Source organism: Asterias amurensis, chromosome 8, assembly GCF_032118995.1.
Source record: "Asterias amurensis chromosome 8, ASM3211899v1".
Classification (NCBI taxonomy): Eukaryota; Metazoa; Echinodermata; class Asteroidea; order Forcipulatida; family Asteriidae; genus Asterias; species Asterias amurensis.
In genome coordinates, this window is record NC_092655.1 from 18,183,738 (window position 1) to 18,255,826 (window position 72,089).

The 72,089-nt window shown below is 38.8% G+C and overlaps 2 protein-coding genes across 3 annotated transcripts; one reads left to right on the forward strand and one right to left on the reverse strand.

Moving 5' to 3' along the window:
• Positions 1–679: 679 nt before the first annotated feature.
• On the forward strand, positions 680–38,870 carry LOC139940988 (small ribosomal subunit protein mS39-like). Of its 2 annotated transcripts, XM_071937394.1 has the most exons (25): positions 680–816; positions 989–1,055; positions 3,482–3,571; positions 6,771–6,816; positions 7,403–7,471; positions 7,814–7,921; positions 9,216–9,339; positions 10,613–10,734; positions 12,074–12,168; positions 13,247–13,334; positions 15,087–15,230; positions 15,713–15,857; positions 16,955–17,005; positions 17,362–17,442; positions 18,611–18,639; positions 20,213–20,319; positions 22,205–22,283; positions 24,073–24,163; positions 24,688–24,776; positions 25,315–25,394; positions 26,064–26,132; positions 26,621–26,662; positions 27,441–27,504; positions 32,743–32,837; positions 37,425–38,870. In XM_071937394.1, the coding sequence occupies exons 2-25, from the start codon at positions 994–996 to the stop codon at positions 37,480–37,482; spliced, it is 2,028 nt and encodes a 675-aa protein (XP_071793495.1). In that variant the 5' UTR covers positions 680–816; positions 989–993; the 3' UTR covers positions 37,483–38,870. The 2 variants fall into 2 exon arrangements, with proteins under 2 accessions (XP_071793495.1, XP_071793494.1); XM_071937393.1 differs by lacking the exon at positions 680–816 and having other exon boundaries at positions 948–1,055.
• A 13,955-nt stretch (positions 38,871–52,825) lies between these two features.
• Positions 52,826–53,839, reverse strand: LOC139940285 (dopamine receptor 1-like). Its single transcript, XM_071936479.1, has 2 exons — positions 53,159–53,839; positions 52,826–53,077 (listed from the first exon to the last, which is right to left on the reverse strand). The coding sequence occupies exons 1-2, from the start codon at positions 53,837–53,839 to the stop codon at positions 52,826–52,828; spliced, it is 933 nt and encodes a 310-aa protein (XP_071792580.1).
• Positions 53,840–72,089: the final 18,250 nt, after the last annotated feature.

Genomic DNA, 72,089 nt, shown 5'->3' on the forward strand with positions numbered 1-72,089 from the left:
TTAGTAATTGTTAAAGACAAAATCCGCTCAAGATTAGTAATAGGGCCTAGGCTAGGCCCAAACTAATCTTGAGCTGATTTTGTCGTACAACACATTATGCATTAAGTTTGTGGGCTTATTATTCATAAATCTCATACAAGGGGTAAAGTTACTACGAACATTGTTCGGGCAATGTTTTACCAGTCGGCTCAGAGCTATGCCCCTCAGTAGTTTTAACTATACGCGTGCTTTGCGGTTTAGGGATTCAGCCTGAAGAGCCAATTAAAGCCTTTATCAAAAATTAATAAATACCTTGGACGGTTTCAAGTCTCTGATTGGTCAAAACCCGGTCACGTGTGGGAGTGTTAACGGTGGTTTAAAGACCGGCTTTGGAAAATAGCGAATAAGTGGCCACTAAATCAGCATACATTGTGTAAACCTTGCGCGTTGCAATGTATCGCACGCTTATTTATATCCCTGTTAGTTTCATTGCAACTTCGCGCACTTACGCGTACGCGCGCTGAAAATGTATCAATTTTTGAGTGCGCGCGTGTAACATGTGCGCGCGTATAAACTGACGCCGAGCTCATGCGCGCGTTTTAATGCACAAGGAACAGCTATCGTCCAATCATTTGCCTCCTTTGACCCGAGTGACGGCGCTGAACAGATCATTATTTAAAAGAGTCACTGGTCTCAAAGATCAGTAATGTGTTTAACGCACGAAAGAGATGTGAACCATCAAAAGCTCAAATATGGCCCCTGAACATGTCTGGAAGTACCGCCGAGAGAAAAGTCACACAATTTGGAAAATTTTCGCCGTTTAATTCGCCAAAAAACGTATTTATTAATGGGAATAACAGTGCGAGTACCCGGTCTTCACTGCGTGGTAATGACCTTGGTTGGTGGCTGGCGCTGTTAACGGACCTCGCCTCCGGCTCGGTCCGTTAACAGCGCTAATGTGGCAACAGCGCCCTCTTGTGACAAAATAAGTCACTCTTCAAAATGGCAGCCTCCATGAGGGCAGTCACGCTCTGCCGATCTACTTCAAAAGTGCCACTGAGTTCATGTTTTCAGAGGTAAGTACCCTGTATTTTAGTATGTACAAATCTGTTTACTCCAAGGCATGGACGATTGCGGTTTAACATGCATCTGGTTCGAGCTACATCAATGAAAGCAACGCTAGTGATTAGCCCGTGGACAATCGATCATCGATGAACATGAATATGATTATTTCATTACATCAATTTTTGAATGGGGCCACGATGATCCAATGGAACATCCCTATTTTAGTTAAAGCATGGAGCTCCATGGTTAAAGGAACACGTTGCCTTGGATCGGTCGAGTTGGTCTTTGAAAAGCGTTTGTAACCGTTTGTTATAAAATGCATATGGATATGGTTGGAAAGACGTTGTAAAAGTAGAATACAATGATCCACACAAACATGCCTCGAAATTGTTCGGTTTTCCTTTTATTACCTCGTCGACTCACACGGTCGGCCATTTATATGGGAGTCAAATTTTTGACTCCATGGCCGACCGTGTTAGTTCGCACAGTTAAAGGAAAACCACGCAATTTCGTGGCATATTTGTGTGGATCATTGTATTCTACTTTTACAACATCTTTCCAACCATATGCATTTTATAACAAACGGTTAGGCCTACAAACGCTTTTTATAGACCAACTTGTCCGATCCAAGGCAACGTGTTCCTTTAAGTTTATGGATTCTCTCTGTCCCTTTACTGTACAGTCATTGCAAACATTTCAGTTAAATTACTAGGCACAATTGCAGAATACCCCGCACCCCTGGTACCTTTTTTTCTTGCGGAGGCGCGGAGTCGCGGTCACAATGTATTTGTCCCCGCGCGTAGACGGAGTCGAGGTCACAATGTATTTCCCCGCGCGTAGACCGAGTCGCGGTCACAATGTATTTCCCCGCGCGTAGACGGAGTCGCGGAGTCGCAGTCCCAGTGTGTTACAATATTGTGATCACATGTCCTCGAGGCAAGTACATGTAAGTACAGTATATCATATCATTGTGATATTTGTGACCGTTTGAGGGCGCTATCAGTATCAATTCAAACTAAATTGTATCACTTCCGTGTGTTTGCTTGGCGGTGTGTTCAATGGACTGATCCGGCCTGTCAATCAAACTGTGCGCGTTCACCCATTTTGACCAATCACAGCAATGATTGTGGTCAGATAAACTCGGTCATGCGTGCGCGTATATTTGGCACGCGCGGCAGAATCGTGCAGAATGTCATTGGGAGTGCTTGTACACATGTCTTGCTCACGTGCGCGGTGGGCGGAGCTTAGTGGAAAGCCGGAACGGTCCATTCTGCCCCCCCCCCCAGGATTACGTCCCAATAATAAATAAAAACAAAATTCCATTTATTCCATTTATTGCAAATGTTCCCCATTCAAGGATTATTTTTAAAAGGGAAAGAAAGTCTGAATTCCATTTATATTATATTCTTGCCGCTATGCAAATGTTCCCCATTCAAGGATTATTTTAAAAAGGGAAAGAAAGCCCAAATTCCATTTATTTTATATTCTTGCTGCTATGCAAGTGTTCCCCATTCAAAGATTATTTTAAAAAGGGAAGGAAAGTCCGGAATGCCCAACTTTCTAAAGACGCCCTCTATCGGCCATGCCCGCACCACGTCTCCGCGACTCGGTGCCTCCGCGCCTCCAGCTCCGCGACTCTCCAAAATTATCTTGACCACGTGTAATGCTAGATGCCCGTCTTTCTAAAAACGCCCTCTATCGGCCATTGCCCGCACCACGTCTCCGCGCCTCCACCTTGCCCGACTCTCCAAAATTATCTTTACCACATGTAGTGGTATGCCGTCTTTCTAAAAACGCCCTCTACCTGTCATTGCCCGCACCACGACTTCGCGACTCCGCGCCTCCACTTGGTAAAAAAAAGGTAGTTTCGGGCTGCGGGTAATTCTGCAATTACTCCAATTACTATGTTATAGGGATTGCCTAGTTGCGATAACGTAACCCTCTTCCAGACGGCCGGAAGTCCGGAGGGTTACGAGATTCTTTTGATCGGCAAATCACAATCTGGTCAAATACTAGCCCCATTGTGTGGCCAAGGCTAGCTGAATCCTTAGCCACACGTCCATACCATTTATTCGCGCTGCTAAGAAATTAAAAGCAAAAATAAAAAAATTGTGGCGCCTCCCCTACGAGCCACTCGGCAGTATAATCCGGCTGAATGTGTTCACCTAACTCTTACATAGCTTGCTTTGTGTGTATTGAAAAGTGAAAAAACAAATTAAAAAGAAATTGTTATCGATAACTTTGCTACCTTTCTCCGACTCTATTTTCCTTGATTCGTACATGGCGCAGCCATCTTTGAATATGCCAACAGCATGACGTCATCGGCCGGCCGAGGTCACGTTTTTTTTTGTGTTTTTTTTGCCTGCAATAATTTTTATTAAGGTACTGGAAATATTTGGTAATTAACCTACAAAAGTCGTTATTTGATATCTTTCAGATGTCTCTTTGTGCAAAGCTGTCAAACACAAGAAGCAACAGCTGCTCAACCGTCTCAGAAAGAAATTCAGATTCCAAAGAGGAAGAAAAGGTATGTATGATACTTTGATGTAGGATTACGGTGTGTTTTATTAAACATGTTAAAGGCAGTGGACACTATTGGTAATTACTCAAAATAATTATTAGCATAAAACCTTATTTGGTAACTAGTAATGGGGAGCTGTTGATAGTATAAAACACCGTGAGAAACGGCTCCCTCTGAAGTAACATAGGTTTCGAGAAAGAAGTAATTTTCTATGAATTTGATATCAGATTTAGAATTTGAGGTCTCGAAATCAAGCATCTGAGGAAAGCACACAACTTTGTGTGACAATGGTGTTTTTCTTTCATTATTATTTCGCAACTTCGACAAACGATTGAGCTCAATTTTTCACAGGTTTGTTATTTTATGTTTGTGTTGAGATACACCAAGTGAGAAGACTGGTCTTTGACAATTACCAATATGTAGGTGTCCAGTGTCTTTAAAGATCAAGTTTATTGGCAGTTGGGTTGTACATACATGTATTGTCTGGTGCAATGGCTTCCTGTGTTCTCCTTTTTAAAAGAATTAGTGGCAGGCTTGATTTTTGTCCTACTTTAGTCTGATTTTCTCACACTCGGAAAAAAACAGGAAACCTGTGTTAATTAAAGGGTTTAGGTACCTTTTGCACAATGTCTACAGATTTACATTTAACTTACATTATTTGAAGATAGTAAATAGTAGAAAGCCTCCCTTAAAATATTACTTGCTGATGAGGTGATGTAGTTTTTGAGAAATTAGTAAAATAATGTGATTGTGAGACGAAAATTATTTTAGCAATATCATGCCTGCAATGGCTACACTCAGAAAAATATTTACACAAGTTGTGTAAAAAAAACCATGTTTTAGAGGCAGGGGGTGAACCTGCTAACAGTTAGGTAAACTTTTACCAGTTCGTTGCAGGGTAAAACTTACACAACAAATACTTACAAACTTACTTCGTTTAGGAGTAAACATATTTACCTAAATTTTAAGTAAACGCTAGATATGTAAAATATTACACATCGATTGTGTAAACCTTACACTTTTATGACATGTAAAACTATTCTGCGTTACCCTTTGTATGGGTTAAAACTTTAATTTACCTTATTGCTGTGTAATTATTATTATTTTACTGTTTGTTTAGGTAAAATGTTTACTTGGATTGTGTGTAGTCGTACACAATTACATATTTTTACCGTTGTACCCTTTTCCCGTCTGAACGTTTGAGTAAGGCCTTACTGCCTGTTCGTGCTCGTCGAGCAAAAGTTACAAGCATGGGGATTTTGCTCCTTGATGGACGTAATGAAAGGTGAGTTTCTCAAAAACAATTGCGATCTGCAGTCATATACACAGACTGATGTGTGTCGTATTATTATTTGTTAGTTTTTACAACCATTTCGGCCTACATTTTTGTCATAAACTTGAAGATGTCTGCAGCGCTATAAAGTGGGCATGTGTTGTAACGTGTTGCAACATGTTGTTTTGCTATATCAGCACTATAGCGCTGTATACATCTTCAAGTTTATGGCAAACATGTAGGTCAGAATGGTTGTAAAAACTAACAAATAATAATACGACACACATCAGTAGATATGACTGTAGATCGTAACAACTTTTGAGAAACTCACCTTTTAATACGTCCACCTAGGAGCAAAAATCTCCATTCTTGTTACTTTTGCTCGACGAGCACGAACGACATGACTGCATGGACTGAGACGTTAGCAACTTGTCACGCAGACGCGCGTGCGCACACGAGGGGAAAAACAAAAAACATAACTTGCATGTAAACACCGGATTCTTTTCACAGTTCCTAGTAAGACCTACCAATGCCATGTAAAGTTTCTCTTTACTTTGGTAAATCTTACATAACTTTGGTTAACTGCAATACTTACTCTCAAAACATGTATAGATTTTTTTACACTACAAATCAGTACATATTTTTGGCCGTGTTTTACTTAATTTAGGTAGTTTCTTACACAACTTTTTTTACATAACATCTTTTTACCATTTGTTTTCTGAGTGATAGGTGTATTGCATAAACAGCACAAGTGTCAAGAGGGGGAATCAAACCGGCACTCTGCTGATAGAACGTCAGAAATTGAGTCTGGCCACGGCACGCTAAATATAATGACGTGTCTATTGAAAACTAATTAACTCAATTCCCCAAAAAGTCACTCTTATTTTGTGTACCAAGTACCAACGCTGGGAAACCTGACTAGGTAAATTTAAAATAATTTTGGATTGAACAAAGATAGCTTTTTTACTTGAACCTGTGACCAGCGGAGGTAGTACATTGTGGCTTCTGACTGACACCCCTGAACAAAGATATTGACAAAATAAGGAGACTGCTAGCATTGGGAATTAAAGGCAGTGGACACTATTGGTAATTACTCAAAATAATTATTAGCATAAAACCTTACTTGCTAACGAGTAATGGGGAGAGGTTGATGGTATAAAACATTGTGAGAAACAGCTCCCTCTGAAGTGCCATAATTTTCGAGAAAGAAGTAATTTTCCACGAATTTGATTTAGAGACCTCAGATTTAGAACTTGAGGTCTTGAAATCATCCATCTAAACGCACCCAACTTTGTGTGACAAGGTTTTTTTTTTTCTTTCATTATTATCTTGCAACTTTGATAACCGATTGAGCCCAAATTTTCACAGGTTTGTTATTTGATGCATATGTTGAGATACATAAACTGTGAAGGCTAGTCTTTGACAATAACCAATAGTGTCCACTGCCTTTAAAGACACTGGACACTATTGGTAATTGTCAAAGACCAGTAATCTCACTTAGTGTATCTCAACATAATGCATAAAACATCAAACCTGTGAAAATTTGATCTCCATTGGTCGTCGAAGTTGGGAGATAAAAATGAAAGAAGAAAAAAAAACTTGTCACACGAAGTTATGTGCATTGAGATGGTTGATTTCGAGACCTCAAATTCTAAATTTGAGGTCTCGAAATTAAACTTTGATTGAGCTTAATTTTTCACAAGTTTGGTATTTTATGCATATGTTGAGATACATCAACTGTGAAGGCTAGTCTTTGACAATTACCAATAGTGTCCACTGCCTTTAAACCGCCCAGTTGGTAGAGTGCGAGTACATTAATCTAGAGGTTCACAAGGTTCAAGTCCCACTCCAGTAAATTTTTCTTTGTTTTACCCAAAATTGCTTCATTATTTTGTTTAATTTCTGTCAATAAATTATGTCCTTTAATTTCAGAGATCCAACGGCTGTTCTTCAAGCACTGAGCAGAACTGTGAAAAGAGTGAGTATTACAGCTATGGCTATTGGCTACGACTGTTGCTAAGGTCATAGCCATAAGCCATAGCAGTCTCAATGGCCATTTTATGTATTGACACTACTTAACATCACTGGACACTAGCGGTAATAACTCAAAATAATTATTTGTGTAAAATAAACTTACTTGGGAACAAGCAATGGAGAGCTGTTGATAGTATAAAACATTGTGAGAAACGGCTCCCTTATTATCAAGTCACCTTGTATGCTAATATATAGACTATGTGAACTATGTTTACATTCGTAACCACCCTCTGTTGAAAAAACACTGTACCTGTATATGTCATGTTTTGCTGGGCAAAAAGACGCGTAGTCATGGTAAGATTGCATACACTTTCTAGCTGGCTGTCAAAACACAAAAGTTTTGCCCGGCGGTATGCGCGTGAATCATGTTATGGTTTTCGAGTGACGTCAGAGGTCACAACGTCTATATTTTGTGTAACTATCTTTTAGGGTCGTAGCTGCACCACAATCCTGCCAGTTGTAAATGGTTATTGAAGACCTCATTCCCGCTCTTTGATGACAAATATGAATTACTTTTGTTTTTTTTACAGGATTCTACGGCTGCTCCATACATATATCATGATGATCCGTATCTTTTGCCAAAAAATGCTGGAGAAAAGGTTGGTTTATTGACAAAAAATTAGTATTTATTTGTTAAAATGCCCCGGCACCCATCTGCAAGGTATTGTAGTGCTGCGTTTTAGAAGTATGAGAGCAATTCATTTACATAGCACCATGTATTAACTTACAAGGTGCTGGGTGCAATATGCTGCCAATCAAACTAGGAATACCGACCGAGGTAAACCTCTTCTCTTTCAATAGAAAGTGCGTTGGGTTCTTCTACGCACACAGGACGAACAGCTTTACGTTCACCAGATCTTGGGTTCGTGCTCTTGACCGCTCAGCCATGACACACCATGTTACTTTTATCATTAACTGGTACTGTTTTATTTGATACACAGCGACGATATGCTCTGGCGTCAGAATCAGGCAAGCAAGCTGCTCAATATGTCATCAACAAGTGGCCTCAGAACTTCATGGCTTTACAGCACGATGAGCCCAAAGTGGAGGTGAGATTAGTCTCTTTTTTTAAATTTCTTCTGTTAGTTTAACCCTCCTACTGTCTGACCATTCAATGTCATCTTGTGTGGCTTTGAATGATAGGTTCACTATACCAGCCTGCAATTTGATATAGCTGTGAATCCTTTGTACATTTGTTGCACAGTCAACCCTCCTACCGTCTGACCATTCAATGTCATCATGTGTGGTTTTGATTGATACAGTAGGTATATTTCACTATACTAGCCTGCAATTTGATATAGCTGTGAATCCTTCGCACATTTGTTGCACAGTCAACCCTCCTACTGTCTGGCCATTAAATGTCATCATGTGTGGTTTTGATTGATAGGTATGTCACTATACTAGCCTGCAATTTGATGTAGCTGTGAATCCTTTGTACATTTGTTGCACAGTCAACCCTCCTACTGTCTAGCCATTAAATGTCATCATGTGTGGTTTTGATTGATACAGTAGGTATTGTCACTATACTAGCCTGCAATTTGATATAGCTGTGAATCCTTCGTACATTTGTTGCACAGTTAACCCTCCTACTGTCAGGCCATTCAATGTCATCCTGTGGGGTTTTGAATGAAATAAACTATACCAGCCAGCAAGATGATGTATTGTCATGATTTCATACATGTAGTCAACCCTCCTACAGCCTGACCATCAAACCTTATCCACTGTTGAATGATAGATAAACCATTCCAAGCTACAAAGAGCAACTCAGCAACTCAAATCCAGGAGAAGTGCTTTTCTCCAGAAGATGATCAGAGCATACTAATCAGAACGTAGAGTTGAAACCAATGGTTCTTTTCAGAACCACCCCAACTCATTTAGAGATTATCATTACATGGTGTAACCGCAAATTTTTACTACATGTATATCGCATTTCCACCAGGCAAAGTTTCAAATCTTACTTTTCTTTTAGTCAAACTGAACTGAGTGAAGTTGCTAAAAACCAAAGTAGTCTTATGGGAAAAAAGGTTTGCCAACCATCTAACAGTAACATCCATGTCCATAAGTGCAAATGGAGAACTCCCACCTGGTGCTGACTCAAGCTGGGCTGTAAATGCCTCAACCGACTCAGATCATGTACTGGTTTCTGCAAAATAACGCTCAAGAATGGGGGACTATTTGAACAAAAAGGGTGTGACCTGCATATGTGATTCAGAACCACAGACTGTGCTCAGTTCTGGCTGAAATTCAACATCTACATGTAGTGTGCGTGGACACACTAAGAAGAAGAATTAGTAACATTTCATATGATATAATCTTGTCTTTAACATTTTATTGTTTCCCCAGGCATTCTACCCTCTTCAAAACCAGTATTTGTTTAATGAGCCCAGTGAAGAAGCCATTTTGGAAAGAGTGGAGGCTGCAGACATGAAGGCTGCTCTGGACATGTTCTATAACACACTTGACGCAGGTGAATTTAAATATTTGAATACATTAGAGGGGCTGGTTTTCACCACTGGAATGGCCAATTTGGTTAGTTTGCTTGTTTGTTTAGATTATCTTCCCAACAATGGAACTTTGCAGAGCTCCCTTTAAAGGGTTTTGATGCCTTTTGTGGATCAAGTTTTGGGCCATGACATGAATCTCTACTCTTTGTGGATGAAGATGTTTGTAATTTAATTTACCTTTAGAAGTTTCAGTCCTCAACTTTTTGTGAATAAGTAGTCAAAATCACAGACGATGTTTTCAGGAGTCGCGTAAATCCACTGTACATGCTTAAAGAAGTGTTGTCTCACTGAGGCACAAATATTTTTTTTGTGAAATTGTTTTGCTCAATTTTCAAAAGCAACATCACCTCAGCAAGTTATGTTTTAAGGAAAGCTTTTTACAACGTTTGTGTTTTGTGACAAACAAAAAGTACGCCTTACTGACAACAGCCAATCTCTCTCATCATGCACTCATTGGTTTAATTTCTATGATTGTGAGTTGCACAAAACAAATAATTGTGATCAAGTATCTAGACAACAATACTTATTCTAGTTATCGTGGAATCTGTGGTTAGCTTGGCCAGATTCGAAACCTGCAACCTTGTATATGCAACTTCTGCAGTCCCACCATGACCAAGGTTTTAGCAAGCTTTCTGTTAAAGACAGTGGACACTATTGGTAATTGTCGAAGACCAGTCTTCTCACTTGGTGTATCTCAACATATGCATAAAATAACAAACCTATGAAAACTTGAGCTCAATCGGTCGTCGAGTTGGCGAGATAATAATGAAAGAAAAAACACTCTTGTCACACGAAGTTGTGTGCTTTCTGATGCTTGATTTCGAGACCTCAAATTCTAAACTTGAGGTCTTGAAATCAAATTCGTGAACAATTGCTTCTTTCTCGAAAACTATGGCACTTCAGAGGGAGCCGTTTCTCACAATGGTTTATACCAACAACCCTCTCCCAATTACTCGTCACCAAGAAAGATTTTATGCCAATAATTATTTTGAGTAATTACCAATAGTGTCCACTGCCTTTAAGTGTTCTGTCTCCTCAAAACCGAATACCCTACCTTTACAATAATTATATGCATTTGCTCTGTGCACAGGATCGGAAGATTGTCAACTGTATTTTGACATCATAAAAATTTATGGTTTGAATTTGTTCTTTAATTCCGAGAGTTTTTTTCAATTACAATAAAATCACAACTTTACAAATTTTGTACACTTTCTACTTGATAAATGTTTTTCTTAGGAAGTGAAGTATCCATGGAAACCAGCAATGCATTATTGGATCTCCTGTGTTTCCATGGTTACAATGCCGAACCTGAGAAAGTCACAGAATCAGAAGAAACACCTGAAAATGAGGTCATTGAGGTAAGTGAAATAAAGACAAACCTAACTACGTGTAAGGACAAACTGGATATTGTGTCACTTGCAAGTAACATTTGAAGCTTATTTCCGCTATCATGCTACCAAAGATTTGATCTTCAATAACTGAAAACTAGACAAAAATGCATAACATCTCATCTCGTCAGAGCAAAAATGTGGAATCCCATTTTCTACAATATTGTACCCATGCCTGAGATAGGTCCTGGGGTCGATTTCACAAAGAGTTAGGACTAGTCCTAACTTTGGACTAGTCTTAGGAGATATACACATTGCATGGATAGTCCTAAGTTAGGACGAGTAACTGGTCCTAACTTGAGATAAGACTAGTCCTAACTCTTTGTGAAATTCACCCCTGAACACATTTTTCTTTGCATGTAAGCCTACACTTTTTTAAGAGATTTTCATAAGGTATTTATTAGACAGGGTAAGTTGAGCTGAATAATTAGTCACAGACAGTTTTCATGAGTTGAGATGTACTGGATGGTAAAAACTGATGGTAAAAAGTCAGGGGTGTTTGAACGAAACCCAACCTCATTCTCAGGGGTGATCGATCTCAGCGCGCCGTTTTTTCCCTCCATGCCTTGCTCGCTCATAACCCTTGGAATTTGGGCATTAAAATTTGTCAAAATACTGAGTATACAGTCCTTAAAGCCATTGGACCCTTTTGGTACAGAAAAAAAAAAAAGTTCACAGATTTACAAATAACTTACAGGGTTTACAGAAGGTAGTGGTGAAAGACTTCTGTTGAAATATTAGTCCATGAAATGCTTTACTTCTTGAGAAAACGGTAAAACAATATAAATTCTCGTTAGCGATAATTACTGATTTATTTTAAACACATGTCATGACACGGCGAATTAATAATTAGCATAAAACCTTACTTTGTAACGAGTAATGGGGAGAGGTTGGTGGTACAAAACATTGTGAGAAACAGCTCCCTCTGAAGTGGAGTAGTTTTCGAGAAAGAAGTTATTTTCCACGAATTTGATTTCGAGCCCTCAAATTTAGCATTTGAGGTCTCGAAATCAAGCATCTGAGAGCACACAACTTTGTGTGACAAGAGTGATTTTTTCTTTCATAGTTACTCGCAACTCCGACGACCAATCAAGCTCAAATTTTCACAGGTTTGTTATTTTGTGCATATGTTGAGATACAGCCAGTAAGAAAACTGGTCTTTGACAATTACCAATAGTGTCCACTGCCTTTAAACACATCGATGTATGGATAATCAAATCTTGTTCTTTATATCAGATGAAAATTTAACAGGCTATAATAAAACTGTTCAAGTTTTGCTTCATACTTACATTATATGTCTGTCTTATAGGAGGAGAAGCCGGAAAGTGCACCAATAGCTGACCAATCAGACAGCAAAAGTAAAAGACCGTGGTCCAAACGGGCAGGCAGAGAACCAAAATGGAAGTAAGTCTACCCTTTATCTTTTATTCAGTTGTTTTCCTCAGATTTCTGAATAAGTTTTGAGTATCAAAAGAATTACACAGAAAGCAACCTCTAAATTATTGAGTCATTTTAATTGCTTCATTTTTCTTTTAAGGTACACGTAGGTTAATCGTTTGTTTTTTTGTCAGCATAATGCCAATTTATTGGCAAATTATCAAGAAAGATGCAAAACAATTTATATGTGAATTTTTCATCTGAACACAGTGTCTATTTAAAACCATTATACACTTTCGGTAAACAGTATTGTCCAAGTCCCACACTTCATGTATCACAACTTCTATATAAAATAACAAACCTGTGAAAATTTAGGCTCAATCGGTCATCGGAGTCGGGAGAAAACAATGGGAAAACCCACCCTTGTTTCCGCTCATTTCACCGTGTCATGACATGTGTTTAAAATAAATCTGTAATTCTCGCTATAGAGAATTGATATTGTTTTACTGTTTTCTCAAAAAGTAAAGCAGTTCATGGACTAATATTTAAACAAAAAAGTCTTTCACCATTACCTTCTGTAAACCCTGTAAATTACTTGTAAATCTGTGAACTTTTTTTTTTTTTTTTACCGAAAGTGTACAATGGCTTCAAGGAAACACTGTTACAGTATTTTTGCATGAACGTATAATCCATGAAGTGACAGCTGCCACCAACCTCATCTCTGACCTGTAAGAACATCCGTACCTGCCAAGAATCCTTATCCTTAGTAATCCACTGCCATCATTTGGACAAAGACTCAGGAAGTTGCGAGAGAATAATGAAAGAAAAAAACACCCTTGTCACACAAGTCCTGTGCTTTCAGATGCTTGAATTCAAGACCTCAGCTGAGGTCTGGAATTCACTTCAAATATTTTAGTGAGAAATCACTTCTTTCTCAAAACTACGTTACTTCAGAGGGGGCCGTTTCTCACAATGTTTTATACTATCAACAGCTCTCCATTGCTCATTACCAAGTCAAGTTTTTATGCTAACAATTATTTTGAGTAATTACCAATAGTGTCCAATGCCTTCAAACCCTAGAATGTTTCTCTTGATCTGTTTCCAGAGAGAACAACGACACTGAGAAGTATTTCAACGCCATGCCTGATAGGAATTCACACAGCTATTGCTCCATGGTCAGAGGAATGATAAAGGTAAGGACCACAAGGTTTGGGCAGAATTCACGGGTCTAGAGAAAATACAAAGCTAATAATACTTTAATTATTTATCAAATTTCTAGTGCGCCCCTCCATCGGAGGATGTCCGAAGGTGCAAATTAGTAATAACAATTTAAATTAAAAATTTATTGATTGGTTTATTGTTAAGAACACATTTCAGCCGAAGGCTGAATTACATGCAATTTACAAAGTTGAAAAATACAATATTAAAACTCAGGCAGTCTGAGAATTTTTTTTACAAGAAAACACACTTAGACTAACAGTCCTTACAGCCATTGGACCCTTTCGGTACAGAAAAAAAAAAAAAAAGTTCACAGATTTACAAATAATTTAAGGGGTTTACAGAAGGTAATGGTGAAAGACTTCTCTTGAAATATTATTCCATGAAATGCTTTACTTTTTGAGAAAACGGTAAAACAATATAAATTCTCGTTAGCGGGAATTTCGGATTTGTTATAAACACATGTCATGACACGGCGAAACGCGCGAAAACAGGAGTGGGTTTTCCCGTTATTTTCTCCCGACTCCGATGTCCGATTGAGCCTAAATTTCCACAGGATTGTTATTTTATACATAAGTTGTGATACACGAAGTGTGGAACTTGGACAATACTGTTTACTGAAAGTGTATAATGGCTTTAAAAGAAGATAATGAAAACATTATTAATTAAATTTGGGTGAACCTCCAAAAAATTGAATGGTTGATACAATACGAGACATAAGATCCAACGGTGGACTGAGAGGACATAATTGCACTATTTTCTATTTAGTAACCCAGTCATGTAAGGCAGAGGGCTTGTCCTGAATCTGGTAGTGCGACACCTGTACGGTTTGAACTTGGGTTGATTTCTAAGTGACATTGATGATGTGTATTCAGAGTGTGGAAACCGCTCAGAGAACTGCTGTGAGGAGCAAAAAAAGAATTACAACAAAATACATACAGTACAGCCTAAAAATACAAACATTTACCAACTACATGTACTAGTGTACATACAGATGCAGCACAATAATTACACAAACATAGGCTGCGCAAGTTGACTACACTAAAATACATGAATAGTTTCTAATGGAAAATATGTAAACTATCTCTCAAATTTATGCAATTTTAGTTGTTGATTTGCATTATGAAGGTGACCGCAGATTCAGGAATGGTTTCTCATGGACAATTGTTAAAGATGCTATGTCAGATTTTTGGCCCCAAACATTAAAAAATAGATTTTTTTGAGTGAACATGGTGAATGGTATTTCAAAGAGTATCACCCGCTCTAACGAAAAAAAGTTTAACTTTAACTTTTAATGGTCAGGAACCATAATTTTTTTTCTAAACGCTTCTTATAAAACACATAAGAATTGGTTTCGTGATATATTGTCAGGTTTCCGACAAAAACTAATTTTGAGCACTTTATTTCACTGCTATTAATAATTTGGCGGACTTTTTTGATCAATGGCTCAAATGAAAGCTCGTAACTTTCTCGACCCCCATCAAAATACCTATTGAATTTTAAATCAAAATTTTTGGGTCAAATCGACCAAAAATCTGACATAGCATCTTTAAATGATCTCTCAAATTTAATTGGAAAATTTGTAAATGATCTCTCAAATGTATGCATGTCTACTCTTTGATTTGCATTATCAAGTTGACCAAAGATGCACGAATGGTTTCTAATGGAAAATATTTAAATGATGTCTCAAATGTATGCGTATCTACCCCTTGATTTGCATAATCTAGCATGGGGCAGCCAGTAGTGCCTTTGTCCTGTACAATGAGATGCAAGAGAGAGGAGTCCAGGCTGACGTTCACTCTTACAACGCTCTCATCAAGGGAGCTGTGTACATCAGAGATGATTATCAAGAGAGATGGACCGTCATTTTAGTGAGTAGTGGAATCAGTTGTATCTCCTTGAACTAAACTCCCTGCCTGTCACTGTGGTTTAGTGGTTAAAGGCAGTGGACACTATTGTTAATTACTCAAAATAATTATTAGGATAAAACCTTACTTGGTAACGAGTAATGGGGAGAGGTTGGTAGTATAAAACAATGTGAGAAACGGCTCCCTCTGAAGTGGAGTAGTTTTCGAGAAAGAAGTAATTTTCCCCAAAATAAATGTGATTTTTAGAGAGAATCTGAGGTCTCGAAATCAAGCATCGGAAAGCACACAACTTCGTGTGATAAGGGTGTTTTGTCTGTCATTGTTATCTCGCAACTTTGATGACCAGTTGAGCTCAAATTTTCACAGGTTTGTTACTTTATGCATATGTTGAGATACACCAAGTGAAAAGGCCGGTCTTTGACACTTACCAATATTGTCCACTGCCTTTAAGTAATGGGCCATGACCTTTTTTCTTTTTTTTCCAGCAATTGATGCAACAGATGCAGCTTGAGGGGATCTCTCCGAACCTTCAAACCTTCAACTCCCTGTTAGACTCTCTCAGGATTATGGGAGTCATCGGACGCAGGAAAGCTTTACAAACGCTCAGCGAGATGAAAGCAGTAGGAGTGGGTGAGTTTCTTTGAGAAATCTTTTTCCCGAATTGAACTGGAGATTAGATGTGGGGTTACATTCATAAAGGGCCAGTCACAATTAGCAACACTTTCAGCAAACACAATACATGATGGAAGGTTGGGGTAATGCCCTCTGTACACTTTTGTTTTCTTAATGAAAAACTTTTCCTTTAAAAACATAGCTTCATGGCCCTCTTTACACAGTTAGATAAGTTTTGTTTTACCTTTCCAAAGTCAGATAAGCTGCGTCTTGTACACAGGAAATAATGGCGTTACATATATCTGTACGTTCTTTATATATTTATTTTATAATCTGTGCTCATAAAAAGAGGGTTTGCATGTAATCCAAATTCAAGTAGTACATTGTATGTAGAATATTTTGAAAAGTAAAATGTTTTGTGTGTGTACACAATCACATTTAGAGGGGAAGTTCTGCGCCTTGAACACCCAGCAGGGTGGATATGTGCGCATTACAAGTCTTATTATTATTATTATTATTATTATTATTATTATTATTATTATTATTATTATTATTATTATTTCATTTTATCACAGCATGCAAAAGAAAGATGTCATATTCCTTTGTGCCGGTAACTCCTCGAGTCGGGCTACGTCCCGTAGCCTTAGATCTCAAGAGTCTTTCTCAGGATCCTCGCTGTTCCCAAAAGCGCTGCCTTCTGTAACAGATCTACCCTCACATTTGTCCCTATTTCATCTAGATGTTTCCCCAGTGCTTTGGGAATGGTGCCAATTGCTCCAACCACCACGGGGACTACTTTTACCTTTACCTGCCAAATCTTACGAAGTTCCCTAGCCAGGTCCTGGTACTTCTCGATCTTTTCCATCTCCTTCGAAGCTACCCTTATATCACCTGGCACAGCTATGTCAATGAGATGACACATCTTCTTCGTCTTATCTAATAGCACAACATCCGGACGCCTATGTGGTATAACATGATCGGTCTGAATGTTAAAGTCCCAAAGGAGTTGGAGAATGGCAGACGCGTGCGCCCTAGCCGTAGCTGTAGCAGAAGTCGCCAATTCGGACACGGCCATAATTACCGAAAGTACATGTTTAAATTTTTTTTTTTTACAGAACCGAGTCTTGGCACCTACAACCTTCTGCTAGTGATATTCTATAAGGACTGTAAGTATCATTCTATTGAATTCTAAAAACACTGGATGCGTTTTACCCTTACACCGATATACACATATTGACTGGCAATGAGGTAACTAGTGTACGTCTTTTCCCCTGAGGGACTTTGAGGGACCAGTAGAGGCCCCTTTTCTGGTCACTCACAGGCCCGAGGGGAATAGACATACACTAGTTACCGAAAGAAAGGAAGTTTTGTAGTTGCTGTACACGGTTCAAGTCAAGAGAGGGCACTGTAACTGGGCACTATTTTCAAAGACTAGTGCCCGCTAGTCCTTGAGCATCTTTTGTGGGCCTGACTGATTAAATGAGTAATTTTGAGGCCATGAGTAATTTTGATTTTTCACCAGCTCTACCACCGAGTGATATGTTGTATGATATCATGGACACCATAGAAGGGATGAGTTTCTCGCTCAAGCATGATCAAGATGGTGAGTAGTCATAGCGAGTAGTTATTGTTATTACTTTATTTTGCCATAACTGTACAAAACAAAATACAATACACTATTCCCTGAGATGGGCGAGGGAAGGCAAAAGCAAATACATATACTATGACCCGTAGATCTGTTGCCCCACATCTGGCAGTCTGGGGTATAAACAAATATTTATATGGGTTAACATTAATAGTACACAAAGCAATAATAAATGCAGAGAAATGTACAAAACTAATATAAAACAAATAATGAGAATGAAAATAAATAAGTAAAAATAAGAAAATAGTCAGTCTATACTAAAGCATGAGCAACATGAGCAAGATGTGAGTAGTCGTATTAGTTATGATCATAGAGTTATATATAAGAACTAGAGCGCGCACTGGCCTATATACGCGCCCCGGTATGCAAGCAGGCGGCCATTTTCTAAGTTGACAAAACAGCTATCTCACAGCGTGTGTTTGTGCGGCCATTTTGTAAGTTGAACAAACAGCATCGCGTGAGCGTTCAATAAAAAAACCCTCAAACGTGTATTTCATATTCAACGCGCGTGCAGAATGACGCGCTTGACATCTTGCGGTCCCGTGGCGTTTGTGCACGAAGCATCACTCGTGCGCCCTCTAGTTCTTATATATAACTCTATGGTTATGATACATGTACATGCATCTACTCTTTTTTCTTTTCTGTTTTGACAAACAAAGCCTAAAGGGAAGGTACATGTTTGGTAATCGTCAAAGACAAGTCTTCCCACTTGGTGTATCCCAACATAGGCATAAAATAACAAACCTGTGGACATTTGAACTAAATTGGTCATCGAAGTTGCGAGAAAATGACGAGAGAAAAAACACACTTGTTGGGCGAATTTGTGTGCTTTCTGATGGGAATAAAAGACTTCTAGCTAGAAGTCTTTTATTATTTTAGTGAGAAATTACCTCTTTCTCAAAATCTATCCTACTTCAGAGGGAGCCGTTTCTCACAATGTTTTATACTATCAACAGCTCTACAATGCTTGTTACCAAGTCAGTTTTTAAGTTAATATTTGTTTTGAGTTATTACCAAACGTGTACCTTCCCTTTAAAGAATTCATGCAAAATTTGGCTACTTGAAAGTCAATGTCAGTTTTTAGCATGCTAATTTGGTATAATGTATTTTTTCTCTGTTTTCACAGTTCACTTCTTCAAGAACGCTATGAATGTTGTAAGTATGAATTTTTGATGTTTTTCCGCTAGACCGTTTATAAGAAGTGCAATGGGTTATTTTATGTGCCTCTCACAACACACGGAACCTTCAGCTTGAAATGTACATCCCATGTGGGCCCTATTTCATAGAGCTGCTAAGCACACAAATTTGCTTAGCATGAAATTTCTTATTTGATAAAAACAGGCTTACCAACCAAATTTCCATTTGTTGCATATTGCTTTTTAGTGGTATTCAGCTGTTGTTTGCTCATCCTAAAACTCATGTGGAAATATGGTCAGTAATCCTGTTTTTATCGAGACAGAACTTTCATGCTAAGCCAATTTTTGTGCTTGGCAGCTCTATGAAATTGGGCCCTGATGAACGCAGCAAGGTCTTAGTTTTAACTAGATACATGTACATGTACTTAAAGTATCTTGCTTAAGGATACAGGTGTCACGACTGGGGCTCAAACCCGAACTCTTGTGATCAGTAACACAGGAGCTTGAGCTCGGCGGTCTTGTCATCAATCTTGTCAATCATCTTCAAGCTGATGCTCATTGTCCACAAAGCTCTAAATGGCAAGGCTCCCCACTTATTTCTGAACTGCTTCAAGTTTACACTCCTTCAAGGAATCTTCGATCAAGTTCCATGCTTCTCCTCATTAAACCCAAGTCTCGACACTCATGGGGTGACAGGTCTTTTTCTGTAGCCGCGCCACGCATCTGGAACTCTCTACCACTTAATCTTCGATCTTGTCTTTGTACCGCAAAATTCAAGTCTCTTCTCAAAACTTATCTTATGTCACAGGTTTTCAATGACTAATTTTGTTGTGTCTGTTTTTTCTTTGTGTTGTGTTTTTGTTTTGTTTTGTTTTGGTTTACTGCGCCTTGAACACCCAGCAGGGTGGATATGTGCGCATTACAAGTCTTATTATTATTATTATTATTATTATTATTGTCTGATCGGCCACAAGAATATACTGAAAATAGATGTTAGTTTTACATATGGGATGTAAAAGAACATTTGTTTGTGGTACCCATTGCCAATACATAGGATTTAAACTGTCTTTAGAAATATGGCTAGCTTGGTGGTCGTGGTCTAGTGGTAAGACATCTGCTCTAGCAATGCCTAGGTTGCGTGTAGTACTTGGGAAGTACTGAGTACAGTCAATAATACACATCAGAGTAAGGGGTTAACAGAAATAGTACACTGAAATTATTTTCATTTTTAGGTGTGGTCCAAAGCGTTTTATGATTGAAAAACGAGGTACATGTACATGTACTCCTACAAAGGTTGGCGGTAACGCCATGTGTGTATGTACTTGCCAGGTAGAGGTTGTTTTATTCTACTACCGCGGAGTAGATGTTCTGGGGTTCGGGAGACTTCTCAGTTCTGATAAGAACTGTCCTGAACAAACTCTACCTGGCAAGTAGATACACACATGGTGTTACCGCAAACCAAATATACATTGATACCTCGCCATGCAATGCCTCAAATCATTTATTCTTTTGTCATTGCTTATATTAATATGGTCTCCTCAGGGAAAACAAATTAAATATTTGAAATGGATATTGATTTTTTTTTATTGCAGTGTTTGAATCTGAAAGATGTGGAGTTAGCATACAGGGTGGATCTTCTGCTGAATACCGGTGATAACAACAAGCTGGCCGGGGATTACTTCTCACAGAGTATATACTAGTAAGTTGGAGTACCGTTGTCACATTTGGGCCGGGGCTTCTGCCTGTCTTTTATCTTGATTAGATAGTAGGTAGAGTGTGTGTTCTTGGTATAGCGCCATAGAAATGCTCAATATTATTATTAGAGTGCAAAAGTGTATTGTTAATCTTGTTTGTGAAGGTTTGGGATCAACGTTACAATCTATTTCCCACTGAGGTGTGTAGCTATTCTCTGCCGCCTGCTCTTGGGGCTAGGTTTACCCCCTTTACAGTCTGTAAGGATGTAGGCATGAGTCCACTAGGAGCTTGGCTGGTAGAGAAGAATTTACTACCTTCCCAACTTTTTAAAAAGCAAATATGGTTAAAGGCAGTGGACACTATTGGTAATTACTCAAAATAATTATTAGCATAGAACCTTTCTTCGTGACGAGTAATGGGGAGAGGTTGATGGTCTAAAACATTGTGAGAAATGGCTCCCTCTGAAGTGCCATAGTTTTCAAGAAAGAAGTAATTTTCCACGAATTTGATTTCGAGACCTTAGATTTAGAACTTGAGGTCTCGAAATCAACCATCTAAACGCACGCAACTTCGTGTGACAGGGGTGTTTGTTTCTTTCATGATTATCTCGCAAGTTCGATGACCAATTGAGATCAAATTTTCACAGGTTTGTTATTTTATGCATATGTTGAGATACACCAACTGTGAAGGCTAGTCTTTGACAATTACCAATAGTGTCCACTGCCTTTAAGTGCCTCACTCAAGGGGACAAGTGTCATGACTGGGATTCGAACCCACACTCTGCTGCAACATGAGAGCTTGGGTTCGGTAAACTATACTGCTCGGCGACAACAATCCACATTGCTGTAACATGTGAAGGAAATAAACTTGTGCACTATAACAGGATCCTTTGTTCAAATATTGCAACTTCCACAGTCTATTTTGATGATTATGCCAGGTGAATTGTGTAAACACACAAAAGAGAGGTTCGTGGGGTTTTACAAGTTTTGATATTTAGTTATCAGGTGAGGTTTGCAGTGACACCATTTTTAAAATCTCTTTTGTGTAGTGGTTGTTCTTAAAAGAACCGGTGGTCGATAACTCGATGTTTTGATCAGTATGCTCTGATAGATTCAGGAGGATGATCAAAGCATCGTAAACATTGAGTTGTCAACCACCATAATAATAACAAATTCTTATATAGCGCATTTCACAATAACCGTATCACTGCACTTTACATTGGTGCCCTGGTCATAGGGCCAATAACATCCCTGTAATGTTTCTCAGCTCCCTGGGGAGTATACAGCCCTGAGCTGCCTGTAAGGCGCTTGTGGCTTTTTCATATACAATATCAACCTCTAACATCGCAGGTACCCATTTATACCCCTGGGTGAAGAGAATCAATTATAGTAAAGGTATCTTGCTCTAGGACACAAGTGTCACAAGCGGGATTCAAACCCACACTCCGGTGAATTGGTTTATTAAAAATGCAAACATGCCAGCCAAAAAGCCGAACTGCGGATGCATATACATACAAAGAGTAAAAATACAAAAATTATTACTATAAATATATTAAAATTTGAGAAAAAAAGAAGCATTTTACACCAGCAGGTGTAAAAAATAGAGAGAGACTACTAGAATTTAAAATGAACTTTCCAAACTTTAAGTGGAGGCTTTTGAGTCTCTCTGAAATTGAAGGAATATTCAGTTCATTGCAAATGTCAGAATAAGAATGGTCTCTGCAATAAGTCTGGGTCAATATAATACGGAAAGCTTTGCGTTGCATTCTTTTCGAGAAACAGTTGTTTTTTAGTTAACCCAGCAAACCAAACTTGTGATGAGTACTCAAACGAAGGCCTAACATAAAAGTGATATTTTATTCATTTATTTCTGGGTTTTGATTTTTTCAGTTCCAAGTTTTTTAATTTGATCTGCCTGATGGATAGTGTGGACGCCATGTTTGAATACTATGACCGAATAGTACCTTCGGTAAGTGTGTTTTTTCTTTTTGGTGATTTTTTTGTGTTTTTTGTTTAGGTTTTATTTGTTTATTTGTTTGTTTAGATCATCTTCCTGTCAAGGGAACTTGGCAAACTCAACCAAGGGCATAAAAACGCCAAGCTGGCAACAACTAATCTCTCTCATAAAAACATTGGTTTAACGTATTTAGTTATGAGTTTCCCAAATCAATAAATTGTGATCCAGTAAACAGAAAACAATACTTATTCTAGCCATTGTGAAATCAGCAGTTAGCTTGGGGGATTCGACCCCACAACCATGCAATTGCAAGTGCTGCAGTCTAACCACTGAACAACAGTGATGTGTTTTTGTTTTTGTTTTTTTGGGAGTAAGGAGGAGAAATTGATACTTTATTAGAAGGCAGAGGTATCATTCTCGCTGAACAGTGGTCCACTGGCCAAATGCTACATGTAGTTGTACCTCGTTAGGACCAGTCAAACTTCTCTCCAATGAGCCATTCATGGATTTGGCTTTAGATTTGAAAACAAGATTTTGAAAGGACCGGCTTAATTATAATAATAATAATAAGACTTGTAATGTGCACATATCCACCCTGCTGGGTGTTCAAGGCGCAGTAAAACCAACAACAAACAAAACAAAACGAAACAAAAACAAAACAAAGAAAAACAGACACAACAAAAAATTAGTCCTTGAAAACCTGTGACATAAGATAAGTTTTGAGAAGAGATTTGAATGTTGTGGTACAAAGACAAGTTCTAAGATTAAGTGGTAGAGAGTTCCAGATGCGTGGCGCAGCTGAAGAAAAAGACCTGTCTCCCCATGAGTGTTGAGACTTGTGTTCAATGAGAAGAAGCAAGGAACTTGATCGAAGTTACCGCTTACATTTGAATTTCTCAGACTATGACCACTTGCATGCGCTCCACACGCGGCGACTGATGCCACGCTCACCATGTTGGTGGTCAAAAGGTTTACATGTAAATGCTGCGTCGTCTAAAGTGCGCACTTCACTGAATAACACACCTTGACATTGACCACCAAAATGGCACATCCAAGATTATTCTGATGATGACGTCAGATGAATTGGGTCAATAGAGACAGTTTGTACGTCACGTGATTCAGAGCAAGCTTTTGCGTAGTTACGTCAGAGACGGTGAACACCCAAACACAATTCTGAATGGATGTGTATGGCACAATGGTAGCAGGGTTTGCCTTTCACACAATGTTTTCTACTATCAACAGCACTCCATTGCTGGTTATCAAGTAAATTTGTATACTAAAAATTATTTTGAGCAATTACCAATAGTGTCCATTGTCTTTACAAAAGACTGCATTAAATTATTTCATTGTTTTAACCTGTAATGTTCAACATTGTTTAAAGGGAAGGTACACGTTTGGTAATTGTCAAAGACCAGTCTTCTCACTTGGTGTATCCCAACATACACTGTAAGCATAAATTAACGAGCCTGTGAAAATGTGTGCTAAATTGGTCATCGAAGTTGCGAGGAAATGGTGAGAGAAAAAACACCGCTGTTGGACGAATTTGTGTGCTTTCCGATAGGAATAAAAGACTTCTAGCTATAAATCTTTTATTATTTTAGTGAGAAATTATCTCTTTTTCAAAATCTACATTATGCTATTTCAGAGGGAGCCGTTTCCAACAATGTTTTTTACAATCAATATCTCTCCAATGCTCGTTACCAAGTCAGTTTTGAAGTTAATATTTGTTTCGAGTAATTACCAAACGTGTACTCTTTAAGTGAAGTTTGAGCCTTATGTTTTTTTGTTTTTGATCCCTCAGGCACTCGTTCCCAACTCTCAGATATACGTTGAGATGCTGCGGTCAATGGAGACAGCTGGGGCCTATACAAAGGTCCACAAACTCTGGAAAGGTAATAGTCACAACATGAATTAGACTCTTTAAAGGGAAGGTACCTATTGGTAACCATTTTGATTGGCCATAAAGCAGCTTTATCACATCATCAAGTCAAGTGCCATAGCAGCTTGAGTGATTTTTGTTCTGATCCAGCAAGCAGGAGCATACATGTAGTTCCTCGGCGCTGGCCAAGCCGGTGTCTCGTTTGTATCACCCCAACCCTTAAATGCAAAGAATTCCTTTGTTTTTTTAGCATAAAGTTGCCTACAGCAGCTTCCAAGGGTAAAAAGCATTTTGAGAGTTACTTCATTTCAAAGTAGTTGTTTTTTATTCCTGGATATATTTGCTCCGGATTTTCAGTAATTTCTAAAAAATAGACCACCTTTTGAGATGAAATTTGGCGCGGATATCAGAACACAACTTTACTAGGATAAAACAAAAAATTTGTGGCTGTGAATTGTTACATAAAGTTTGTTCTGGATCGCTTAAAAAGTCGGACTAATAATTTTGTATGTGCACTGTTTGTTCTCGTTTTTTCAGACATTGAATATTTCGGGCACAAGTTCCATCAACCTTTAATTGAGTGTCTTCTATCAGTCATGGCTCAAGCCAATGACCTTACTGAGAAGGTAAAACTTTGTCCATTTTGTTTATAAGACGTGTGTTTGATTTCCTTAGGGATGTTCATGACTTCATGATTGTCTATAAATCACCTTGAGCTTTTCAATTTTGTTGAATGCATCTAAAGCAGTCAACAAAAGGGGAAAGAATTAATCCACATTATCAATAGTGTCCAGCCGTCTATTTCACCAAACTCCTCCTAACTTAGGAATAATCTTAGACCTTAGGACGAGTTGAGTCCCGTATCCAAATACGTAGGAAGAATTGAACCCATCCTAAGTTAGGACGGGTTACTCGTCCTAACTCGAGTTAGGATTAATCCTAGCCTTTCGTGAAATCGGAGGGAGCCCCTTCTCACAATGTGTTATACTATCAACAGATTACTCCTCACCAAGTAGGGTTTTATGCTAAGAATTATTGTGAGTAATTACCAACAGTGTCCACAGCCTTTGAATCTTAAAGTGTCAATAACTTGTTGTTGAATGTCACAGTCCCTTGTATGTCAAATCCAACACGATACATCATGATCATTTTGTTGATTTACAGGTCTCTTCCGAGTTTCTTGAAATAGCTTTGGAGATCCGGAATAATGTGAAGACATCCAAATCAAGAAAATATCCCGTTCGGTGAGTCACTTAAATTACCAAACGTGTCCAGTGCATTTAACCAACTAACCCAAGCAATACCTGTACATCTTTGAAAAAAATTAAAACAAATCCCCTAACGTATGGTAAAAAAACTTTACCAAAGGGACAGTACAATGTTGAATGTAATTCTAAAGATTTCCCTGATTGTTGTGCAAAATGTCCCTGGTTGCAAGATGCAATATTTGGCAGCTCTGCTACATGTACATGTACTACTGCCAATGCAATAGTTTATGTCTCGCTGATAGCATGAATCGAGCTGTTGGTAAGGTATTCATATGCTGTTCTTTTTTACCTACGTCTCACTGTTAGCATAATAATAAAATGATACTAAGTATGACTGATGAAAACTTATAAAGCACACAAATTCATCAAAGTGCTTGTGGAGCTAATCACAAACAATAACATATGCATTGAAATGTAAGCCCAAACTAAGAAGACATCTATAACGTGTGGTAGAGAAATACAAAGAACAATATCTAAGAAAACATTGAAGGGTAAAAACAATCCATGAATTGAGTTGTGGGTAACATATATTTCAGCGCCTTTGATCAATTTTTTTGATATACGGCGCTTTATAAATGCTTTATAAATGCTGTTATTATTATTATATTATTATTATTATTATTCAAATTTGTTGTTGTTTTATAGATGGAACTCCAGGAGTCTGACACACCTTGTAATGGTTTGCCTCAAATGTGGCCAGCTTCAGCATGCATGGTAAGACACACAATCTTTCTGTACATATACATCAGCATTTTTTGGGTAGCTTGTGCAAGCGCTTGCCTCTCAGCACTCTTGCTCTTGTTTGATACCTGGCAAAGGCCATTATTGTATGTGAGTAGAGTTGTGGGTTGGTTCTCTCCTTTGGTGTGGGTGTTTCTGCGGACCCTCCAGACTAAACAAACAATTTCGATCTCAGGTCATGCGTATGGGTGTGTGTGGCTGGCTACCACAGGCGCCCCTTTATATGTTCAGACTTGATTGGCTCTAGTTTGACCTTTTTTTATGATCAGTAAGCTTCTTACAAAATTTCCATACGAGAAAGTTTGTACGTCATGTCAGTGGTTAGCCAGGTTTTGTCAATCGCTACTTTTACATGATTTTATATTTTTGTTACTTTACTGGGCCTTCATGATTTTATTTCTACCTCGGCCAACTTGATGACTTTTGCCTCTGATTTTATTTTCTTAATTTTTATGAATCAGGGATGTCATGGATCTTTTCCAACAAGAAAACCTAGTGCCGAGGTAAGTATTCATTACTCTGAAAAATAAGATACCTCTACTGAAAATATCTACCCATGATCTTGAATTTAAAGGCTGTGGACCCTTTTGGTAATTGTCAAAGACTACATTTGTAGCCTTCACAGTTGGTGTACATGTTTCTCAACATATGCATAAAATAAACCTGTGAAAATTTGAGCTCAATCGGTCATCGAACTTGCGAGATAATAATGAAAGAAAAAAAATCAAACACAAAGTTTTGTTCGTTTAATAGATGGTTGATTTCGAGACCTCAAGTGCTAAATCTGAGGTCTCGAAATCAAATTCGTGGAAAATTACTTCTTTCTCGAAAACTATGGCACTTCCCTATCAATCTCTCCCCATTACTCGTCACCAAGAAGGTTTTTGTGCGAATAATTATTTCGAGTAATTACCAATAGTGTCCACTGTCTTTAAAAATGAATTAGTTTTTAAAATGTAGCCTATTTGTGTTTTCCCATTCTATATATCGTGTAGCGTCCAATAAACACAAATTCCTACGCGTGTTTCTTATTCAACGCGCATACAGAATGGCGCACTCATGTCTCCTTGCTGTCCCGCCACGTTTGTGCTACATGAAGCATCACCAGTGCGCCCTCTAGTTCTTATATATAACTCCATGGTTATGTCTGAGTTGTTTTGTCTTCAAAGCAGTAATATTCTATGATAATTTTTTTTTTTTTTACGATCAGTAAAATTACAGTTTGTATATTTTCTTTGTACAAGCATTAATATTCTAAGATACTTTGTTATTGACTTTCAGCAATGTTCTTCTTGAGGACTATGTAGAGGCATGCATTGTAGCAAGAGACAGCAAGAAGGCAATCGTAAGTGTTTTTTTTTTTTCTCTTTCAAATTTTACATTCGTGGAAAAGCAGTTTCGTGTATCTTTGCAGAGACCATTCCTTTCTGTTTGATCATCACTCCATGTCTGTATATGGCTAACATTGTTGGTTTGTTTTTGTACACACTTTTACAGTAAATGTGTCTGTTAAAAAACAATGAGAACTTACATTTAGTTGCAGTTTTTTGTTTTAGAAATTAGAGTATTATTTTTTAATTGGAAACTGTCATATCAAGACGTCACTTTTCATTTCAAACTTACTGGGTATGTGTGAGTAGAAATTTTTTCGAATGATTTCTGGGTTGGGCAAAGAATTGACGTGAGTTGGATTCGAACCCACACATTTGTTCTCAGTCATTTTGGTATGAGCTACTTGCAGCTGCTGTTGTTTTTTGGTGCAAGCCACTGTAAGCACAGATTCTGCGCTTACAGAAGCAGGGAATTCAGTGCTTATGCCAAGCGTTATTCACAGGTTAGCAAAGAATTTTGGTTTGTTTACCTGGGAACTCCACGTTTCGAGGCATTCTATGCTTACGCAACTATACTAGGGCAGAAAATTTTCGCTTGGCGTGCAAGCGGAGAATGGTGGTCGTAAGCACAGATTCTTAGCTTTACGGAAGCAGGAAATTTTCACAGGTTAGCGGGAACTTTGGTTTGTGTTCCTGCGTACATGTACTCCACGTTACTGGGCATTCTAAGCTTACAGTAGGGCAGAAAATTGTCGCTTGGCATGCAAGCGGAGAATGGTGATCGCAAGCATAGATTCAGTGCCTACAGAAGCAGGGAATTCTGTGCTTATGCCAAGCCGAAGTCACAGGTTAGCGGGGAACTTTGGCTTGTGTGCCTGTATACTCCACGTTACTATAGGCACTTGATGCTTACGCAGCTACACTAGGGCAGAAAATTTTCGCTTGGCGTGCAAGGTCAGAATGGTGATCGTAAGCACAGATTCGGGGCTTACAGAAGCAGGGAACTCTGTGCTTGACGCATGTGTATTTCACAGGTTAGCAAGGAATTTTGGTTTGTGTTCCTGCGTACTCCACGTTTTGGGCATTCTAAGCTTACACTAGGGCAGAAAATCGGCGTTTGGCGTGCAAGCGAAGAATAGTGATCGTAAGCGCAACAAAGCCATGAAGTTCAGAAAGCCCACTTTACTACATAATACATCAAAGATAAACCGATATGTTTTGGTTTGCTGTTCTGCCCATGTGCGATAGCAGAGTAAACACAAGAGTCCAAACTGCCAAAGGAAAATATGAATATTAAATTCAATATGCTCTGTACTGAAAATAAAAATGAAGAGCCAAAGGTTGCGCTGGACTTAGCCCACAATACTTTGTCATTTGCGAGTTTGGTTTACCCAGCTATAGATTTGACACTTTTTGAAGTAGGTGATGACAAAATGTAGGTTTGTTTTAGGTCCAGTTGTTACTCAATTTAAGCTGTTACAGACCCCAGACTTTCCTTTGTTTATGTGCATTGTGATAAATAGACAGTGCGCTTATCATGTGGGTCTCTGATTAACACAAAGGGTTCGACCATGATCATCAAATAAAATGTACTGATAATATCGTGAGATATTTTCAAGTACAGATAGACAAGGTGTACACAACAACGCTCTACTTTTAAAGGCACTGCCGCCAATTTCACCAAACTCTTCCTAACTTGTAGGACTCAGGACGAGTTCAGTTCCGTATCCATAGACGTTAGGATGCATTGAACCCATCCTGAGTTAGGATGGGTTACAATCCTTCCATGCTCGTCTTAACTCAAGATACATGTAGGAGTAATCCTAGCGTTTCGTGAAATCGGCTGCTGTACACTACTGGTACATGTAGTTACTCAAATTAACTGTTAGCATAAGAACTTTCTGAGTATTACCAAAACAAGCAATGGAGAGCTGTTGATAGTATAAAACATTTAGAGTAGCGCAGTTTTTGAGAGAAAGAGGTGAATTCTCACTCAGATACATCATGTCTTCAAAGAATTCAGGCCTTAAGGAAAGCACCCACTCTGTTTGCAACGAGGATGTTTTTCTGTTGTTATTCTCTTGCAACTTCGATGCCAAATTGAGTCAACATTTTCACAGATGTGTTATTTTATGCATATGTGGGGATACACCAAGTGAGAATCGTTGGCAATTACCAAACGTATTCAGTGCTATAAAGACAGTGGACACTATTGGTAATTGTCAAAGACTAGTATTCTCACTTGGTGTATCTCAACATATGCATAAAAAAACAAACCTGTGAAAATTTGAGCTCAATTAAGTGATGAAGTTGCGAGATAATAATGAAAGAAAAAACTCCCTTGTCACACGAAGTTGTGTGCGTTTAGATGGTTGATTTCGAGACCTCAAATTCTAAATCTGAGGTCTCAAAATCAAATTCGTGGAAAATTACTTCTTCCTCGAAATCTATGGCACTTCAGAGGGAGCCGTTTCTCACATTGTTTTATATCATCAACCTCTCCCCATTACTCGTCACCAAGTAAGGTTTTACGCTAATAAATATTTAGAGTAATTACCAATAGTGTCCACTGCCTTTAAAGGAACATGTTGGCTTGGATCGGTGGAGTTGGTCTTTGAAAAGCATTTGTGACTGTTTGTTATAAATTGCATATGGTTAGTAGAAAGATGTTTAAATGTAGAATACACTTATCCACACAAATTCGCCCTGAAATTCATTGAAATGAGTGGTTTTCCTTTTACTTTGCAAACTAACGCGGTCGGCCCTCTATGGGAGGCAAACATTTGTCTTCCATAATTGGCCTACTATGTTAGTCGACACAAGGCAATGTGTTCCTTTAAAGATACATCCTTGGCTAAAATTATCTTTTGGAATTCAAAGGCCATTCTATAGGTTTGTTTTATTCAGGTGTACTTTTAATATCAGGGGCTCTGCAAATAAAAACCAACGCACATCTTGATTGAGAACAAAGGTTAATGAACTTTTTCTGAATCCGGTTTGATTGCCGGAACTTGTTTTTGTACCCTTATTTAGATAAAAGCTGACCATAATTATCAGCATCAGCCATATTAGACCTAGAGTGCTGATTTTTATACTTTGTGATAAGCATTGGCATGTATGATATTTAGGACAAATTGTTTGAGTACAACTTACAGCTAACCTACATGTGTTTGTAAATGTACCGTTAGGCTTAAAGGAACACGTTGCCTTGGATCGGTCGAGTTGGTCTATGAAAAGCGTTTGAAACCGTTTGTTATGAAATGCATATGGTTAGAAAGATGTTTCAAAAGTAGAATATAATGATCCACACAAGTATCACTCAAAATTACACGGGTTTCCTTTTACGTCGCGAACTCACACGGGCGGCCATTTATGGGAGTCAAAGTTTTGACTCCCATAAATGCCCGACCGTGTTTATCGACGAGGTTAAACGAAAACTACGCAATTTCGAGGCATATTTGTGTAGATCATTGTATTCTACTTTAACAACATCTTTCTAACCATATCAATTTTATAACGAACGGTTACAGGACGCTTTTTAAGGACCAACTTGACCGATCCAAGGCAACGTGTTTTTTTAAGTAGACTCTATAGGCTTTAGTAGACTCTAAAACTACGTTACTTCAGAAGGAGCTGTTTCACACAATGTTTTATACTACGTGTATACAACCTCTCCCCATTACTCATTACCAAGCAGGATTTTATGCTAATAATTATTTTGAGTTATACGCAATAGTGTTCACTGCCTTTAAGAAGTCACCCAGCAGTAAAACTGACAGCCAATCAGATGAATGGAAGCACATGCTCTTCAAAGTAGCTACATTGTATCAAATCAAGGTACAAGCATTTCCGAATCAACAAAAGAACAAAAGAAACAATTTTGGATTCGGGCCAAAATTGTGTATCGCAGATTGGTCCCCGGGCAGCAAATTTTTGACAGCGTTGTTCTTTTTTCGACAGAGTCCTGGTTCTGTTAATTGGCCTGTTCATCAGTTCATTGTTTATATTGATAATTTGCAGAAGTGAAAATAGTAATTGTCCTTTTAATAATCTGTCCTTTTATTTTTCACCCTTTGAGTATTTATAACCCAATCCTCTTGGGTCTCCCTCTCTCTAACCTTAAAGAATATTTAAAAAAAAACAAGTTTCCAGCAATTCGCGCATGCCATTGGAACATTTTATCCTCACTAAATTATCCCTGTTTAAAAAATAAAAACTCATGTAGGTCGCAAAGTTGAAACGAAAAAGTCCTTTGACCTCGTTTTTGCCCCCAAAGTTTAGTCACCTTTAAAGGAACACGTTGCCTTGGATCGGTCGAGTTGGTCTTTAAAAAGCGTTTGTAACCGTTTGTTATAAAACGCATATGGTTAGAAAGATGTTTTTAAAGTAGAATACAATGATCCATGCCTCGAAATTGGTGGTTTTCCTATTACTTTACGAAATAACACGGTCGGCCCTTTATGGGAGACAAAACTTTGACCCGTGCGGATCGTAAAGAAAATAGGCAGGGACTACTACATGTACTTTAGCTTATAGGATCGTGATTATTGTACTACCGTGGAGTCAGTTCTTAAATTGGTCTCAACATTTCACATTAATCACAATTATGTTGACAAAAACCAATCTTATACAACCTTTTAAAGCATGGTCATGTTTGTCTTTGAATGTATGATAAATATTTCTTTCCACAACTTGCATTGTTCTGTAGAAAAGATTAACCTTGTAATATTTTCTACACTTGGGAGTCGACAGACTTCTCAAGTTGGGCCATTTGGCTCCTACTTCTTTTAAGTGATCAGTGATCCTTAGTCATGTTAGTCCAAATTCATTATAAGATTATAAACAATTGAATTTTTTTTTGCTTGTACGCGCTGCTCCGCGCAACTCTCAGCCATTGTTAGCGTTTCACGCTTGCATGTGTCATCAACAGATGGTGGTCACCGTCAATGACGTCTTGTGCAATCCTTCTAATCCCATGTACATGTAAGGGTATTATGAAGTTTGGAAGAGTGCCCATCTGTTAAGAGTTGCGATTTTTTTCCGCAGGCACCGGAAAAGGGGCCCAGTTTAAGCCGTGTTAATTTAAGGTCTTGTTTGTGGTAACTTCAAAGCATTAAACGCTTGTGTGGGGGCTTTAGCTTTCAGTCTGTCAAACCACAGTAAAAAAACAAATACAGACTGTGTTTTCATGATGTTCTAGAAGAAAGACTTAACTCAACTTCAAAACAATTTTTTTGTTCTTCCTTTGCTAGGACTGTTTGCAACTGGTCTCGAACGTTAGCACCACCCTCACTCTGCAAATTACCGACCGGATCAAAGGTGAATTCACACTACACCCATTGGAAAGGTAAGTTGTCATCAAATGTAGTCAGGGTATCATACGATGTACACTCCGAAAGACAACAACCGCGATAACAATTTTTTGGTCCCATACACTAAAAACACTGGGAACCTACTCGGCGATAGCGGTGCGCTTTGATTCTGCGTTTTTTGATAAAATGTTCCTAAATGCTTATCTGTTTGCATATATTTTAACAGGTTAATCGCTTAATTTGAGGCCAAAATATGATGAATTGTTTTGTTTTTCGAAGACAGATGTATGTCGGGTATGAAAGATTATGTCAACTCGATTAAAATCAACTTAGTTTTAAGGTCAACCATTGGATTTGTAAATAATCAGGAAATTTTCTGGAAATTTGCCAAATTTGGATCTCTGTCAGTTTCACTGTTATTGAGCTTTTTCACCAATCTCTAGCTGTTGGATGAGTGCATTCTTTCTAGACCTTACGGGGTGTTGTGGCCGGGTGGTTAGAGCCCCTGAACTCAAGCTCTGGTGTTTCTGTTCAGCAGAGTGTGGGTTCGAATCGCGGCGTTACACATGTATTCTTGAGCAAGACACACTGTGATTGCCTCGACCCCGAGGTACCTGTCAGGGCAAAGATGGTTCTTTTGATTGGTTTAGCCTGTAGTGCATAATTTGTAGCACAGGCTGTATTCTCCCCCAGGAGCTGAGATGGTTTAAGGAATTAATGAAATGGCACAGTGACCAGGGGTTATAATGTTGGAAGCGCTTTGAGACTCCCTTTGGGGGGGGGGGATGTAAATCGCTACAAACATCCTTACATTTAAAGACCGTATTGAACAGACGTCACCTATCAAATATCTGCCCTACAGCAAGGCGTATGTGTGCGTGTGTGTGCGTGCTTGCGCCGTACAAATCAAACCGAGAACGCTGCGTGCTGCGTGCTTCTTTGATGTTTGCATTTAGACGTACTTACGGTTTGTCGTACAAGATGGCGACTTTCATAGAAGCAAAGGGTTTATTCAATACGGTCTATTGGTTCTAGATGAACATTCACAAAGGTCATTATGAGGTCACATGGTGTGTCTTAATCAGTACAATTGCGCAATAAATGTACAATCTTGGCACAATTTCATAGAGCTGCTTTGGCACAAAAAGTAGCCAAGCCCAATGAAATCTAGCTTAGCACAACGAATGAGGTTACCAGTCAAACCATCATGGCATGTGTACCACATGTATCTGTAACTGGTATCCAGCAAACCTTTGCTTAGCAGAAAGTTAGGACACTCTATGGTTTGCAGTCGCTCTATTTTTATCATTATCTTTGTGGGGGGGTGTGGCACCAGATTTTTAAGTGTAGGACATCAATTTGCAAGAGTTTGCAGATCACAATACATGTAGAACTTTACATCAACGTGGAGCTAAACGTCTTGTTTAAAGGAAAACTGACGATTACATTTACATTGAAAAATAAAAGAAAACCTAAACTGGTAACCATGGTAAACCTGACCATGGTTACAGCTCATACATGGCATATATTTTAGTGTTAATGTACCCTTGCATAGAATGTCACCAGCTCACATACATGTAGTGCCTCTATTGTTTAACCTGGCGGCGTTGCAAGGGGTATGTTAGTTAGCCTTTTCACTAAAAAAGTTGTGGAGAAAAGTTTTTTCTTCAGAAAAATAACCTAGATCTGTTATCTCTGGCTCTGTAGACACAGTAAGTTACCTTCTTTTAAAGGAACACGTTGCCTTGGATCGGACGAGTTGGTCTATAAAAGTGTTTTGTAACCGTTTGTTATAAAATGCAGGATGATTGGACAGATGTTTTCAAAGTAGAATACAATGATCCACACATATTTGCCTCGTGGTTTTCCTTTAACTTTGCGAAATAACACGGTCGGCAATTTATGGGAGTTAAAAGTTTGACTCCCACAAATGGCCGACCGTGTTTGACCCTGCAATTTTGAGTGATACTTGTGTGGATCATTATGTTCTACTTTTAAAATATCTTTCTAATAATAGGCATTTATAACAAACGGTTACAAACACTTTTCTAAGACCAACTCGACCGATCCAAGGCAACGTGTTCCTTTAAGTTTCGAGAGAATTTTTTTTTTTCGGAGTCGTTAATCACGTAGAGGTACATGTACGTGTTTTTATGCGCAAACTGGGCATGCTCAGTACATGTACATAGGTGACTTACTGCTTTCTCAGCGTCCTGTCCTTACAGTCAACTCTGGACTATGGTATACATTGTATGCCTCTCATTGTGAACCATTGATAACATGCTCCTGCATTGTTCTAGGCCATTCCATGTTAATGCCTTGTTTCCATTGGACTTTTCTTTTTTTTTTGTGGGGGGGGGGGGTGGGGTCAAAAACCACAACTTTTCTGTAGAATGAAAACAATTTAATCCAATGAGAACTCATGGTGAACTGACCTCCCTGTCAACTTACAACATGTACCATGACACATGATGTAAAGCTAACAGGACGAAAGTGGTCGCCGAAGACACAGTAACTTAACAGGGTCGCTTTTCAAAAAGTCCAATGTGAACAGCTCTGCGCTGTAAAACTATGGCATTCATGCTGTAAATCGCTACGCAAATGCCGCGGAATACAAGTTCAGGTGGAAAGCGCATTCAGTAGAATTACACCCAAGCCAATCACACTAACTTTCCGCGTGGCAGCGAGCAAAAAGTTCAATGGGAACACAGCTTTACACACCAACAGATCTTGCAAGTCCCAAGTTTAGTTTGGAAACACTGGATTCCCACAATAGGCCTATAAGATACGTTTATTAGCCATTAGTTAATGAGCACTGTATCAAAGCACATTACACCATTGTTGCCCCTTTCCATTGGGCCTGAAGCATTTGTGACACCATCTCAACTCCTTAGGAATATGCAGCACCGGCAGCCAAATTGTAGCACAAAGGTTGCTAATTTTACACATTAAGGAAATCTCTACCCTCACAGGTACCCATTTACTCCCTACGTGATAAGAAGCAACTATTTATACATTTACATAAAGTCAAGTGCATAAGTATCTGACCGGGATTTGAACCCACACTCTGATTACTCAGCCATCAGAACTTAATTTGATACCCAAAACCACTCGGTCACGACACAATATATTGTTATTTGGTCCCCATGTTTGAGTGGTGTATTTTTGAAAGGTATACTTTTGACTTAAAAGGTACTTGACATTATTGGTAGTTACTCAAAATAATTTTTAGCTTAAAAACCTCTTTGCTTGAAGCAATGGAGAAATGTCGATAGTAGTAAACTTTGTGTGAAGTTAATTAGTTTTTGAGAAAGAGGTAATTTCTCACTCAAATATTAAAAGACTTCAGGCATAAATATTTGTTAATACACAAGTTTGAGGACCAATGAGCCCAAATTTTCACAGATTGTTTATTTTATGTATTTGTTGGGATACACCAAATGAGAATACTGGTCCTTGGCGACTACTGAAGGAGTCCAGTACCTTTAAGCTGAGGCTTTCACAATAGCTACTGTACATAAACAACAATACAGAGCGCACACATATTAAACATCTGCACTCGGGGAACTCCTATTGTCTCCCTTTAGTTTGTACTTTGACAACAGCTCCCATTGTTTTCTTCAATATGGGGGACCTCCACCCTACCAGGGACCTCATTAATCTCTTTTGTAATCGGTCCCCTGTTCGAAATGTGTATACTTTCTGCTATTGTTTTTCTAATACTCCTTTTTTTCTAAAGAATTCTCTTGTGGCGTAGGTCCTGGGGTCAATTTTAACGAAAAGTTCTTCCTCAGGACTAGTCCTAGTATACAAATATTGACTGCTGCGAGTGCTAGATGTATAATTAAAACTATGACTAGCGCACGGCAAACCGATGCACTATCACATTGCGTCGTCTAGCAAAACTAAGACATATCATGTGACGCGCTCTAAACCAATGAATAGGCAGAATATTGGTAAGGGGTGTTATAATACTCTTTAGAAGTTATTACAAACTTAAGGCTAGTCCCAAGTTCGGGTGATTAACTTGTCCCTTCTTGATTATACATCTAGGACTAGTCTTAGCTCTTTGTGAAATCCACTCCAGGTTGAACAAAGAATTCAGTTGTGGGGTCCATTGTTCTATTGTGTAAAATACCCACAAGTACACTCTTGTAAACCAACACTTACTTGGCAGGTTGCCAACTGGAGAGGTTGGAGACTCTTCTTTGTTCTTCTACTGCTTTCCTGTCCTCGTTGATTTTGTGATTGAGTGTGACATAATGATGTCCTCTCTCTGTCAAAACACCTTGATCCCTTCTGTTATAAATTGTTTGATTTCAATGGGTAGATGCGCGCTCACTATTAGGAGACTTTCCAACCCTAGGTGGCAGCAGACTTACCAGGTAAATGTCCATTGTTTACCGAGTTCTGAGCATGCGCACATTACAGAGAACAATGGATTTTACCTGGCAGAGTCTGCTGCCACCAACCATTACGAAAGTCGCCTATTATAATGTGTTGACTTGAAAGTATGTTGTGTTGTCATAAAGCTGTTGAAAAGGACTTTGCTTGGGGTCAAGTGTCAGCTCATGTCATCAATGGTTTTTGATTACATTTTTGATTTTGAATTTTTTTTTCAGAAAGAGAATTGATGACATCTTGTCAGAGGATGATGCAGCTATAAAAGGAAGTCCTTGACCTTGACCCTCACTGACCCCAACAAGTTTTCTTCATTGTAAAGGTAGATTTAATTAGACTTGGAATTTCAAAACCAACGAATCAGTTGTCGATTTCACAAAGATAGTCTTAACTTAAACCAACAAGTAAAAACAAACTTTACGATTCAATACTCCCTTTCAATAGTTTGAATATATTTTTTTTTAAGTTTCCTGAGTATGTTGGAGTATACTTGTCCGCATTGGTTGTCTTTAAAATAATCAAAAATATAATAATTTGTCAGATCTACATAGAACAATACTTGTCATTGACCGCCATCTTTGATGTAGTAACACTGGAAAAGTGCACGACTGTACGTGCTGCGCGTGACTCTCGGGCAATGGTAGCTCTTCACGTGAGCACAATTCATAAAATATGGCGCACGAGGAGAGTATTGCAATCCATCTACTGTATAAGTTTGGTAATTGGAACCCACCGTTTGTGTCTATCCTACTTGTTGTAGATAACAAACCTTAAAAATGAACCTGTGAAACTTTCATTAGAAAAGGTGGTTGAGATACTGCTGAAAATCTGGAGTGGTTTTGTCTATGCGAAAAAAATAATCTTCAATTGAAATACACATTTTGATAAACATTACTGTCAGTAACACTTCTCAGTTTCATATTTGTCAGCATAAAAACCTGATATACTTTTTACATAACCACACAAGTGAAATGATTCTCACAGTGATTTTATACCATCAAAAGCTGCTTTGGGATTCTAACCAAAATAACAAAAGTCAAACTTAAAAAAATAGTAAGGAATGTTTCACCAATTGTGTCACCGAGTCCAGCAGTTACACAAATGGGATTCGAACCAAACACAAATATATTCTGTAGCATACGTCATAACCAATATACACAAGAATACTTTTTATCTTTACCTCGTCGTCCCTCTCCTTCCCTGTAGGACATTTTTCTTAAAAACACTGGACACTATGGTAATTGTCAAAGACCAGTCTTCGTACTTGGTGTATCTCAACATATGCATAAAATAACAAACCCGTGAAAATTTGAGCTTGATTCGTCGTCGGAGTTGCAAGCTAACTATGAAAGTAAAAAACACCCTTACCACACGAAGTTGTGTGCTTTCAGATGCTTGATTTCGAGACCCTTAAGTTCTAAACTTGAGGTCTCGAAATCAAAATTGTGGAAAACTACTTCTTTCTCGAAAACTACGTCACTTCAGAGGGAGCCGTGTCTCACAATGTTTTAAACTATCAACCTCTCCCCATTACTCGTTACCAAGTGAGGTTTTATGATGATAATCATTTGAGTAATTACCAATAGTGTCCACTGCCTTTAGGTTATAATTTCAACAGAGATCCAATATATTGTTTGTTTTAACCAATTGATGGTTATTAATTGGTTTTACTCATCCTAAACTTCGTGAAACAAAAATCTACAAGCAAATCACAACATACAATGTAGATGGGATTCAAACCCAACAACCTTTGCATTGCCACAACAGATTTCTTACCACTAGACCACAAGCTAGCCCGATGGTTAGAGACAGTCTGATGGTATTGTTATTTAGTAAATGCCACCACTTCATATATAACGGCATTATGTTCACATACACACAGTGTACAGATAGCATTCTAGAACAGAATAGGTTTCAATGGTTAACAAATTGGAAAACAAATTACATACAGTAAGGGTGTGGCTTGTTAATGAACACGAAATAAACAAGCAGTTATTGAAAAAACAAAACTTGGTGTTAGATAGTCCACTTATTAATAAGTTTCACTATTTTGAGAGGGAGTATTTTCTTTTTAAGAGGGCGTTATAAAACTAAGCTGCCGTACAAAAAAAAAAAAAAATTATTTGTGAATTTACAAATTCAAATTTGATTAGTTTATTATGAAAAATGGCCAAGACTCCCCTCCCCCTAAGGTAATAATCTCTCTTGATCGGAAGAGTGTATTCAAATTTACATTAATTTGCAATAAACATTGATTTGTTCCATGTTAAGGAGAGTTTCCCCAGTTTGGGGGACCTTTATACCCTCATTGGGAGGTAAGTGTTCAAAACGTGGTGGACATTTATCCGTATGTAGGTGTAGGAGGTTGTCACTGCTGTGCATCTTGATCCTGCCAAGAGTGCTGTTTAAAAGCAAAGCATGTTATGTCATCCAGGGTGTCCTGATTGGGGACCTTTATACCTCCATTGGAGGATAAGGGTTTGAATCAGGGTAGACATTTTTCCATTTGAGACGTAGGAGGCCGCGCAACTTGAACCTGTCAAGAGTGCTGGTTAAAAGCAAAGTGTACATGCATCCAGAGTTCTCCTGATCGGGGTATTGATATCCTCCTTGAGTGAAGAGGTATCAATTGGGGTAGAAGTGTATCCATTGGTGTAAGAGGCTGTCCTTCAAGTGCACCTTGAACCTGCCAAGAATGCTAACTAAAAGCAAAGCCTATTATCCAAGGTTCTCCTGAACGGGGCATTGCTATCCCCATTGAGTGAAGAGGTATGGATCGGTGTAGGAAGAGTACTGGCCATGTTGGCTGCAAGACATGTCAGGTCCCCCATCGGGAGAAGAGGGAACAAATCAGGGTGCTGGTTTTTACCATTGGGATTGTTCAGATGACACCCAGTGCATGATGAGGTTACGATACTCTCCTCTAGGCAGTAGTTTGAGGTGACCCTGTGGTTAGGGTACCGGTGAGGTTCAGATGAGGGTTTGTTGCCGGAATGTCAAATGAGGTAGATGAGTCAGGAGGTTGGGTGGTATCTTCTAGTTCATCTTCAACAGCTGCATTGAGAGAGGGGACATCAGAATGTTACAGTATTGTACAAAAGAGAAAATGAATATTGTGAATGAGTTGACTAGAAGCTATACAGGGAGAGGTTCATCACAGTATGTACATAGACGCGAATGGAAACTGGTGTTTCAAACATCATAAGGAAAATAACACACAGGCTAAATGGAGGTGGGCTGGACACACTGGCTGAAGAACTGACAAGAGATGGATAGCAGTAGCACAACTAATGGATTGACAACCATGGACAATAAAAAAATAAAAAAATGGAGAGATGACATAGGATTTTATGCAGGAACAGTATGGACAAGAAAAGCAAAGAATAGAGTTGTATGGGATGGCAACCAAAGACAAGGACAAGGAGAAGAGACAAACAAAGAAGAAGATGGGATGACATAAGATCTTATGCAGGAAGAGTATGGACAAGAAAAGCAAGGAATAGAGTTGTATGGGATGGCAACCAAGGACAGGGAAAAGGAGAAGATGTAGACAAAGAAGAAGATGGAGGGATGACAGAAGATCTTATGCAGGAAGAGTATGGACAAGAACAGCAAGGAATGGAGATAAATGGAATGGCAACCAAGGAAAGGGAAAAGGAGAAGAGGCAGACAAAGAAGAAGATGGAGGGATGACGGAAGATCCCATGCAGAAACAGTATGGGCAAGAACAGCAAGGAATGGAGATGAATGGAACGGCAACCAAGTACAGGGAAAGGAGAAGAGGCACACGAAGAAGAAGATAGAGGGATGACATAAGATCTTTTGTAGGAACAATATGGACAAGAACAGCAAGGAATAGAGATGAATAGAATGGCAACCAATGACAGAGAAAAGGGGAAGAGGTAGACAAAGACGAAGACGGAGGGATGATATAAGATCTTATACAGGAACAATATGGACACAAACAGCAAGGAATAGAGATAAATGGAATGGCAATCACGGGCAGGGAAAAGGAGAAGATGTAGACAAAGAAGAAGATGAAGGGATGACATGGGATCTTATACAGGAACAGTCTCTAAATTTAATTGTATCATGTTGTCCAGTGAAAGAAAATTCCTTGGTGGTTATTTTGGGCAATTCTTTATACAAAAATAAACAGCATGTTTACAAAAAAATAGATACATGTAGTAGGCTACATACAGTTTGATGTCCTACCTGCTTTTTCGTGATGTGTTAATGTAACACAAAGGCAAATCTCGTCCTTTCCTGTGCAATCTGAGTTAGTCTCGCACGGTCTAGGATCCTCACAGAGATGACGGACTAGTTCTGTTGCTTCACTGTGATGAAACAGAACTGTGCTGTTTGTACATACGTGTTGGAACTCTGCAACGGAAGCAGTTTTATTGTTAAATACAAATACATGTTTTGTTTACCCTTACACCGATGTGTATTACATTGTATACTCAGTAGACCTACTTTCCCGAGTTCTGTGAACAAATCTAAGTCATATTACTCTGGTTGGATTCGAACCCACGACCTTTGCAATTCTAGAGCAGTTTCATACCAAATAGGCCACCGAGATTGCGTGGTAGCTAGAGGCAGTTCGAAACCTTTGTTTTAGCAGCATGTATAACTGCAAACGATTTATTAGATGTTAAATTTGCATCAGGGATAAAGAATATCAATTTTGGTTTTTAGCCACGTTGTGTGTAAGCACTGTATACTCAGTATTTTTTCTGAGTTCGGAAGTATAACTTTTGCAGAGTGTTACACAAATAGCGAAATTAACTTCTTGTAAGTGCGTATACATCGGTACCTGCTAGGGTAGAGTTTGATATTGTGTTTGAATAAGCTTCGGAGTGCCACGACAGCCAATTACTGTGTTCTCCTAAGGGGGGGGGGGGGGGGGCTGAGAAAGATAACGAAACAAAACTGTATCGTGGGTTTGACTCTATAACGTTTCAGTTATGTACACAGTACTGTAGTATACTTCTGTCGAGAGACAAGCTTCAACGGCTAACGATAACAGGCTAGCTCTATGCGTAAGCCGCAATTTCGAAAACGCCCAACAGCAGGATTAGTGAGATTTATCTGATCCCCTCATTGCAAAGTTGTATTGCATCAACATTTCATTGCATAGTGCGCACCGGAAAAAGTAGCTTTTGGGTAACAAGACCCCCAGTGTTGTATGGTATGGCTTATGATAAAAGTGGTTGCAGTTTCGAAAACGCTCAGCAATAAGATTTGTGAAGTTCAACTGGTCCCCTCATAAAAAAAGTTTTGCTACGTACAATGACTTCGGATTAAGGTGCCCTAATCCTGTGCGTTTAAGCCGCAGTTTCGAAAACGCTCACCAGCAGAATCGGTGATGTTCAACAGGTCCCCTCGCTGTAAAGTTGTATTGCATCCAAACCTCGTTCCATCGTGCACACCAGAGAGACTAGGCTTCGCGTGACAAGACCCCCGATGCTGCACGTACACGTCACCCTTCCGTCTATCTCTAAAGTCACACAGTGTCCGGTACGTGTTGCCGTCACTGCCGCATACCCTACGGTGTTTGTAGAGATTACACACCGACCACCGAGGGCTTCGTGGGCTCTCTGCCTCCCCCGTGCTTTCGACAGTATTCCCCGCGGTCGAAAAGGTGGCGGTTCCAGCGGCTGTTGGTTAACATAAAAATACATGAAATGTAAATAATATTATAGGGGATTTGGGGCATTGCATGGTGAGGTATCAATATTTGGTTTGCGGTAACACCATGTGTGTATCTACTTGCCAGGTAGATTATAGTCTTTTGAGAACCTGTCTTGCTTCATATTCTACTACTGCGGAGTAGATTTTCGGAATTCCGGAGACTTGTCAGTTCTGAAAAGAACTGTCCTGCTTACTACCTGGGCGGAAGGTCTGAAATCGGCCGAGACTACTCTACTACTTTTAGACTTAGTGGATCGAGGGACTCCTTGTTTTGAGCTTCACAACCGCGGAGTGAGTTCGTAATTGGTGTCTCAAAGTTTCGACTAGCTTGCTCTAGTCATCGTCATGAGACGATAGATAATAATTTGCTTCGCATCTATTAGTCGTAGGTATCGAGCGAAAATGACGGGAAAATTGAGTTCGTTTGAGAGGAAGTTCTTGAGAAAAAAATTGTCAACTATATTTACCTTAAGTTGGTATAGCAGTTTGTAAACAAAAAAGAAGATATTGTTTGCTTACGTCAGCGCAGCACAAGTAAGCAAGACGTTTACCGGCCAAGGTTCAACATTATGTTCTGGTTGCAACACTCAAAATAACTTCACATAACAACCAATGCTAAAATTAATGATAAATAGTCACAAATACCCAACAAGTAATTAAAGTCTCTCAGCCTCTTGGAAACCAATCAAATATATTTTCAGACAACTTAACCTCAGTTTTCTTGTCAATTTTCGGCAGGTCAGCCGTTTTTAGTATTTTGTGCTTATTCCCGCAGAAAATAACACCCGAAAAGTTCTCGTGAGGCACTCCTCAAGTTCCCATGTCAAATGAGACCAACTTTAACGCCCTCATTCATCAAATCTCCTCAATAGTGAAAGCACTGAGCACCCGGATTGTGATAGATTGCTATAATTTACTCGATCTTTGAATTGCATGACCCCACAAATGTTACTGTTTCAAATAAATTGTGGGTTAAAAAAAAAATAAAAAAATGTTTGGTGCACAATACTTTGCCTATTTAGTGTGGTGCATCCTTCGTTATCACATGTGCTCAATTTCATACAGCTACTATAAGCACAACAAGTGGCTAAGCACAAGATAATTGTGCTTACAAAAACAATATGGTTACCAGCCTGAATACCATATCACATGTTCAATTTATGGCAGGTATCCTGCTCGTTAAGCAATGTTTTCTGCTTAAGCAGCTTTTAGCCGAAATTGGGCCCTGGCTGCGTCAGTTTACGGCTTTAGAATGAACAACACAATAAAGATGTCTCTACTATTTGTTTTTGGCAGAGCTCTTTGTCTTAATCCAACCATGGAGGAAGACAATCCAATCAATTTACTTCTAATAAAGTATTTACCTGGATTTGTTGTGATGACAGTACTTTGTGTAGTAGATTGCTGTTGTGTGTCTGGTCTGGTCACACAAACCAGTCCGCATATTTGGTTGCATTTGCAGTATTGTGTTTCCGAGCAGTCTGTACTTGTGTTACATGAGTGGAAACCCCGGCACATGCTTTCCAACCTTAGACCACTCCAGAGGAAAAGTTGCCCATCACGTCCAGAAAGTTCGCATGGTTCTGTATGGGAATTAACCAATCAAGTATTGCATGCGAGATGAGCATAAAGTGAATAATCTTCACTTAAAGGCAGTGGACACTATTGGTTATTACTCAAAACAATTATTAGCACGAAACCTTACTTGGTAACGAGTAATGGGGAGAGGTTGGTAGTACTTAACATTGTGAGAAACGGCTCCCTCTGAAGTGAAGTAATTTTCCACGAGTTTGATTTCGAGACCTCAAGTTTAGAACTTAAGGTCTCGAAATCAAACGCACACAACTTCGTGTGACAAGGGTGTTTTTTCCGTCATTATTATCTCGCAACTTCGACGACCAAGCGAGCTCAAATTTTCACAGGTTTGTTATTTCATGCATATGTTGAGACAGACCAAGTGAGAAGACTGGTCTTTGACAATTACCAATAGTGTCCACTGTCTTTAAAGGGAATGTACACGTTTGTTAATTACTCAAAACAAATATTAACTTAAAAACTGACTTGATAACAAGCATTGGAGACCTGTCGATAGTATAAAACATTGTGAGAAACAACTCCCTCTCAAGTGACATATAGATTCTGAGCAAGAGGTAATTTCTCACTAAAATAATAAAATAATTCTAGCCAGAAGTATTTTATTCTTATCTGAAAGCACACAAATTCGTCCAACAAGGAGTGTTTATTTGTCTCATCATTTTCTCGCAACTTCGATGACCAATTTAGTTAAAACTTTTACAGGCTTTTTATTTTATGCTTATGTTGGGAAACACCAAGTGAGAATACTGGTCTTTGACAATTACCAAACGTGTACCTTCACCGCGGTTGGGGTAAGTGGTATTTATTAGACAGTACAAAAGCTCTCGTTTATCGAAAACGAGAAAACAAGTTGAACGGAGACGATTTTTCATGTTCGTTTTAAAGAACTTCTTGAACGAAAACGGCAACATATGATCTTTCAATTGATAAGTATTTTGAGTTTACACAAGATTCAAAAGATTGTAATGATGTAGCTTTGGTCTCTAAACTGCTTCAGACTGCCCAGTGATATCCTTTATTCTGACAAGATACTTACTTCGACACCTTTAAAGTCTTTTTTTTCATCCGAACCGAGTTTTGATGTGAGAGAAATAGTCTGGTTCCTTCTTGTACAATGGATGCTAGTATTCATTACTGATATTGGATACAAGCAACATGACCAAGATGGTGACAACGTTGCCTATTGATATGGTGGGTTTGTTTTCACTAAAAGTATTTCCTGGACACGAAATAATATTCTGTGCGCTCGAAATATTATATTAAGAGTGCTCACACATAATATCGAAATATTATTCAACACCAAATACGTGGTTTACCTGAAATTGTAGTGCTGGCAGTAGGCCTAGTTTGCATGGTTGATTGTTGTTTTGTGTCTGGTCTGGACACACAGACCAATCCGCATATTTGGTTGCATTTGCAGTATTGTGTTTCCGAGCAGTCTGTGCTTGTGTTACATGAGTTGAAACCCCTGCACATTTCTAGCCTAAGACCACTCCATAGAAACTGTCGCCCATCACGTCCAGAAAGTTCGCATGGTTCTGTATAGGATTACAGATAAAATATTGTCCGTGAGACGTTCGTAAATAGTACATGTTCCCAAAATAATATTCATATGCGATTTATACAACTTCTTGTGCATAGAGACTATATCGATGCGGTACTCGCTGTCAAAACATAGGATTCAACTACCTCTAGCTACCGGGCAACCTCGGTAGTCTAGTTGGCAAGACACTGCTCTAGAATTGCAAGGGTCGTGGGTTCGAATCTCACCCGAGTGTTATGCCTGTGGTATTCACAGGACTCGGGAAAGTACTGAGTATACAGTGCCAACACACATCGGTGTATGGGTAAAAACCAAAAATTAATATAGAGACTAACCTTGAAGCGCTGAAAAAAAGGATTTAAACTAAACCGCTCCGGTATTAAATATATTTTCGTTTATACAAGGTCTTGTTGAGCTACATTTTGAAGTATGAGACCTATTCCTTTACGTAGTACAATGTAATGGTTTACAAGGTGATGTGACGCAACATGCTGCCATTCAAACTTAGGACATCGGGGCGAACCTCTTCTCTTTGCGATGAGTGCCGTGAGATATTATAGGCCTACATGCATTACACAACACACGGGACCAACGGCGTTACGTCCTATCCGAAGGACGCAGCATTAAAGGTCTTCCTTAAAAGGACCAAAAGTGAATGTAAAGACTGGGACTTGAACCCACACTCTGATGTCCGGTGCTCATGACCCACTCGGCCACGCAAAAGTATAGAAACCAAATCCATTGAAGAAAAACAGTACCGATTATTACCAAAGCAAAGCAAATTGTGACTGTGAAGTAAATATAGTTGAAGTTGAAGTTTAGTTTAAACGTATACCATCTTGCATCTTATCGAGTGTTTTTAGTTAATAACATTTTATTTTACAATGTACCTTGACAAGATTATGTTGAAAGTTCTTGAGCAAGGTACTTATTTTTTTTCTTCTCTTAGACTTAGGTTTATAAATTGGGACCTGCGAGGGTCGAGATATTGAGTGAACCACAAACGATAGCATCTTTGTTGTATTTTTGTTTAACGATTATGTTTCCACTGTATGCCCAGTGTTTGAAATTGTAGTACCGGATAAATAATAAGTGAGCACTTTGAGAAAAAAATATGTAACTAAAGTATGCTTCAAAAGAACTTACCTTTCTTTGCGATCTGGGTCCTAGCAGGCTCAGAATGCAGCCGTACGAGGCATCGATGACCGCAACCAGCGACGCAGAGGCACTCCTTGAACCGGTGAATACACTTTAAACCCGGCTGACACTTTGGCTGCCCACACGGTCCAGATCTCCTTCCGAGCATGTTAAATGTTGGCTCAACCGTGGGACATATTGTTTCTGTGGGCGTGCACGAAATATGTATTTGTTTATTCACATTATTATTAAAAGGCACTGGGGTGGATTTAACAAAGGTAGTCCTACTTTAGGACTATAGTCCTAGGCAGTGCTAAGAGATAGGACTGGTCCTAAGTTAGGACCATTAACTCATCCTAACTTGGGACTGGTCCCATCTCTTAGCATTGCGTAGGACAAGTCCTAAGTTAGGACTACCTTTGTGAAATCCACCCCTGTACACCTTTGGTCATTTTCAAAGACCAGTATTCTTACTTAATGTATCCCATATATCTTTGCATAAATAAAATAATGAATCTGTGATAAGTTGGACTGAAGCCTGAAGTCTTTCAATGATTGGGGGAGAAATTACCTCTTTCTAAACATTCCAGAGTGACCCGTTTCTCACAATGTTTTAAACTAGCAATAGCTCCCCATTGCTCATTACCAAGTAAGTTTTTATGCTAACCATTTATTTAAATAATTACCAATAGTTCACACTGCCTTTAAATTGTTGAAAGTAAAGAATACGTGCCTAACGTGTGTTGTCTTCGATAAGACATTTGATTGAAGGGCCATGTTATACACCAGACATTATGTACAACTTGGGACAACAAACTGCATTGCATGCAAAGGACCACAACAACAACAGCAACAACAACGAAACAACAACAACAACAACAACAACAACAACAGCAACAGCAACAACAACAACACAACAGCAAAAGCAGCAGCAGCAGCCAAATGAACCGTCGAGTTGTCAAACAATAGGCGTCCCGTACAATATTATCAATAAAGAAACACCTGTTTTTGTCTATCCATAATGTCTTATAATGTGCCCACATCATAATGTGTTTTAAAATGGATACACCAAACGTGATGAGTTGCATTGTTTCACTTTCTGGCTAAATTTGACGAATTAATGTTCAGTTGACTTTTCGAAAGGTAAAGCTGCAGCCTATTTTACGAAACGCTTGGATTGATCCCATCTTGAGTTAGGATGAGTAACCCGTCGGAACTTAGGATGGGTTCAATACGTCCTAACGTCTATGGATACGGATTTTAACTCGTCCTAGGTTCTAAGATAAATCATAATTCGAAAGAGTTTGGTGAAATCGCATGTTATGCGTATCCACAGACTCACCACAGCGCAGTCCACAAGTGGGCGTACACTCACAGCTTTCTCCGGCTAGGCATGGTTGGTCTCGGCAACTGGCTGCCGACCTACAGTCTGATTTAGACCGCCCAAAGTTGTAGAGAGGGACCGGTAGCTCCCAAGATTCACTCGGACATTCCACAGAAGTATCCAATCCTGTTAAAACATGGAAGATAAAACGAAGAAAGATATGGTTATTAAATAACAAAAAAAAACAAGTAAAACAATAAAAAAAATAAAAATAGTTTACCCTCTAATTTGATACGGCTTTGCTAACGTTGCTACCATAATCGTAAAGTATCCCCTTTTATCTGAAGGAAGCAACGACACAAATGGTCTGGTCGTTCCTTGAACGTAAGACAAGATCTGCTGGAAACGGTTTGTTTCGTTTGTCCTTGCTTCATTTCGTTGTGATTGAGACGTCAACCGCACCTGTGCCGATTTTGTTTGTTCGTAATGTGGAATCATTTTTGAGCATGTATATAGGTGGATTTTTTCCCCAGTTTAAAAAAGGGAATCTTTTTAGAATTACAGGCCGAACACCAATTTTTTTTTTAATAGAGGTGATGATTTTATCACAATGTTCTGAATAATTCGATTACTTGTTTCTTTTTTCATTCAATTATGTCATTTTTCTGTGCGATATCTAGGAGTCCGTAGAAACTTGCGATGATCCTTTCCTGGTCCCTTTTCCCCTATGTCGTTTTCACATCAACTGCTTGTTAGATAAACTCCATGTATTGTGCATTTGATGCAAATAACTTACCGTAACAAACCACCAAACATATTCCTAAAGTCAAGTATCCCAACAGGTTGTCATTAGGTTGAACATTATAAAGGCTGAACATGGTTAAAGTTTTTTTTAGCATAGCAAACAACAAAACCCGCAAGATTGGCGTAAAACCAAAACAGGACGCATACCTTTGTTTATATGCAGGAATAAATCGCGTTACCTGACGTAACGGTAGAGACGATAGTCAGTCATTTGCCTAAAAATCCACATGAGGTGTACAACAAATTCAGCGACAAGCACCGACGAAACTCGCATGGCTATCTCTCACAGGCGACTGTGAGACAAGTCTTATAGCCAAACTTTTGTTATTCTATTTTGACTCTCAAGTGCGATATTCTGATCTGATTTAGGTTATCAATGAAGTAATTTACCGTTCTCAAGGACCAGGAAATAATGGACTACCAAAGATTTGATCCCAACCATATCGTTCGACGGTAACATTATCTGAATTGTTATTGTTGTGTTTTTCTTTAATGTTATTGTTTTTTTCATAGATCTGTCACTTGTATTTTGTAAAGATAGCAGTTTTCTACTCATTCCACGGCAACATTATCTGAATTGCTATTGTTGTGTGTTTGTTTGTTAATGGTGTTGATTTTTTTTTTTTCATAGATTTGTCACTTGTATTTTTGTTTAATATTTAACGGATATATGAAATATGTGTAAAAGATGCTAGTTGAAAACAATCACCGATATGACCCCAAAACAGTGTAACTAGTTTTGAAATAGCTATGCTTACACGGTTGAGAAAGTTAAAAGAAAATTTCATTCATAAAGGTGCTTTAGTTTTCTGAAAGTAATTCTTACATTGTTTAAACATAGTTTCGAAAACACTTTAAAGTAATTTTACTTTAGGTAAGGCATGAAATACCGAACATGGTATAGTTTTGTTTTCTGTATTATTTGCAAAGGGTATTCGTAAAATGTGGGACTTATAGCAGAGTCAAAAAACAAAACTGACGTCTTTCCTTTTGTTCCACTAACTTTATACAGTTTAGAAAACAAACAAGCGGCAATCTTTCTGGATGTGAGTGCGCATTTTGTGATTTTACTCAATTTCAAGATTGAGCAAATCCCATCGGCTACTCTCATTAGCAATAGTCGTGTTTCGGGAACGTCTCACCCATCCCCAAAACGGACGGAAGTTGTAGTCCTTTGCTTCAAATGTTTTTGTATTTTTACAGCGCGTGTTTCATTATAGGTGAAGCTTTACGGTAGCACAATGTGGAAATATCTTTTGAATAGTAATTGAATTATTTGACGCTTTGCATGGTGTGGATAAAAAAAAAAAACAGAAAAAAAGAAAAAAAAAAAAACTATAACTGTCACACAATGTTTGTACCCGCAAGATTACTATTTTATTGTTTAGATTGTTCTCCCTATAATGAGAACAATTGGTTCTGAAAAAAAAAAACCGGTGGTAGACAAAGAGAAACAAGGTTATTACACATGGTGACACCGCACACTTCAATTGCACAATGCAAAGTTTCAAATATTTCAAGGCTTTGTATCATTCATTCGTTGATGCCATTATTTTGATAGTCTGGGTTGGAGATCTCTAATTGAGGTCCGCGCGATAAAATCAGTCCGGATCAACATTAAAGGGACACGCAGCACAGGATTTTACGTTTTGGGCTGTACAAAGCGTTCGTTATGAACTGATAGTGGAAAGATTTTTAGAAAGCAGAATACAATGATCACTTTAAATCCATTGTTTCGGTTTGTAGTAAAATAATTGTAACAACAATACTTGAATACGATAAACTCCGACTTGTTTGTTTTACGATATTGACAATCATTATTTATTTAGTTTTTTTTTTTTTTTCTTGTTTGGGGTAAATGAACATGCAGGGTCCAAAGATAGTGACAGTTCAGTAGGTCAAGCGATGTCAAAAAAAGGTTAACAGGTTTCCAAATTTGTCAAATTTGCTGTGGAAATATTGGTGATGTAATAAAATAGGTATAGGTTGGTCAGATATTTTCTTTTTATATCATGTGATTGCACTTCAACCGTGACTCGTCTCACCTTTGCATAATTAATTGTCAACCTCAGGTGACATGTATGAGGTCATCCAAAGGTCAATCTAGAATGTAGAATATTTATCGAGGTGCCTGGATGAAGAGTGGATCGTGTATGATTACAATTTTCCCTGTCAGAAAAAAACGAGTTTTAGTCGGGCTAAAGCTAGACTTGACTCAAGACCCAATCCCGTGTCTTCGCCAGGCAACTATTGTTTTGTGTACCTCTCACACGAGAACGGGACTTGAATCAAGTTTCCCTTCATCTAATATTCTCCCAAAGATAGTGCAAATGTCTCCATCATTTGTTTTAAAGCAATGGGCACCTTTGCTTATTGTCAAAGACCAGTACACTTGGTGTATCACAACATAATTATGTATAACCTAACAATCTGTGAAAATTTTGATTCAATTTAACATTGAATTTGCAACAAGTTCTGAACCGGGAGATTTTAGAGTCCGTTAGCACCTACATGAGATCGGCGGAGTGTAGTGGTCGAGTGGTCTCTTCGGACTCAAGTTATGTTGTCAGCGGATTCATTTCTTGTTCGTTTGCTCCCTGGTCTCTGTGTCTTTGAGCGGTACACCATCTTCGGCTTTTGGAGGGACGTTATCAATAAGGTCCGTAGGTCCCGGTGCTGTGCAATGCACGTATCATAACTCATATATGCACTCGTTATTGCCACAGTGTTTTCTTGTATTGTTGGCTGTAGATTTTTGTTGCATCATCTTGCAGGTTCTTACAAGTTGGTATTTAAATTGGTAGGCCTACATAATCCAAACGGCTCGGCTTACCTGTAATATTTACAGCGAACACTTTGAGACAGATGACTGGATTACCATATAAGAGCTGTGTATTCTATATATATATACATATATATATATATCAATGATAAGGGGAGACATCCCTTTACGCATTCTAGACAAAATTGTCTCGCTATAAGTCGACTTGACCCAAAACATCGCCTTGATAAGCTACAATTATGTAAATCGACGTGTGATTTTATTTGCATTGGTGTTTTAGTCTCACACGATTTGACATCTGATTGCTCACATTAGAGACTGCACAAACTTGAAAATTATATCTGGCAGAGGGCGCACTACAGCAATTATAGTTATCTGAAACGGCACTCGTGAATAAGGTTTTACGTTGAGACGTTAACGAGTGAGTTATTCTGCCAGTCGTGGTAGAAACATTATCCTTGTGAAATTCGTGACAAGAAAGGAAGCTGAAAAAGGGTCAACTCGCGTGTGGCAATGGTCTAGCAAAGTAGAATTCGCCAGGTGCTGTGTTTTCTTTAAAGTTTAAAAATATCACTCAATGTTTTAATAATTGTCAGTTTGTTTAAGATTTTCTACTTGATGTTCTTTCACAGTGCTGTGGGCCTCACGGCTTTCAATTAAAAAGTGTACATGTGTTTTGTCACCGTGCATCGTCTCTCAACATCTGTGACGTAATAATACTGGTCGGATACTGATAAAGTTGCTAACGGGTGTTAAGACAAGGGGCGTATAATTGCTGAAAAGCCCCTCTGATTTCTCGATTGAACATCACGTAGAGAAATGGGTTGAGGGCAGAGTTGCTGTACCCGAGCCACGTAAACGCCTTGGTGTAAGCAACATCAATGCAGTTATTACATAGAGGGTTGATAATGTTTCCAATGAAGAAAGGTAACCAACATATAACGAAGCATCCCATGATGATCCCGAGCGTAACGGCCGCCTTGTTGTCCCGGGGCTTTTGGTGATATTTGACGGGCTCTTGAACGCGCACAGACAAGCTCGTGCAACGCGTTATTCGTATCACTCTCGCGTGTACCGCGTTCATTTTGATCTTGGCCGATTGGCGACTAGCAACTCTGTAGATCAGTCCGTATGTAATGACCATGATGACAAACGGGACGTAGAAGGAAACAATGGAGGAGATGATCGAGAACGCTGGATTGAAAGTGAGTATACACTGGTCGGACTGCTGTTCAAACCCAACAGGTTCGTGCCAACGGAGAGCCATTGGTAACACGGACAGTATGAATGCTACAGCCCAGACTAGAGATGTTACTAACACAGCTTTGGTCTTCGTCATGGAACCTTGATAGAGGAATGGATGAGCAATAGCGATGTAGCGATCTACGGCTATTGAGCATAGAGTTAGAATAGAGGCCGAACAGGAAAGCACGTCTGTCGACATCCATACTTGGCATACAGCATGGCCCCATGGCCACGTGCCCTGGAAACGATAGACGACGTCTAGGGTCATGACTAGGCTGGCCACGGCCTCGTCGGCAAGAGCGAGATTGAAGACAAATACGCTGGCTATAGTGTGAAGAGTCGGGGACCGGACAATGGCGATGATAACTAGGAGATTACCAATCACGGCTGTTGCAGTAATTGATGCTAGCAATATCCCCCAAAATAGGGATGTATTAACTGCTGTACTGGGAGAGAACGACGTGGAAGATATTTCATCGTAACTACAGTTTGATTCAATTAAATCGTCCATGTTTAAACTGTAGACGGTTGTCATTCGTTTACTGATTAGAATACGTAAAATCTGCACGAATCGGTGGTGTTCATAGTAACTCCGCTGTGATCACGCAAGACACTAAACATACTACCCCTACGTTAAAGTTGAACATTGAACACTCCTGTGCCCAGCTTTAACGGTGTCATTCGTGTGCTGATTCGACTATCTAAATTCTGCACCAATTGGTGATGTCTAAAACAACTTTGTTGTGGTCACGCAAGAGACTGACACATTGACCATTCATGGTGCCGAGCTTTAATGTCGAAAGTACTTATTGATGTTTCCACTGCATATATCAACACTACTGTTCATATCATGCATCGTGGTAACCACGCAAGACACTGACACATGACTCCTACGTGATATATTATTTCCAGTACTAGATATCAACACTGTCCGGACGGCTATTGCTTGGCGAAAACGAAGGAGATGCACTCAAGTTCGTAGTAAATTCCACTGTCGTCACGCGTTGGATCATCAATCCTTTAACATGACACTTATAACTGTCAATATCCAAATCCAGATAAAATGTGAATAACACAAAAGCGAAGGTCGGTGTTCTCCGAAAAAAATATTGTTACTGGCGATACCTCGCTGTCCGGTTTGACCAGACGACGTTAATGCCAATGCCACAAACACCTTTAACACCTTTTACGAGTGTGTATGTATCAGTCCAGCGAACCCCGTGACATAGAAGTGCCAATACCTACACGTAATATTGTCACCTACAGTTTACATTGCAATCCAAGCTATATAAACGTAGACACAAAGCCTCACTACTCGGGGAAATCGTGCGAAATTCAAACCCAATTTGGTGGAAAGTAAATTGCCCGGTGTTTACGTAGTACGACACGGAGAGCGCGGTCAAGTGTTAAGACTTAACGCTGTCATAATTCTCGCTCGGTGACATCCGTCGCTAACGCCAGAAGTGCAGAAACTATTCAATTAGAGGTTGGCACGCTTCATGTTTCCCAGCACTCAAAGTTGCATCTGTTCTACCCCCGGTCCTCGTCAACCAGAACTGTTCCCCTGCTACAACTTCGACGATCCGAAGTCTCAACTCGTGTACTTCTTGTGTCCAGTGTCTGGTCCCCTCTTGCCATACATCGAGCGGTAATCTGCAATCTAAATGCTTAAATCAATGAATACGTGACAGAGAGATTTTCCCGAAATTGTTTGCTCCCGCAGGCGATAATGACACAAGGCTCGAACGCCTGTCTCGAAATTAATTATTCCGGATGGAAATGTTGCCTTGCGTTGATGTAGAAGCTGTGGTTGTTCCATGATTGCGCAGCGGGGTGGGAAATTATTAGCACTAAAGGAAAAGGTTAAACCTCCGTGGATTTTGAGTTTGTTTTAAACGCATATTTGTAATATTACTTAAAGGAACTTGGCACTTCCCTTGCATCCCAACATACATAAAATAAGGTTGAAAATTTGAGCTCATTGAATTTGCAAGAGAATAATGAAACAAACAAAAACTTGTTGCACAACATTGTGTGCTTTCAGATTCATAATAAAAGGCTTTAACTGAAGTATTTTGTTATCTCAGTGAGATATAACCTCGTTACTTCTGAAGGAGCAGTTTCTCACTCAGTATTTTACATTGCTTCTGACTAAGTTAGGTTGTTGTATGCTAATATTTATTTTGAGTTTTCACCAGATAGTGTCCAGTGCCTTTAAATTCGATTTGGTGGAAACACCACTTGGTGCATAAATCATTCAGTCTCAACGAATTACAGACATGAAGTAAAGACTCAACTCAATGTTCAGATATTTTATATTTTCGCCATAGTGACTTCTTCAGGTTTAGGTGTTATTAAAATAACACCGAAAGCGAAATACCAAATTACTATAGTGCACTGTGCGGTGCTCTCTGCACACTGTGTCCCACACGAACTATATGCTGAAACAACACTGTGTTTTCTCATGCAAACATGTTTTGTTTTTTTAAGCATTAGAAGATTTTGTTTAATAAAGCAGTATAACAAAACAGTAGAATGTTTGTAGCAGCCTAATGATTAACTACAGTAGTTTCTTTTAACAGTTATAGATAGGATTTTACAATACAAGTGTATGTACATTCTACACGAAATCAATATAGCGCCAGCATTATACGATTAACCTATCCATTTTTACGGATCCAGAACCCGTTATAAAGAACGGATAGTGCCCGCGTAATAGCAGATTGGAAATGTATAGTTGTCCGTTTTCGAAGATTTTCATGTACACTGGTTTTTCTACACAACATACCTATCTCCTCAGCCCGCTGCCAAACTGAGGCCTAGTGGGGACATAGACTGGTTCATTTGGCCCAATTCATTATACACACCATATGTGTGCTTGATTGTCCATTGGTACACTGGGAACCACACAATAAAAACAACATCCACGTGATGAAAGGTAATCTTCCGGTGATCAGCATCCAGCCCAGGGATCGAGTGACCTTTTCAACCTCATTCCCAAATATCGACTCTCTGTACGTGTTTCCTGCCATGTTTTTACCAGTTTGTGAATGATTGTGTAAGTCTCAAATATTTTAACGGAATATTACAGAATTGGTTTAGCTAACAAACCATTTGCCGGCAGTGTAAACACTTTATGTAATTCACCATACACATAAACTGACAAAAATATAGAAGTTTGAGATCGATTGGCCATGTGGTCTTCACGAGAAACAAGTGAACGGCCGATTATACGTTTTGCATGACATCGTTAAAAAAAAAATAATAATAATAATACAACGCTTACTGAGCGATAAACTCCAAACGGGAAGTTGCCGTTAGCCGTTAGCTGTAGCCGTTGAAGGCAGTGGACACAATTGGTACTTGTCAAAGACTAGCCTTCACAGTTGGTGTATCTCAACATATGCATAAAATAACAAACCTGTGAAAATTTGTGCTCAATCGGTCATCGAAGTTGCGAGATAATAATGAAAGAAAAATAACCCTTGTCACACAAAGTTGTGTGCGTTTAGATGGTTGATTTCGAGACCTCAAGTTCTTAATCTGAGGTCTCGAAATCAAATTCGTGGAAAATTAATTCTTTCTCGAAAACTATGGCACTTCAGAGGGAGCCGTTTCTCACAATGTTTTATACCATCAACCTCTCCCCATAACTCGTCACCAAGAAAGGTTTTATGTAAATAATTATTTTGAGTTATTATACCAATAGAGTCCACTGACTTTAATTCGGACAGTGACTAAAGCACGGTTCATACTTCGAGAATGCGAAGCGAATTTTGACGTCATTTGTTTCGCAGCGAAAGTTTTGCAGGAAATGAATACACTTCAACTGATGCGAATTATGTTAAGGAGAATGGACGAGAAAGTGTAGATTCGTGGGTAGTACATGTGTGTACGTACCGAAGGCGAGTACATTGTTGTCACGAATCTACACTTAAGGGTATATTCTCTGACTTGAAACTCTTTCCCGAAAGACTTTATAGTTAAGTAGTAATCTACACTTTCAAAAATAGAGTGACGTCACATGAATAATTTACTCGTTGCGATTTTGTGACGTCCGAGTTCACTTCGCCATCATCGCATTCGCACTTGCAGGGAGTATGAACCGGGCGGCTGAAGTCTGTCTGAGAAGCATATCACGTGACGTGACGTAATGTTTACTTTTGTTCTGGCGCGCGTGGGCGTGTGTTATAGGACCCGTGAAATGTTTCTAGTCGTTTCCCTAAATTTGCAATTTGATGATTATTTTTCACGAGACCTTTAGGTGTTGCAATCCCAAAGGTTAGACTGAATATTAAACATTATCCTGTACTTTAAAAGAGTCAAATCAGCATTTTTCCATAACTGGAATACTTGGTTAAATTAGTTACCAAAATAGTTGTAAATTTTCCTAAAGAATTGATTGGGAAAAATGTGTTTTTTTTTACTTATTATAAATAATGGTTGGTTCTTGACAGATAACATATTCTAGTGATATATTTTAAGTTTGAAATAAAAATATATCATGCTTTGTCGTCATTATTATGCGGATTTGTTTACTTTTTTTATATAATGTAAAATGTTTCAGTGCCATGGGACCAATTTGGTGTGGAATTGCCGAGGCACAACAACAAATAGTAGGGGCACAAACAACAGTTACTGAAGAAATAGTACCAACTAGACTATAATGTTGTTTGTACTGCTTAAAGCAATCGCATAACAACGGTAAACAGTTTTGTCCAAAGGCCCACACTTCGTGTATCACAACTTATATATAAAATAACAAACCTGGAAAATTAAGGCTCAATCGGTCATCGGAGTCGGGAGAAAATAACGGAGAAAACCCACCCTTGTTTTCGCACGTTTCGCCGTGTCATGACATGTGTTGAAAATAAATCAGTTGTTCTCGATATCGATAATTGATAATTGTTTTAATGTTTTCTCAAAAAGTAAAGCATTTCATGGAACAATATTTCAAGAGAAGTCTTTCACCATAACCTTCTGTATACCCTGTAATTTAATTGTAAATCTGTGAACTTTTAGTTTTTGTTCTGTTCAGAAAGTGTCCAATGGCTTTAACTTTCAGAAACAGAAATGTATTAAGCATAATTTGTTGACCAGATAAAATTGTTTTTCCATCTAGTATACTGTTTTTCAAAGCTCAAATCTGCTATAGCCAAATATTTTTCTCATGACAGTCTCTTACGTGGGACTGCAAAATTACATGCATATCATCAAATGAACGCTTCCTCCAAATACCCACCGTTATCTACAGGACACCTAGAGTGAAGTAGGACCACTATCTTAATTTACATCCCGCAAAGACATCCCAGCATTACGCCAGTCCATCTCACAGCGATGCTAATTAGGTCAAAGGTCACACCAAGAAACGTCACTGGAAGTTCAACGGCAACCAACTGTCAAAACTCTCCCCTCCAAGGACAACGGCAATGTTTTTCTCCCGGCACATGCTGATGACATGAGTCTCACACGGTGCTACTTTTAGATAGTTCTTGTTTTTAATATACAGACCGTGCAACTACTGGCAGTCTAACAGCTCATGCAGTTGAGCCAGTGCCTGGTACAAACGCGCTGCTACCTCAAGACGGACACCTTTTAGAAGAAGAAATATTAATAAAACATCGTCTACCGTACATCACCTTCACACCGCACACACACACACACCCGACTGTCGATCCGTATGTTGTTGATACAGTATAATTTACAACAACCTAAAATTCGATGTTCGAATGGATGTGCCGATCTGAGATAGAGAAATAGATGGAGAGCCTGGTTTTTAAATCTTTTATTCCACTAACAGCTCGTTTCTTGCCGTGGACACGCTCATCACCTTCCAGACATGACTTGCAATGAGGTCCCGCCTGTATCAATTTGATTCAATTACCCCGGGATGACCCCCGTTCCAGGTCCACTCCACGCCAGGGGGACAACAACACCGGGGAAGAAGGTGAGAGAGAAATCACCCCGAGACGCGCCGGTTAGTCCCCGGTGAGTGTCCCACGAGCTGAGACCCATTATTTGTCCCTGCTGGGAGAGCTCTCATTTTGGGTCAGTGGCCAAAATGAATAAAACTGAGGGGTCGGCGACTTTGGGTTCTCGATGGATGATAAACGCTCTGTAACTGGCTTCCAACAGAGATGGATATAACTAGGGATACCTAATGTTTCTGCGGACTGCTTTTAAAAAAAGAAATCGTAAAGGAAAGTGACAGATAGCAAGGTAAGTGATGAAGTTTGATTAAGTTTAACCTTCCCGAGAGTATAATCACATACTGGTACACCGTAGAGATCCGTACAGGCCTCAGTCAGTAGTTTGTGTACTCGTCTCATCACCCTTCCGCTCTGGAACGGCGCTACCAAAATACAACACGGAAACATACTGATGGAGAAAGGATGTCATTATTTTGATCCGGTGAAACACAAACTGTTTTGGGTAGTTCTACTGTCTTTAAAGAAATAAATAGGTTACGTGTCTAATAACACAGTCGCGGTATCATAATGGTAACTTTAAAGAAGAAACTATTTTAGTATCCATGGTAACAGAGTCAGGTTAGCGGCAGAAACAAAAGTAAACAGACCAGACGTATTCGGAGCAAACAAACCACTGCTATGTTGTAAAGTATCACACTTCCTCCCATGAAAATTATATCCGTAGTTCAAACATAGACAAAGTTATAATTTAGAAAACGCAAAGTTAAAGATGGGTATTTTTAAACTCACAAATTTCCTATATTGTTAGGCACTATTGTACCGTAACAACGTTTCACCTCAACTCGGGAACCGAAAGTTTTTGGCTGTCCTGCCGTGGCGTCTTAAAGTGTTTGAAACCGTTTGTTATAAAATGCATATGATTAGAAAGATATTTTAAAAGTAGAACATAATGATTCACACAGTACAAACATGCCTCGAAATTGTACGGTTTTCCCTTTACGTCGTCGACTAACACGGTCGGCCGTTTTATGGGAGTCAAATAAATGGCCGACCGTGTTAGTTCGCAAAGTAACAGGAAAACCGTGCAATTTCGAAGCATAGATGTGTGGATCATTACATTTTACTTTTAAAACATCTTTCTAACCATATGCATTTTATAACAAACGGTTACAAACGCTTTTCAAAGACCAACTCGACCGATCCAAGGCAACGTGTTCCTTTAAGGGTATCATATTCAATATCTCTGAATTGCTTGCCACCGCTCTTTTTCTGATGATCTTTATGATATAGAGCCCATATTGATTCCCCAAATCTAGGCCAGTGCAACGAAACCGAGGCTCGAACGATATTACTTACAGCCCATCACGTGTGTCATAAACAACCGTGAGTGATTTTGCCGATACAGAGGAAACTACGTAATAGACTCTTATAATGTGACGCCATCTTGTTTTTCCCAACCACTCAAATCATTGCGAACCAACCGAGACAGGAGGGAAAATAAACAATATAGCACCATTCCAGTGGTCATGGAAATCTGAATACGGTGATGCAATATCAACAAGGGTCTATAGTATGGTAAATGTGGTTAAGTATAGATGAATTTTACAAAGGGGTTTTATATCAGGGGGTTACCCCCCCCCCCCCTCCGACACCCCCAGGAAAAAAATAAAATAAAACAAATAAAGTAAAATAAAGGCAAGGTCCCTTTATCTCATTATTGTTACATACTTAATACATGTGTTGGAATCGAGAGTAAACTAATTAGGGTAAAGACTATAAGGTCTCTAAATTGACTGTATAAGCGTTGTGATGGTATGAAATAACAGAGATCTCCGTCTAGTTCCCAAGCCCTCCTTGTCTCAGTTATCCACCATGTCACAAACTACTGACAGCAACCCCCTAAACTCTTCCAAGCCGTGTCTATCCGTTCGCTGCACGTTCAGACGGCGATATAACTCAAGATGGATACAACAACCCGAGCACTGCTCTGATTAACGTAACACCTTCGTCATGATTCCACCTGACCAAACTTGGACCACTCGACACATGGATACAGTGAACTGGTACAGCTGGGCTTCCACATGAGCACGCCTGCGTCATGTTGGATAAACCTAGCACGTAACTCCAATTGTGAATTGGGCACGGGTATATCTTTCCGATGTGGCGATACGATTGACCGAGAAAACGAAATTGGGGCACCCAAAGAGAGAGGGGGTGGGGCTGGTGACGAAGGGATAAACAGGAATTTGTATATCTGAGTAAACCTCGATGGAAGTGGATTTCTCAATTTAATCTCCTGCCCGAACAGCATTAACGTTTAACCTTTTCTCTCTGTTGCAACAAGAACCGACGTTCAGTGTGAACTCGACGTCACAATTTCCTTGACATGGACGACTCCCATGAGCAACTTTGATCCACCCTTAGCACACACAAAAAACAGCTTAGCAGAAAACAACTGTGGTCACTTTTTGTTTCGAACGATTGATTGTTTTGCTGTCATTCGGCCGGCCTGCCAACCGGCACACATCAACAATGGAAAGGTCTATAATAATATTATACTCCGGTGCGACTCCACACTTGCTAAATCGTAGGTCGTGTTCCTTGTCTTATTAAAGTATCTACTTGAATTACATCAGCCGTTTCTCACCTCTTCAACAAACTGAAATATTCCCGATGCACCAGTCTCGTCATTCTATAAATGAATCAGTGATCGAATTATAGATGGACAGATGCGTTTTTATCTACATTAATATTCAAGGCGCCCAGTGTACCTCGTGTTCACACGCTCGATCTAATTTTCGCATTCAGTGATATTTCTCTCCCTGGTGCCCGTTCACACTTGACATAAAATTGAGTTAATAACGCTTGTAAGCTGTGGTATGTTTAAATTTTCCAGATGACAAACTGTTGCTGTACGTACCCTGGTTTAGAGAAAATTTCTAGGGACATTTCTATTTTTTTTTCAGTGACCAGGGCCCAATTACATAGAGCTGCTTAAAGGCAGTGGACACTATTGGTAATTACTCAAATTATCTATTTGCATAAAAACTTTCTTGGTGACAAGTAATGGGGAAAGATTGATGGTATAAAACATTGTGAGAAACAGCTCCCTCTGAAGCGCAAAAGTTTTCGAGAAAGAAGTTATATTCCACGAATTTGATTTCGAGACATCAAGTTTAGAACTTGAGGTCTCGAAATCAACCATCTAAACGCACTCACAACTTCGTGGGACATGGGTGTTTTATTCTTTCATTGTTATCTCCCAAGTTCGATGACCAATTGAGCTCAAATTTTCACAGGTTTGTTATTTTATGCATATGTTGAGATACACCAACTGTGAAGGCTAGTCTTTGACAATTACCAATAGTGTCCACTGCCTTTATGGCAATGGACACCTTTGGTAATTGTCAACGACGACCAGTATTCTCACTTGGTGCATCACAACATAGACATAAAATAAAATAATAAAAAAAACAATGGGCTCAATTCGTCATCGAATTTGCATAAGAATGATGCAAGAAAAAAACTAAAAACTAAAAGTAGCTCAGCACAACATTATTATGCTTTGTAGAATAAGGTTACCAGCCACAACACCATGTCACATGTACAATTTCGCCTGGTATCCTAGCTGCTCATTTCAGCTTAGCAAGCAATTGTTAAGCAATATTGTCTGCTTGGGCCCAGATCAGAGTCATTCAAGTTGGTCGAAGCTGCACCACACCCAATCTGTCAAAGAAACGCGGGGCTGTGTACGGGAAAATAAGGGGTTTAAAATATACACACGAAAGCAGGGGTGGTCAAATGAAATCACACATCAGGTTTAGTTTTATTGTAAACAACTATATTTATAAAGAGTTTAAATAAACTGATTGGTTCAACAACAACAAATGTTTACTTTGCTTTAAGCAGCTTGGTGAAATTGGGCCAATGTCACCAGCGAAAACAATATTGTGTTTTGTATAGGATCTGATTCCCTGACACTGTTGAGCGGTTTGCTGCCCGGTCACTACCCGATGTTTGAGGGCTTTTGTTCACCTTGCTGGATTAGTGTCAAGTTTTTCTATAACTAACAGGTGTTTTTTAGGCGAGTATTACACAATGAAGTCAATCCTTTCAGGACAAAATGGTGAACATTCCTTGCGTGCCACAAGAGCAGTCGATGCCAGTATTTGGCCTAGTATATAGTTATGGTGTTTCATTGAACAAAATGGCGTCGTGGGGTGCGAGGCATAACATTGGACGCTGTCGACAAAAAGATACAGAGAATTAATTTGTGAGTACCCTTTTTCTTTGTCATCATTCAAATTTATAATAATTAATGTTCATTGTGCTTGATAATAGTTGTGTAATTATATTGGTTTGTAGTTCATTACACTATGTTGTACTTGTTAAAATAGCATTGAGATGAGAGTCAGTGCATTTTTAGCGATAGCATTAAGCCCTTTGTCGTAGCAATGATTTAGAGAAAGTTGTGGTGCTAATTTCTATGGTAAAATAGTGTGAATTTTTGAAGGAAAGAATGGTTGACCGGGGAGTCACTAATAAGCTGTCCGTACTCCTTGCCTGGTGCATGTTTCCTTATACATAGGACAATCTAGACTGTTTTAGGAGGATTGCGAGGGTTTTTTTTTTACCTTAAAAATATTTCCTCTTGTATATCCTTACCAACAGTGGGTTTAAGCCTTGTTTGGGACAAACTTTCATTTTCAAAAGCGATACATTTGTTAAATCGATGAAACTGTTTGCTGTCAAAAAATTAATAGTATAAAGCAAAAAGTTAATACAAAGCAACGCTTCAAGTTCTACTAATAAGTTAAAACAAATCAAATTAAAAAATTAATAAGTTAGTCGGTTTTAATAAAATATCAAAGCGGTCGGGACGATTATTGAGATTAATTTAATTGTTTACAGTTTGACACATTAAAAATAATATTGCCGAAACCTAAAATGATCATTAAACGCAATAGGAAACACTTTGCATGTCTTTATAGGAAACGGACGAATTGCGTTTTTAATGCTCTAAATGGTATGGAATCAACTGGAAAACGGAAACGTATATTTTCATGAATATTAACAACAACAACAACAAATCGCAAAAAGAAAAAAATATTGAAAACTCCCAAACCGCACTTTAAAGTGAAAAAAAAACCACAATTATATAGCAATTAGATTTCCCCTATAAGAAGGACATTTGGAATGTGGCAAAACCACTTAAAAAAAAAAAAAAGGAGTGACACTGCAGATACACTTATCAGTCATCCTATTTGTAATGTATATTGGCTTTCGGGTAAGCATTTTAAGGTTTGGGACAAGTCATCCTAATATTCTCACTAAATCCAACATATTTAGCAAACTGCCTGTCAACCTGATTGATTGCTTCGTTTCCATCCAATTCAACACAACTTTTGAATTTTGTGTTTCATTGCAAGCTGTTACAATTTTCTTTGTGTTCATGACTTCCCATAGTCTTCAAACCTCATTTGGCAAAAACTCGGGCTGTGACGTTGCGTATGCAGATAAGCTTTCTGGACGAGTTGTTCTACGCTTTATATCACTGGGTATCGGGTTAACGGAAGAGGTTTGTGACTGGTAGTAATTGTCATGGCATCGGGTGTCGAGTAAAGTTGAAATTTGGGACGAGTCGTCATTGTCATAGCATTATGTATCGGTCAAGAAGATAAAGTTTGGGACAAGTCGTCCTACTTGTCATGGCATTGGGTGTCTCGAGTAAGAAATTCAGGTTTTGGACGAGCCGTCCTAATTGTCATTTGAAAGGGGAAACTGGTTCTATTTGACGAGGTTTTTGACGAGTCGTATGAATTCCCATGGCATAAGAGGGACGAGTCGTCCTAATTGTTATATCATATATATAGGGGAACGGGCTTCGGACAGGTCGTCTGATATGTCATGTCGTTATGTATCAGGTAGTGCGGTTGAGTTTCCGGACGGGTTGTCCAAATTGCATGCTTATAATTGGATGTCGAGTAAGCAGTTGAGGTTTAGGGGTGAGTCGTCCTACCTGTAATGTCCATGAGTGGGGAGTCAGCAGATGATGACCCATTGCCGAAGAATACCCACCTGCTCCAATATCCAGCTCTAATTTCCTCTCGCCCAATATTTTGTTGTTGTAAAATGAACTGGTTTTGTAAAATCCATATTATCTAATCTTCTTTCAGAGAGTGATCCCTTTTTTTTGGGCTACGCTATCATTTTACCTTTCCAGGAACTGGCATATAATATATCCACCCAAACCAAAACACACACAAACCAGAACAAGCACATAAAGTTACCAAATAGTTAATGACAATGAACAAAGGAAAACAAAGAGAAAACAATTCTTTTGAAAATGTATATATTGTTATAATAGATGTCAAATTTGCATCGGGGATAAAGAATATCAATTTTTTCTTTTTTTTACCCATACACCGATGTGTGTTAGCACTGTATACTCAGTACTTTCCCGAGTCCTTTGAAAAAAATATCACAGGCATGTTACTCGGGCGGGATTCGAACCCACGACCCTTGCAATTCTAGAGCAGGTGTCTTACCAACTAGACTACCGAGGTTGCCCGGTTATCAAGTAATACATCAAGCACAAGGAAAACTCACTGGGTAAATAATACAAATATTTGGCCAAAGCAAATTAATTGAGCACAGCTGAACTTGCGTTTAGGTCTTCGTCATTTCCCCATCTTAAAAATATGAAATGTTCGATCAGTAAATGACCCACTTTTCATGTTTAGGATTGCTCCCCACTATAGGAAATTACGTATGATTCTATGATAATCCTTCGCCATCATATTTAGGCTAATTTATTACCGTTAAACATAGGTGTCGTATAAGCTTCTAAGATCTCCACTCAACCCGACCCCTTTGTTTCCCTTCAATCCGGATCATATAAGCGATTATATCTCAAGTTGATGTCTTGATTTTGACCGCTCAATATTTCTTGTAGTCGCATTATGGTGTTGAATCATGCATGCATTGACCTTTTATCTGAGTGGAGGGGACAAATTACCAATGTTGACTTGAAATTATCTGGGAAAAGGATGGCTTCAGATTGCAAGGGTCGTTGGTTGTAATCCCGTCTGAGTAGTAAACGATATTGAGAAGAACTCGGGATTGCAACAAAGACAATGCTTCTCACATCGTTGCTTAGTAACAAAATTAACAAACATTAATAATAATACCAATAATATAATTACAATAGTTTATACTATTGTATTAAGTTAATTTGATATAGAATTTTACGAGAAGTCCACTACATCTGGCATTTAAAATTTCTCCCAGATTGATTTGTTAAAATACATAACGCATTTGTCACCCTCTTAATATTAGATTGTACCCCGTTGCTTGTAAATTAATTACTTTAATTGGCTATAATGTTCCCGCTTTTTTTTCTGGATGCCTTACCATAATTCGTTGCTCGTCTTCTTCGCTATCACTGGATATGCTTTGGTTGGTTGTTGTTTTTGTTTCTTACGAAGGTCTAGTTTGGGTCAAAAGCTATGGCCATCTCCCCAACTAGTTTTATATTTGTATTTTCGTTGGGCCATCCTTTTCACTATCGAGCCACGATCATGACAAACTCTTGTTGAGCTCCGAAAAGGTCAACTGCATTTAAACAATCCCTCCTCGTCCTATTTCTTCTTCTTCCGTTTTGTTTTCTGAGCAAAACACAAACACTTAGGCTGAAATCAATAAAAACCCGCCGGCGAGTATAATACATAAACCTTACTATGCCCCAACGACTTGACTCGAAGCCGCAAAATCTATACCTTTTGCCCTGCACCGTGTTGCGACACTGTTTACCACTCGAGTAGGACAAGCGTGGTTTTAATGGAATTATCGAAAAAAATGTGGAAAAACCTAAAATTGATGGTGTGCTGATATGAAAACTAGGGTAAGTGGATTTGTCAAAAGTTAAAGGCTCATAGTAGATGAGAAAGGGATCTCAAATGAGTAGTAATAACATTAACTGGAGGTTTGCGTTTAAAGGGAAGGTACACGTTTGGTAATTACTCAAAACAAATGTTAGCTTAAAAACTGACTTGGTAACGATAAATTGGAGAGCTGTTGATAGTATAAAACATTGTGAGAAACGGCTCCCTCTGAAGTAGTATAGATTTTGAAATAGAGGTAATTTCTCACTAAGCTAATAAAAGACTTCTAGCTATAAGTTTTTGTTTACTATCTGAAAGCACACAAGTTCGTCCAACAAGGGTGTTATTTCTTTCATCATTTTCTTGCAACTCTGATGAACGATTGAGCTCAAATTTTCTCAGGTTTGTTATTTTATGCATATGTTGAGATACACCAAGTGAGATCACTGGTCTTTGACAATTACCAAAGGTGTCCACTGCCTTTAAAGCACTGGGCACTATTGGTAATCACTCAAAACAATATTTAGCATAAAAACTTACTCGTTAGCGAACAATGGAGAGCTGTTGATAGTAAAGAACATTGTGAGAAACGGCTCCCTCTGAAGTAACGCAGTTTTTGAGAAATAGGTAATTTCTCACTTAAAAGTATTAAAATACTTCAGCTAAAGAAGCTTTTTTATTATGCATCTAAAAACACACAGAAGTAATGCAACAAGGGTGTTTTTTTTTTTTTTTTGCATCATTCTCTAGCAAATTCGATGGTATACGAAATGTATCACTAGTAGCGTGTTACTAACCGTATACCTCTAGTTAAGGCACTGGACACCTTTGGTAGTTGTCAACGACCAGTATTCTCACTTGGTGCATCACAACATAGGCATCAAATAAACATACGTGAACATTGGGCTCAATTCGTCATCGAATTTGCAAGAGAATGATACAAAGGAAAAAAACGCCCTTGTTGCATGATAACTTTGTTTGCTTTCAGATGCACCAATAACCATTTAAATCTCCATACTCAAATATGTGATTCTCCTGCTTATATATCTGAACTTATCCACCATTATTTCCCTACTCGGACTTAAAGATCATTTAAGCAATCATTGTTTTCAACCATGGCGTAATATACTTTTTTTATACGCTGTTCCATTTCTTTGGAGTAGTCTTTCTGTGCATATTCGCCAGGTTAGTTGATTACATTACTAAGTTTCTGTTAAAAACTCATTTGTTTGAAGCTGCTTATTTGTAACCTGCATCATTTTAATTGTATGGTTCACTCATTGTATTTTTATCGTTCTCTTTATGCGCTTAGAGGCTTTTGCATTAGGTGCTTTACAAAATGTCTTCATTAGGTTTGTTTTTATCTTTTGAGTGGAGGTTTTTGACTCCGTTTATTCAACTTCAGCAACTACAAACATGTTCTATATGGCACATTAATATTTTTATATCAATTTGTTAATATATAATATATGTCATCCTTGGCCCCATGTCCCAACTCCATCCCCACGGATTTCGCGCATGGTTAATGTTTCAGAAAATTAATTCGATGTGATAAGTTTCCTGCTCGTCAGTCGGCGTAGTTGTACGTGCATCGGACACATTTATCTTCCGCTAGGAAACACGCGATGGCAAAGACCCTATAGTAGTGCAGTCCCGGGACGGCGACCGGGATGTGTCTAAATAAATCGGTCTCCTGCGTAACGTAGTTCGGTATCCGGTGATTTATTAAATAGGGGCACTTTGAGTTGGGTGGCGGTAGTCATACATATCGATGAGAACAATCTCATTGAGACATTCTCACTGATCGAAACGTCAGGAATTAGTGTTGTAATTTGATTGGGGATCGGGTATTAATAGACGAGGCTTTGTAACGAGTCGTCTGAATTGTCATATCATTAGATATCGGAAAAGCAGTTGACTTGTTGGACGAGTCGTCGTAATGTCATGTCATTGATTGTCGAGTATTAGCAGAATTGACGGTGAACGATTTAAATGCCGAAGAATAACCATCTGCTCCGCTATCCAGTATTTATCTTCATGTTGCGTTGTAATTGTATCGATTGCATCTTTCCAATTTGATTTGTTGATGATTTTTATGAATTGCATTATAGGCCTACAATATTATTGTAAGGACATACCCAGCTGACTGACATAATGTTGCCGATTATGTCATCTCAACGGCATTTTTGTTTTTTCTTCTTTTTTCTTTTGTATTGGCTTGTCTTGATTAATTTTGAATTCTCTTTCAACTTAAAGGCACTGTACACGTTTGGTAATTGTCAAAGACCAGTGTTCTCACTTGGTATATCCCATCAAAAGCATAAAATAACAAGCCTGTGAAAATTTGGGCTCAATTGGTCATCGCAGTTGCAATAAACTGATGAAAGAAAAAACACCCTTGTTGGGCGAACTTGTGTGCTTTCAGATAAGAGTAAAATACTTCTAGCTAGAAGTCTTTAATTTTTTTTAGTGATAAACTAACTCTTTCTCAAAAACTACGTTACTTCAGAGGGAGTCGTTTCCCACAATGTTTTATACTATCAACAGCTCTCCAATGCTCGTTACCAAGTCAGTTTTTAATTTAATATTTATTTTGAGTAATTACCAAACATGTACCTTCCCTTTAAAGGCAGAGGGGCCTTTATGTCCTGCAGAACAATGATGTTTAAAGAACACCAGTTAGCCAATTGATATGTTTTCAATTCTGTCACCTTAAATGGATTTCTGTTTCGAATTGTTATAGATATGATATATTGAGGCATTTTAATTGCTTTGACGTTTCGGAGAGGGGTTGGGTAAACCACGCCGGTCACATGCACCACCAATGTTAATTATAAATGTTAATAACTCAAAAATACTCAAACAATACTTATAAGTCTCCCAGTCTATTGAACAACAATCTAACAACTAAACAAATGTGTGGTTTCAATATTTGTTTGTATATTAGCTGCTGAGCTTTTGAGCTAAAGTTCATCCAAAATAAAAAACACACATCTGAATGACTTTACTTGCAACCCTAGACCTTTTAGCAAAATATTGTCTATTTTTAAAGAGCCAGTGCACTCCAAATGTTCGAGGCGCAACAAAGTAAACAACCTCACGGGAACAATATTAAACAATTTTCAACAATCCATAAAAACAACGACTTTTAAATCTGTTGGTTGACGTTAAACAGAAAACAGTTATGGGATTACATTTTATTGTTGGTACTCCGCGCTTCTGGATGAGCAACCGGAGGAAATTAGTTTTCCACATTATATTTGCCATCCTCAAAAATTTACCTGATTTTTGTTTAAGAATTTTTTTTTTTCAATCGATTCAGAGAAATAAAATTCCCCATTGAAAAGCACTACGAGACTGGCGTAGTGTACGTAAAACAAACATAATCCCCTGTTAGAAGGCAGTCTATGCGCCCTCTCTTGATCGCCATGAAAATTTGGCTGCAGTTGGACCGGGCGCCTGTCTTTATCTGCAAGAATAACGGTCCCTGCTGCTAGATCCAGTGATTCCATTGGATACAACATACAGTGACATAGCTGCCGAAAAATGCATTGCTGTCACGTCCGCAATAGAATTTGACTACACTTCGGTTTTGGAGGCAGGTCTCCGGCGTTACTCACGAGCCTCGAAGTGTTCCGTCAGTTGTTCAGGCTAGGCTGCAGTGATCTCAGCTTAATGCATTTGTAAATACTGCAGTATTTCCAGACTGCATAATAGGGACTTTTCGTTTTCGACGACGGATGGTTCTGCGACGGTAAAGATGACATTTGGCGTCATCTGCGCATGCGTTGGCTTTGAGGACGTTCGTCCCTCAATTTCTACGACAGTACTTGGGATGAATCTTCGTTGTGCTGAAAACGACAAAGTTGAGCTGAACAACCGTCGCAGAACCATCAGTCGTCGAAAACGAAAAGTCCCTAATATATCGAGATACAGACACCAACAGTCGCTCAATTCACCCTTGTACATAGTACAGTGACTGATACGAGGAGTAGCTTCAGTAGCATTTTAGTCATTAAGCGGTTTTAAGATATACAAAGTGAAACTGTGTTTGTTTTTGGATCAGTATTAATTCCCATCGGACAGAATGCGTTACGTGATCGTGAGAGTAGCAAGTGTCATGATTGATAAATGAAACATCAGAACCAGAGCTATATATATATATTGAATTTAGTGCGTGTATAACGGGGTGTTAGCGCGATCTAGTCAATAGCTCTATGATCAGAACATACGTGCATAAACGAACAATCTTTGCGTTTTTGATCTCTTGAGGATACACTTATCGATCTTTTGGGCTGACTGCGCCTCGGCTTATATATATTTTTTAATGAGATTATGTGCGAAATGATAGACATGTTAAGATTGACAGATCAAAGTATTCGGTAATTTTCTGTTATATTTCAGGGGAACATTTTGACTGGGCCCAATTTCAACTTGCCAATCACGTAGAAGTACTGCTTAGCAGAAACAGCTAGTTACCAGCCAAAATCGCATTATGTTAACATTGATGTGACTAGTGCGACACTCATTTTTCGCTTAGCAAAGACGTTTTTGTGAAGCAGTCTTTTTTGCTTAAAGGGTCTAGGTACTTTTTGTAGTACACAAAACGCAATGTCTACATTTTCTTTTACTTTAAACTCACACATTTTGAAGATAATGATGGTAGAACGCTTATTAAAATATGACTTGCTGAGGTGCTTTAGGTTTTGAGAAACTAGTGAAACAAGTCACGAAATAATTTTCGTCTCAGGAGACAACAATCATTTAACCATGTATAACGTATTTTCGTGACATTGTTTTACTCGTTTCTCAAAAACTATAGCACCATTTCTGTTACGAAAAAAAGAAGAAAAAAAAACGTTAACAGCTTTATGAAATTGGGCCCTGGTCTCAGGTATAATAATAATATAAAAAAAAACCTGCAAATTGTACAGTTGTTAACTAGTGT

Coding starts and splice junctions, on each gene's coding strand:
- LOC139940285 (XM_071936479.1), bottom strand. CDS start 53,839: ATGGACGATTTAATTGAATCAAACTGTAGTTACGATGAAATATCTTCC. Junction 53,078..53,158: donor CCAAGATCAAAATGAACGCG/GTACACGCGAGA, acceptor TATCACCAAAAG/CCCCGGGACAACAAGGCGGC.
- LOC139940988 (XM_071937393.1), top strand. CDS start 982: ATGGCAGCCTCCATGAGGGCAGTCACGCTCTGCCGATCTACTTCAAAA. Junction 7,472..7,813: donor CAAAAAATGCTGGAGAAAAG/GTTGGTTTATTG, acceptor TTTGATACACAG/CGACGATATGCTCTGGCGTC. Junction 12,169..13,246: donor GGCAGAGAACCAAAATGGAA/GTAAGTCTACCC, acceptor ATCTGTTTCCAG/AGAGAACAACGACACTGAGA.